Raw genomic sequence first — 60,948 nt, 5'->3', positions numbered from 1 at the left:
CACCTCCCCAGCAGTTTAAAGCCCTGAATCTACAATTCTTCATAAAGCAGTCTGAAATGTTGCAGTATTATCTTCAGACAACCAAAGCAATTTTGCAGGTTAGTGGCTTGATAATTGTATTCTTGATTAGTTATGCATGCAAGCATTGTGTGTGTGCGTGCGTGCATATGATGTGGGGTGCAAGCGCTAGCAGCTGTTTGTGTGTGCAGACATTTGTAAGTGCATGAATTTATACCTGTATGTAACGACCTTCTTTAGGTACAAGTTTATTTAAGTCTCTTTTGGGTATCTACAGCTACATTTTTATAGGTTCTTCTTTCCAGAACCATACTAATGCAGTTCATAAACAAAAATGGCAGGCTTTTCATGTTTCCTTTTTTATTTATTTGTTGTGTCAATAAAAATCCACCCATCCCTATAGTTTTATAGGGAGTAGTTACTGCTGTTTTTAATTGTATGGTCCTCTCAACAAAAACATGCTGATGGAAATTCTGTTGACAGTAAGGAAATTAGAAATTGTGTGGCTGTCAGTGCAAGCGTGTAATATTTGGGGTACTGTGGGGGAGAGAAAAGTAACATAATATGCCTGTGTGTGTGTGTGTGTGTGTGTGTGTGTGTGTGTGTGTGTGTGTGTGGTGTGTATATATATGCCTGTTGATTTTGTATAGGTTTCCCTTTGCCGGACACTCATTGCATGTTTATCTGCAGTGGTTCTCCATTTTCCTCTTGCCGTCTATCTGGCGTGTGTGGTCGACCGCCGCTGCCTTCCGCAAGATTGAGGGGGGTCTGTGCCTGTGGACCCCCAGAGGCTTCAGCAAGCCCTACATCGTCCTCCTCCTCCTCCTCCCCCTCCCCCTCGGGCTCCTGCCCCTCTGGTTCGAAGGGTGGGTCGGGGCTTCCCTCCAGCTCTAGGCCGGGGCTGGGATGAGTTCTTGACGGTTCTTTGCGCTCGGTGTAGATACGCTGCTCAAAGCTAAAACCGGCAGCGGTCAGCGGTTGGAAATCAGGCTCGAAAAGCAGGCCAGCAGCTCCCTGCCCCGGCACGCCAGCACCGGGCACTCCACCGCGGTACACCTCCATCCCGTCCGGCAACATTGACTTGATCTTGGGAAGCCAGCGCTTACGGACACGCCGTGCATTGGTGCACATGTCAGCCGCAATGACGTTCATCTCACTCTCCTTGAAATTTGGTGCAAAATTCTGACAGTACACTGGAAAAAGAGAACAAATAGCTGCGATAGTAACATACATACCTCCTGCCAAGGATATAAACACATAATTTGTCCCAGCACTAAGACGTATGCATGCGTGTGTGCATACTCACGTTTGACAGCGTTGAGGATTCGGCTGTCCAGCGGTTTCCGGCTGGGGTCGCTGGTTGATGAGCGGATTCCTGTCCCACAGCTGTTAGCTAGAGTGTTCCTGCAAAAAAATATTTTAGATACTAAAATTTGAGTACTAAAGGTACTCAAATCAAATACATTCACTGGAGGTATGACTGAATGGAGCTTTAGCTGACATATATAAAAGGGCTGTCGGAACTTTTCAAGAGATTCAAAAGACGTTTACACTACCCTCCAGAAAGTACTTGGAGAGATGGTGGCATTTGTTACGTGTTTTACATAACAGAAGGTCCCTGGTAGCTGACTGATCCCAAGTTGGTCTTAAAGGATCCCAGTGATTCAGCAACAACAGCATGACTGCATAACCCATTCCATACCCTCAATGCCCTCTGTGTGAAGAAGCGTCTCCTACCCTCCGTCTTAAGTCTGTCGCTATGAAATAGATTCAGTTCTTTCAAGCTTAATAGCCAATTCCTTGCCCTGGGATTAGTCTGTTTGCTGGACTCCTTGTGGTACTGTAGCAATCAAAACGACACAGTACTCCAAGTCAACACTCAGTAGTGCATTTTATCTCACAGTCTTGCTTACTAAAACTCTGGTGATACCAAAGCAAAAATACACTTCTTTATACAGAAACATTGGTTTCTGTTATGTTAGGACTGTCGAAACAGTAACATCTATCAAGATCACAGTGTGATGAAAATGTAGCAGTTTTAATAAAAAAAATAACCTATTTAATAGGGTCCAAGCTACTCTCGCCTGTTTTTCACTGTTAGATTTGTGGCTATAACTCTTAACTATAAAAGGTTACCGGCACATGTCATACATGAAATGAATGTGCACACAATAGGCTTTCATAAAAAAAGTCTGACACTCACCCTGTTCAATATAGATAGCAAAAAAACATGGAAAAAAGGAGATGCTTTTTAGAAAAAAAAAATTGTTTGTAAAAAATTTTAGCATGGCCAGCTCAAATCTGACAGTGCACAATGAAACTTCCACATATTAGAGAATTTTGTTTTAACACATTGGATACAAAATAAAAGGATTTATGGCCATATATGCAAAAAGGGACCAAAAGCAAAAAAAGGTTAATTGAAAATGTACAAAAAAAACACCACACACACACACACACCACACCCTTCAAATGATTTGTCCCAGGCAGCCTGATCATGTGGCACAACATGGGGCTGTTCACTGCTTGAATAGCCAGCAGGGTGGTGACCAGGGCAACATAACCCTAAACAGCTCTGGTCTCGTGCTTCTGATCCACAAGAGAGCAAGAAAATATATGTATTTATTGGAAGAGGTCCTTGTGCCTTCGATGTTGCCATTTCTCTTATTTTTGTAAAGATTTTGTGTAGAAATGTTTGATTACTGCACCATGATAGGTCTGTCTTCAGTGCAGCAGAACACTCGCATTCAAGGCTATCTCCTAGTATGGTTATCGACTGGAAATACACAAGTAGGACCTCATTTTAAAGGTCTGAATCTCATCTTTCCAATGACAGAATACAAGCAGGGATGTCTCTCACAGTGCCTGAGTATAAAGAGTTAAAGGGTCAGGTCGCCAGTGGGATATTTAATATTAGGCAGACCCTAAAAGGTTAATGTTGCAGGCCGAGGAAACACATGGCCGATAGCCAGCACTAACTGATGCATTCAGCTACTTCCACAAGCCCTGAACAGTATCCCCCTTGCATTGGTGATTTGAGAAGATTAGGATACAAGGTGCTGTATCTGCAGGTGGGGATGGATGCAGTAGGGGTGTGCCAAGGCTCACATTTTCAGAGTAATTCAATAAGCAAGTTGTTGGGTATTAATTAAATCAGTTATTGAGTACCAATCAATAACAATTTGACAGTGCGATTTTAATATAACTGTAGAACCTGTCATGATCAAACCATTCATATTTATTTTTGTGAACAAATGTTTTTATTAATGACAAAACATTTCCGTACAAACTGTAACAGTTATAGATTCTGCCCTATAGATTCATTTTTGCATCCCTATGTCGTCCATTTCATATCTGGGAATGAGTGTCTATGTGTGTAACAGGAGATTCCACTGCTGGATCTGATTACTGCATTATTTACCGTACCCTGCTTATTCTCCTACAGTACATTACTGAAAAAAATATGACTATTACTCAAGTTACAAAGACGTCTTTCATATACTAGGCTAACACTATTGTGCAGCCCCTGTTGACTAATTTTAATATAGCACCTTTCACAATACAAATTGCAGCAAAGTGCTTCATATGAATAAAAACACACACACACGCACACACTGGACAAATTAATGAGAAAGCAAGATCATCAAATCAACAAAAGAAACACAGAAAACAGTAAAAAGGCAAAGAATAAAAATTTTAGCATAAAAACACTACATTATAAAAGTGTGTTTTTAATCTTGTTTTAAAAGCAGTGACACTTGGTGCTTCCCTTACAGAGCTAGGCAGATCATTCTAGAGTTTTGGAGCCCTAGAACTAAATGCTCTCCCACCTGTGTTTTTTTTTTTAAATTTGTGGGACAGTAAGCAACCTGGCATTCTGTGATCTAAGTGAGTGTCTAGGAATATATGGTATTATTTTAAATACAATGGTGCAAGGCCATTTAATGCCTTAAGTTAAAAGCAACACCCTAAAATCTATCCAGAATTGGACCAGAAGTCAGTGCAGAGATGCTAGCACAGGAGTAATGTGATCTTGTCTCCTAGTCCCGGTTAAAATTCTAGCTGCTGCATTTTGTACAAGTTGCAATCGAGATATAACATGGCTATGAATACCACAGAATAGGGCATTACATTAATCAGTTCTGGAAGATACAAAAGCATGCATCAATCTCTCAGTATCTGAGTGGGAAAGAATACTTCTCAATTTGGCAATATTTCTTAGATGACAAAAATACATTTTAGTGACATTCCTGATGTGTGTCTCAAAAGACTTGGGTTGAAGATCACACGACCCTATAATCATCACTTCTGTTTTTATCGGAGTTAAGCATTAAAACATTTTCAAAACCTCAATTTGTTTTGTGTTAGCAAGACAGGTATTCAATATTTACAGCCGAGGTGTCACCCGGTTTCAGGGATTAATATAGCTGTGTAGCACCATCGTAAATGAAAATGAACCGCATAGCTATGAATATAACCCACCCTCCCTCAGTGTAGGGTATGACTGCGCACCCCACGCTCCCTCAGTGTAGGGCATGACTGCGCACCCCACGCTCCCTCTGGTGTAGGGCATGACTGCGCACCCCACGCTCCCTCAGTGTAGGGCATGACTGCGCACCCCACGCTCCCTCTGGTGTAGGGCATGACTGTGCACCCCACGCTCCCTCAGTGTAGGGCATGACTGCGCACCCCACGCTCCCTCAGTGTAGGGCATGACTGCGCACCCCACGCTCCCTCTGGTGTAGGGCATGACTGCGCACCCCACGCTCCCTCAGTGTAGGGCATGACTGCGCACCCCACGCTCCCTCAGTGTAGGGCATGACTATCCACCCCACGCTCCCTCAGTGTAGGGCATGACTGCGCACCCCACGCTCCCTCAGTGTCGGACATGACTGCGCACCCCACGCTCCCTCAGTGTAGGACATGACTGCGCACCCCACGCTCCCTCAGTGTAGGGCATGACTGCGCACCCCACGCTCCCTCAGTGTAGGACATGACTGCGCACCCCACGCTCCCTCAGTGTAGGGCATGACTGCGCACCCCACGCTCCCTCTGGTGTAGGGCATGACTGCGCACCCCACGCTCCCTCAGTGTAGGGCATGACTATCCACCCCACACTCCCTCAGTGTAGGGCATGACTGCGCACCCCACGCTCCCTCTGGTGTAGGGCATGACTGCGCACCCCACGCTCCCTCTGGTGTAGGGCATGACTGCGCACCCCACGCTCCCTCAGTGTAGGGCATGACTATCCACCCCACGCTCCCTCAGTGTAGGGCATGACTGCGCACCCCACGCTCTCTCAGTGTAGGCATGACTGCGCACCCCACGCTCCCTCAGTGTAGGGCATGACTGCGCACCCCACGCTCCCTCAGTGTAGGGCATGACTGCGCACCCCACGCTCCCTCAGTGTAGGACATGACTGCGCACCCCACGCTCCCTCAGTGTAGGGCATGACTGCGCACCCCACGCTCCCTCAGTGTAGGGCATGACTGCGCACCCCACGCTCCCTCAGTGTAGGACATGACTGCGCACCCCACGCTCCCTCAGTGTAGGGCATGACTGCGCACCCCACGCTCCCTCTGGTGTAGGGCATGACTGCGCACCCCACGCTCCCTCAGTGTAGGGCATGACTATCCACCCCACACTCCCTCAGTGTAGGGCATGACTGCGCACCCCACGCTCCCTCTGGTGTAGGGCATGACTGCGCACCCCACGCTCCCTCTGGTGTAGGGCATGACTGCGCACCCCACGCTCCCTCAGTGTAGGGCATGACTATCCACCCCACGCTCCCTCAGTGTAGGGCATGACTGCGCACCCCACGCTCTCTCAGTGTAGGCATGACTGCGCACCCCACGCTCCCTCAGTGTAGGGCATGACTGCGCACCCCACGCTCCCTCAGTGTAGGGCATGACTGCGCACCCCACGCTCCCTCAGTGTAGGACATGACTGCGCACCCCACGCTCCCTCAGTGTAGGGCATGACTGCGCACCCCACGCTCCCTCTGGTGTAGGGCATGACTGCGCACCCCACGCTCCCTCTGGTGTAGGCATGACTGCGCACCCCACGATCCCTCAGTGTAGGCATGACTGCGCACCCCACGCTCCCTCTGGTGTAGGGCATGACTGCGCACCCCACGCTCCCACAGTGTAGGGCGTGACTATCCACCCCACACTCCCTCAGTGTAGGGCATGACTGCGCACCCTGCGCGCCCTCATGGCCTCATTGTGCAGGTAGATGGAACAACCACCTCACCTGTCAAAGAAGGTAGCTAGCAGGCGCCGCAGAAGCACCTTGTGTTTGATGCCGGCACACAGGTGACAGTTCATCAGCTGGCCTCGGGTAATGTACACCCCTGTACCTGAGAAAGGGAAACAGTCAGGCACAGATGCAATGGCTTTCTCAGGTTTGAAACAATAACAGGTTAAGTAAATGATAACATTTTTGGATTTTATCATGTAGAAAATGCAAGGTATCTCGATTTGCTTCATATATTTAGGGTACATTACATGTATAATGAATAAGGAGACTGGTCGGCATTACTGAAAGGCGGGAGCAGGCTGCATGCCCCATCAAGCACAGCTTGGATATATTTTCTCAACAGAGAATTCCAGTACAAGCTGAACACAGCCATTGCTGTGGCTGAGGCAGAGGTATCAAAAAGAAGATAGATGTCAATCATAGCCAATACCTGAGGTAGGTGAATCAGAAAGCCAAATACATTGCGTCTAAAACAGAAGAAAATTATATCCAGGTGATTATGTATACTCAAATAATTACACAAAGAATACGCAATGCTTAAATTTGATAGCTATTCCGTCCAACTTCCCTTTCTCTCATTAAGAGGGGTGTCTGATGCCTAAAAAACTGAAAAGCAGTGAAAAACTGAAATGCTGATGTGGTGAGCTTGTTACCTGCTACGAGTTCCAGCTTCTCTCCTGGGTCCCCTTCAGAGTACAGTTTGGGGTGGCACCGATACCCAATCTGGCTGATGAGACTAGCAGGGAGTGCCACCAGGTCCCTTCGAAGGAGCACACAGGAGCGGTTCTCCAGCGAGACGGGCATGGTGGCGACATCGGACTTCTCTTGGACTGAGAGAGAGAGAGAGAGAGCAAGACACAACTGTAATATCCAAGACAGAAAGGTAGGTAGGTGTGTGTGTCTGTATGTATGTATGTATGACTACAAATAATGTGGTCTTAAAACTAACGTGAACTTATTTTTATTTGACAAAACCATCCATCCATTATAAAACTCCACACAGACAGTCCCCTGAGACCGGAATCAAACCCAGGACCCTGGAGCTGCGAGGCAGCAGCGCTACCCACCACACCACTGTGCTGTCCCTATTTGACAAAACCTTTCATGGAATTTAAGAGATAAATCACACAACAAAGCTTTGTACCAAAGACAACTGGGTCTATTTTCTTGCAGGCAGATTTTAACCTGGCTTTTCACAGATCTCCTGTCACTATATTAAATGGCACAATAAAAGAATCACCACTTGGGGAAAACCCTAGCTGGGATATAGAGTTAAACAGTAGCAATAGGCAGTGATTGGTTCATTTTTACTGGACAATGGGAGGCTGTGTAGTCCAGTGGTTAAAGAAAAAGGGCTTATAAAAATCAGGAGGTCCCCGGGTCAAATCCCGGCTCACTCCCTGACTCATTGTGTGACCCTGAGCAAGTCACTCAACCTCCTTGTGCTCCGTCTTTCGGGTGAGACGTTATTATAAAAGTGACTCTGCAGCTGATGCATGGTTCACACACCCTCATTTCTGTAAGTCGCTGTAGTAGGGCGGGAGAAAGCCCTGCTGTTTAAATGTATTATTTGTTTATTTTTAGAACGGGGTTCCCCCTCCGCCCCTGTGTTTAGTATTTTTGTTTTATGATTTATGTTTGTAAATATGACGGCATAGCCGTGTGTTTTGTTATTGTTTATTTAAAAACGTGTTCTGGCAGAGGCGAGATTAGTGCTCGTCCTCTGCCAGGAGTAATTAATAAACTCGTGCATATATAAACCTGCAGCTCTCTGCACTCCAGGTGGGTGTTCAAGAGGAGGAACGAGAGCGAGCGAGAGAGAAAAGTACAATTATATACAGGAACATGTAACAGCAATTGCCCAGCCTGACCTGTATTGTTTTGTTTTGTGTTCGTGATTATTTTGTTTAAATCTTTTATTTTTGCTCTGTAAGCAAAGTGTTCTTGTTTAAACCTTTTTATTTTATTTTTATATTGTTTCAAATAAACGGCGCTCGCTGTGCTTTTCACTGCAGTACTTGTTTGTGTTTTTGTTTCCTGCACTGCTGGCCTGACGTTACCACTCAGCCACCTTGTCACAGTCGCCTTGGATAAAGGCGTCCGATAAATAAACAAATAACAACACCACCACCACCACTGGCAACTACAGAATACAGTGGAGTATAAAATGAAGACAATTTGTCAAAGTGGTGAGTCAAACTCTAACAATTGTCGCCCTGGATAAGGGTGTCTGCTCGCACATACATACATACATACATACATACACACATACACACATACATACATACAAAAAAATAACACAGAAACCTAGAAAGCAATTTCTAAAAAGATTTACATGACTGGACTTGACCAACAATATCTCCAATAGTGTTTAGTCATCTAGAAACATAAAAAACAATAACAGCCATATTAGGTCACAAGTCAAAGTGATGGAGTTTTACCAACACACACAATATGAAGCCTCCAAGCATGTAGAATGATTGATCAGATATGTGCACTCTGCAGTGATGGTGGTAGCAGATTTACAAAGAACAAAATATTATAATTGAAATAATTAAAATTCTTAATATAACCATTCTATATGAAAGACAATTTTTAAAGATGGTTTGGTACAAGAATGTCCAATATATAATATTGTAGGATCTAGATGTTTGAGGTTCAGTCCACTAGAAAAAAAAAAAAAAAGAAAGAAAGAGGTAAGATACAATGGGTCCCATGGAAAATCTCCCCAGTACCCTGGAAATGCTTACAGGAAACAATGTATGCAAAGTAGTATTATTAACAATGATCAAACTAAATAGTTTTGGCTTACTGGCATATGTGGCTGGTGTTCTCCCATAGACCTGCCCATAAGGGTCCTCTATGATCCCATCATACACCTCATCTTCAAACTCTTCCTCCTCATTCTGGTAGGATGTGGGGCTGTCGGTTGTGTGCAGGCTAGAGGCACCTGGGCTCGAGCGCTCCCCAGTGGGCACAGGGTAGAGCTGGGCACTGGAGAAAACAGCCCCAAGACTAGCGCTACTGCCAGAGTAGTAGAGAGGAGCCCCTCGGGCGAGCCTGGCGCCCAGCACAACCTGGTCCTGCTGTCCGCGCTTGTGAGCCAACGCTTGGAGAGCCAGAGGAGACTCCATGCCTTCTTGCTTGATGCGGCTGCGCAGGGACAGAGGCAGCGTTGGGGACCAGCCTGTAGAGGTCAAAGCGGAGACTGCAGCCTGTCCAAGGTTGTTATTGCAGGGGCTTTGAGGCTCTGATCCTGGGTCTTCCACAGCAGCAGTCTGGGAGTCACAGTGAGGAGAGCTGGCTTTAAACATGAGGTCCATGCCCCGCTCCACAATGTGATGGATCTGCAGATACCCGGCTGTGTACATGATGACAAGCTGTTCACTGGCTGCCATGGTCAGCTTGCCTGTATAGCAGAAGGACAGGATCTGCTGGAAGCAGGCTGGAGGCACCGTGGAGGGCAGCTCAAAGTGGCTCTTGGAGCTGCCGCTGAAGAGGTCGCGGAAGTACAGGCTGCTCGCAGCCAGGACCGCCCGGTGAGCTTTGAAGGCCTGGCCCTTGACCACAATGGACACGTCGCAGTACTGTCCAAGCAGTCTCTGCTCATTCAAGCAGCCCAGCACCGTGCTCCCAAAGTTGGGGATCTCCATGTGCAGCAGCTGGGACATGGTGCTGGGGAATGGGGGCAGTCTTCAGGGGTCACTGGGGCAGCAGCTGTCTGGGAACGCATCTGTTAAGGGGAAAAAAAATTGTAATGGATCTGCAGGTATTTGAAAACATAAGGGTGACAAACAGACAAGCAGTCTCTATTCATCCCTAGTCTGAGAATATAAATAAAAATGCAACAGATTGTCCTTAGCAGAACTTCTCTAGATATTGGTAAAACTGTAAGAGTGACATTTGGATAGTTAGATGGAATCTGAGATTATGATACAGTACACTTAACATGCTAAATACAGTAAGTACAGATGGAAAGGTGAGGCGCCACCATACTATATACTGTATCTCAGATTCCGATTACACTCAATACGATGTCCTTACCAAGTTTCATCACATTGGATAATCAATTTGGCAGATACAGGTGAATGTGTGTACAGATGTAAGAACTGTACAGGTATGAGGCGGCCATTCAAGCTGGCCCAGTTCCTAGTAGCTGACTGATCTCAGAACTTTATAGGGTGGGTCTTAAAGGATCTAAGTGATTCTGCTTGAACATCATGGGTAGGTCACCCATTCCATACCCTCGCCACTCTGTGTGAAGAAGTGTCTCCTTGCCTCTGTCTTAAGTCGGTTCTCCACTTAATTTGCAACTCTACCCTCTGGTTCTGGTTTCTATACTGCACTTACTGGTTCGGGTTAACTTTGTCAACTCCTTTTCAAAGAGCCCTGGTTGCTCTTCTCTAGACTCTCTCCAGGACCACAATGTCCCTTTGGTACTGTGGTGACCTGGACTGGACACAGTATTGCAAGTGTAGTCTCAGCAGTGTACTACACAACCTCATCATATCCCTCAGTGGATTTGAACTTTACACTGGCTATACACTCAAGCATTCGGTTCGCCTTTTTGATTGCTGCCCCACAGGACACCCCCTTGGTATCCCTATGTAAAAAGAAAAATAACTTTGTGGATGAGGACTGCTGCAGAGCTGAAACCTCACAGTTCATGGAGCAACACCACCAGTCAGCCAACACACTTCGAATCTTTCAGAAATGTAGTACTGTACCTAAAATCAGTCTTGTAGACATTTCTACAATTTGCACACCACAACTCCTGTTGCTTCACTAAGCAATGCCATTCCAGTTTGAAAAAATGTGCATGTCTACTGCTGAAACCATCTTACGAGAATGTAAACAAGCTGAATAACCAACAAGGTCTGGTTAATTACGAAATAGAGTGCAGGCTAATCTCTTGAAGGATGGAACAGGTACCAAGGACACATTACTGAAAAAAATCCGTGTCTGGGACAGGTGTAGTCTTGTTAAGACTGCCATTGACTTTACACGCCACCAGGGAGCAGTCATGGCAATGTTAACTCCTACTTCTCCACCACACGATGACCTACTGTACGCTACACTACAATACAATACAATAAGCTAATTGAACTGCAGACCATAGACTTTAAAACCTACAACCATTTTAACCTAGTTACCAGCCCAGAACTAAATGAAACTAGGACAACAAGATGGGTCTACAAGACGGGAATTTTACCCAAGAAGTTATTTTACCTGTGGAACTTCCAGAACACAACTGGTCTATTTCCGCGTTCTTATATTTTCCCCATATGTATCAAATCCTATATAGGCCCACTTGTGCAAGTTTCCTAATTTTAAGTTTACGTTTTTCTACTTTGAAAACATTTTTAATGATTAAAAACAACCCCCTAATATTTGCAAGTTCCATAGCAAATATTTCATTTTTGGCCATCGCTTGTAGGACAAAATCCCATCTATAGAACCTTGTCCTTTACTGCTGTAATGTTAAAGTCAAGTATAGTAAAATCATGACATATGGCAATTGGCATTGGTTTTCACAGTAAATGCATTTAGCATTAGGCAAGCACTGTAAAAGTGCAGTCGGAGGGTTCCACAGGTAAAGAGAGTTTTCATGAAGTAGACTGATTAGGGTTTGTCAAGAGCAGAACAAAGGGTACCGAATGAGTAGAAAAAAAAGAAAGCTAGAGCACAGCTAATATGAGAGAGAGAGAGAGCGAGAGCGAGAGAGAGAGAGCAGCCAAGTCTAGGAGAAAGAGAGAATACAAGGAGAATAAGTCATTTAAGGACTGAGTACAGGTAGGAGAGACAGCGCTTGCAGAGGTGCGTAGAGGTGTATGCTGCAAAATAGCTCGGTTCTGCCAGAGCAGGGGTTTATTTTACGGTTCTCTGAGTGTCTGTTTCTTCCACTGCTTTGCATATGAATGACTGCCAACATCCCTCCTTCCTTCCCTGCATCATCTCCCCCTGGGTGTCATGGCAGCTCAACAGCTCAGGAAAGAATTCTGCTCTACGGTTAACCCTTTGAGCTCACAGAGGTTACTACATGTAAACTTTGACGATTACTACATCTTTGCCTAAAATTAGTAACAAGTTCATAAATATATGTACATTTAAGGTAATTTCCAGAAATGATGTAAATTATAGCAAGTCATTTTCAAAAAAACATATTTTAAGTTGCACGTTAACAGAAATAAGTTAAAATTTGGGTGGAGTCGTTGCACTCAACCAACTTAAAATAAGAAATTACAAAACGAGAAGAGGTTGTTCAGCTCATCTATGCTCGTCCAGTTCCTAGTAACTGATAGATCTCAATTTTGTCAAGTTAGAACTTAAAGGATCCCAGTGATTCAGAATCAACATGATTCGGTAACCCATTCAATACTCTTCCCCCTGCACTGCGTGAAGCAATGGCTCCTTCCCTCTGTCCTAAAAGTATCTCCACTTTGTCCTACCTACAGCACACACACACGGTAATCAAAAGTTTACATACCCCAATGGAAATTGAGAAATTTCTCAAACAAATTACATGAAAAATCTTTTGTAGCAAAAGTTTTGCTTTTGTGGATGAGGGAAAAAAGTTATAAGAAATAGATGTCTACAATTATGTATTTCAGCAATTTTTTTGCAAAAGTCCAAAAATGCTAATTCAAAAGTATTCATACCCTTTGATGCTATGATAGTATTAGAACATAAGACGAACATAAGAAAGTTTATAAACGAGAGGAGGCCAGTTGGCCCATCTTGCTCGTTTGGTTGTTAGTAGCTTATTGATCCCAGAACCTCATCAAGCAGCTTCTTGAAGGATCCCAGGGTGTCGGCTTCAACAACATTACTGGGGAGTTGGTTCTACTATTGTCTACAAGGTGCTATAAAATTTCAATATGATAATGCAGAACCTAATTCTAGAAAAGTCTAGAAACTGCTGGTGAACATTCTTAGAGTATAAAAGGGTTAGGCATAAGATGATTGCTGTCCTTACCAATAAGTCAGTATGGGAAAATGTAAAGAGCTATCTTAGTTTATTGTCATAAACCTGGAGAAGGATACAAGAAGATTTCCAAGTATTTGAGTATCCCAATTTCAACTATTGTTTCTATTAAATCAAGAAGTACACGACTCATGGTACTGTCACAACGCTCCCTCGGTCTGGAAGAAAGAAGGTTCTTTCACCAAGAACAAGTAGAAGAATTGTGAGGAAGGTTAATAAAAATCCAAGATTGACTGCCAAAGATATTCAAAGTGAACTGGCTTTTTCATAGCATACCAAAAGATATTGGCCAATCACCTGAAACCCTCCGCTACAAAACTTGGTTTAAAGCGCAACTGGACATTCCAACACAACAACGATTCAAAGCACACATCAAAGTCTACTTCAGAATGGTTAAAGAAGAATAAAATCAAGGTTCTGGAATGGCCTAGTCAAAGTCCCGATCTAAATCTGATTGAGAATCTTTGGTATGAGTTGAAGAAGGCTGTGCACAAGAGAAGTCCTCAGAATGAATTGGAACAATTTTGCATTGAAGAATTGTCAAAAATCACTAAAGAATCATGCCAAAAGCTCATTGATAAATATCCTAATCATTTAACTCTTTTTCCTCATCCACAAAAGCAAAACTTTTGCTACAAAAGACTTTTTCTATAATTGTGTTTGAGAAATTTCTAGAAAATTATATATTTCCATTGGGGTATGTAAACGTTTGACTACAACTGTATACACATACTGGGCCGCAGCCTGCCATGAAAGATCACCAGGGCACTTGCCCATTCACCGCGCCACCCCCCCTCTACACTGCAGTTTACAAGACGCTTCCACTAGTAGGTTAGCATTGCAATATTAATAAGCTGGGTTCAATAAATTCTACTAAGTGAATTATTACTTTGTCTCACCTTGTAAGTCGCTTATGAGCCTCGGTCATTTTAAAGCTATTCAAACTATGGTGATGTGAACTGAGCGGTGTCACTGCATTCTGCAATGACAGTAAAATATTTTGAAGAGCACACAGGCTGTAGATATCAGTGGGACTTGGGAATGAATGCATGCACACAACAAGGGAGGAAATGCAATTTATTATGCAGCAAAGCAACGTAAGAGAGCCTAAATAAAGTATGATAAGTATGATTTTAACTGAGGTCCGTGCCTCGGGTGCCTCATAGCTGGTTACAGCCTTGCATATATAAAATATATAACACGACACTTTAACAGATATTTAAATATGAAAATTAGTAACTTACTTTAACCACTTCAGCTCCAAACCATATGCATGTACGTCAAATGAAAGAGGACTTGCAGTATTCTATGTATCCCCCCACCCCCAATCTATCTGACTGTATACATGCCCTAAGGCAGTGTTTGTAATGTGATAGATGTTTTGAAGTCAGGAAGGAGAGATTGATATCATCAGGTGACTATTATCCAATCGCGTACCTGGAGTGCACATAATCATTTTTGCATCTGGAGCTGAAGAGGTTAACTTAGTGGTGCTTTGCTTAATTTCCAGAGAAAAAAAAAGGTCTTATCTCTTACGATTCCATTATCAGCCACCTCATAACCAAAATATTTCCATACGTCACTGGGTGGTGTTAATTTTCTAGCCATTCTCGAATGAATTGAATCTTAAGCCGCTCTGCGTAGAAATGCTGGACACCTCTATAAGTATAAAGTACACCGTCATGTTGAATTGGGCATTATTTTGAGATGTGTAATAACAGACAAGTCAAAGAAATGCTGACGCATGTGCATATCTGCAAAATATTGGCAGGTGCAAAATTCGGCACGACACCTGAAACACTTGATGGACGGACAACAGTTCCAAACTTAATGCAGCATGCAAATAGCGAATGGTACCTAAACGACAATCAATGGCATAAACTGGTTAAATAATACTTTAGTGTGTGGTGTTTCTTTGCCTATGAGACTGACAATGATTGGTATGTATAGGGTTTATTGTATCTGAATATAAAATAAACTTGATTATGAGTTTGTATTTAACAGTATTAACAATAAAAGCTTTCCATAAGAGATTTTTTTTTTTAAAAAAAAGGAAATTATCAATATCAATATTGGTGGCCATCACTAAAATTAACATTGAGCATCTGACAAGACCGCATCAGTCATCTTTGTTTCCTTTATGTTGTACATACATACTGTACCGACTACATAAAAAAAGTTCCTGGTAGCGGATTGACCTTAAAACTTTGTCAAGTTGGTCTAAAAAGGATCTGCCTCAACATTACAAGGGAACCCATTCCATACCCTCACCATTCTCTGTGTGAAGTAGCATCTACTGCCCTTTTCTAAGTTTATCTCCCATTCATTTCTAACGGTGTCCTGTGGTCCTGGTTTCGGTCCTCTGGTCCTGGAGCACTCGTACTCTGCCACTGATTTAAATAAACAGTACAAGCGTAATCTCAATTAGAAAGTCATGCACATTTCCTATAATTGTTTTAGCACGACTCTGCTAAATCTCTCTTGGCTCGTCAAATAGGAGCTCCTTGGATATGCAAATGCGTGTTTGAATTCCGACTTTACTAAGCATGCATACAGTCCAAATGGAAAACAATACAAATTAGCATTTGGCACACCATACTTGCATTCTAATAAATCCATCTGTTTTAAAATACTGAAAACTTAACTAACAGGACATTACTTGAATTGGGTTTGCGAGGAGAGACATGAAGGCAGCCATGTTGTTGCATCATAACCTCCCATCTCAGCCTATTATAAATCTACTAAGACTTGGAGGAAAAGAATAATGGAAATGTAAGATTATTTGAGCGCTTCAGCTAAAGAAAGATTTGAGCACTTCAGATAAATCAAAATCTAAAACAGTTCAATAGATCAATTAAAAAAAATATATATATACAGTATATATATATATATATATATATATATATATATATATATATTATAAAATTTTATTTTTTTCAGGAGAAAAAAGGCACCAAAAACAAAAGTACACAGAAAGGGTACCTGGGACTGCAAACACAAGTCAAAAAGGAAGTTAGAAAGGCCAAGAGAGAAAGAAATGAGCATTGCTAAGGGGGCTAAAACCAATTCCAAAATGTTTTTCCAATATTATAACAGCAAGAGAACATTCAAAGAGGAGGTTAAATGTCTAAGAGATACAAATGGCAAAATCATAGGATGAAGAGAAAAAAATAGCAAATATTAAATGATTACTTTTCACAAGTTTTTACAAAGGAGAATATGGACAACATGTCCCACATGTCGACCTGTTCCTATCCAGTTTTAAATAACTAGCATAACAGAGGCAGAAGGGTTAAAGGGACGAGGAGCTCTTAAAATAAACAAATCCCCTGGGCCGGGTGAGATCCTCCCAATAGTACTCAAAGAAATGAAAGAAGTTATTTACAAACCACTAACAAAGATCATGCAACAGGTCTCTTGACACAGGGGTTGTACCGACAGACTGGAGAACTGCAAACTTAATACCGAACCAGGTAACTACAGACCAATAAGCCTGACTTCTATTATATGTAAACTTATGGAAACTATAATAAGATCCAAAATGGAAAATTACCTATATGGTAACAGTATCCTGGGAGACACGGTTTTACGAAAGGGAGATCGTGTATAACTAACCTGCTTGACTTTTTTGAGGATTATTATTTATTTCTTAGCAGACGCCCTTATCCAGGGCGACTTACAATTGTTACAAGATATCACATTATACATTATTTCACATTATTCAGATATCACATTATTTTACATACAATTACCCATTTATACAGTTGGGTTTTTACTGGAGCAATCTAGGTAAAGTACCTTGCTCAAGGGTACAACAGCAGTGTCCCCCACTGGGGTTTGAACCCACAACCCTCTGGTCAAGAGTCCAGAGCCCTAACCACTACTCCACACTGCTGAGGATGCAACATAGACAATGGATAATTGCAAAGCATATGACATGGTTTATTTAGATTTCCAGAAAGCTTCTGAAAAAGTCCCGCATAAAAGACTAATTCTCAAACTCAAGGCAGTAGGGATTCAACGAAATGCAAGCACATGGATTAAGGAGTGGTTAATATGTAGAAAACAGAAAGTACTGATTAGAGGAAAAATCTCAAAATGGATCGAGGTAACCAGTGGAATACCACAGGGATCAGTATTGGGTCCTCTGCTCTTCCTAATCTACATTAATGGCAAATTACATTTAATAGAGAGGTGTAAGGTACTGCACGCAGGGAATACAAATGTGCATTATAAATACCATATGGGAGATACTGAAATTGAAGAAGGAATCTATGAAAAAGACCTAGGAGTTTATGTTGACTCAGAAATGTCTTCATCTAGACAATGTGGGGAACCTGTAAAAAAAGGCCAACAAAATGCTCAGATATATAGTGAAAAGTGTTGAATTTAAAACAAGTGAAGTAATGTTAAAACTTTACAATGCATTAGTAAGACCTCACCTAGAATATTGTGTTCAGTTCTGGTCACATTGTTACAAAAAGGATATTGCTGCTCTAGAAAGAGTGCAAAGAAGAGAGACCAGAATTATTCCAGGTTTAAAAGGCATGTCATTTACAGTAGCCTAAAATAATTGAAGATTCAGTCTTGAACAAAGAAGACTACGCGATCTGATTCAAGCATCCACAATTCTAAAAGGTACTGAGAATGTCGACCCAGGGGACTTTTTTGACCTGAAAAAAGAAACAAGGACTAGGCGGTCACAAAGGGGGGGAAAGAGAGAGAATCACTGTTTTGGTTCTCATTTATTACATTCCACAAGAGAAAGTCGCAACAAAATATATATATAATATATACAATCAATAAAAAAATCACTACACAACACAGTTTCAGGAAGTTATTTAAGCGAGGCATTTTAAAATTACGTGCTTGCCTTTGTCCCATGAGATTCTGGCTCGCTCTGAAAGCAGCAGTGCATTTGTCCCAGATGGCTTTGCATAAAGATCACTGTGAATGTGCGCATAATTATTATTTATTTCTTAGTAGACGCCCTTATCCAGGGCGACTTACAATTGTTACAAGATATTATAAGTATGTATTCAACCCCTACACATTAATATTTGTTAGAGCCACCTTTCGCTGCAATAACAGCTTTAAGTCTTTTGAGGTAAGTATGTACCAGCTTTGCACACAGTGTCGGAGTGATTTTTGGCCCATTCTTCTTGGCAGATTTGCTCCAGGTTGTTCAGGTTGGTTGGACGACGCTTGTGGACCGCAAATTTTCAAATAGTGCCACAGATTCTCAATGGGATTCAGATCAGGACTTTGACTGGGCCACTGTAGGACATTCACCTTTTTGTTCTTGAGCCACTCCAATGTTGCTTTGGCCTCGTGCTTGGGATCATTGTCCTGCTGAAAGGTGAATTTCCTCCCAAGCTTCAGTTTTTTAGCGGACTGAAGCAGGTTCTCTTGCAGTATTTCCCTGTATTTTGCTCCATCCATTTTTCCTTCAATTTTAACAAGATGCCCAGTCCCCGCTGATGAGAAGCATCCCCACAGCATGATGCTGCCACCACCATACTTCACTGTAGGGAAGGTGTGTCTTGAGGCATGGGCAGTGTTAGGTTTGCGCCACACATAGTGCTTTGAGTTTTGGCCAAAAAGCTCTATCTTGGTCTCATCTGAGCACAAAACCTTTACCCACATCGCAGCTGGGTCACTCTCATGCTTTCTGGCAAACTCCAGACGTGTTTTCAGATGGTACTTTTTGAGTAACGGCTTCTTTCTTGCCACCCTCCCATACAGGCCAGTGTTATGCAGAGCTCTTGATATGGTTGACTGGTGCACCATTACTCCACTCCCAGCCACTGAACTCTGTAGCTCCTTCAAAGTGATTGTTGGCCTCTATGTGGCTTCTCTCACAAGTCTCCTCCTTGTCTGAGCGCTGAGTTTTGAGGGACGGCCTTTTCTTGGCAGTGCCTTGGTGGTGTGATGCAGCTTCCACTTCCTGATTATTGATCCAACTGTGCTCACTGGGATATCCAAACACTTGGATATTATTTTGTACCCTTTCCCTAATCTATGCATTTGTATTACTTTATCTCTAACTTCTGTAGAATGCTCTTTGGTCTTCATTTTCCTTCAGATTCACCTTACAATAATTGATTTTGAGTTTCAGTGTTTTAAAATAAAATATCAAACAGAACAAAATTTCAATGTACTATTTGTAATTCAGTAATATGAGAGAATTGGTCAGGGGTCTGAATACTTTTGCAAGGCACTGTATATATAGATTCAGTTAAATAGATTCAGTTCTTTCAGCCTCTCTACATAGCTCATTCCTTTAAGCCCTGGGTTTAGTCTGCGTTCTCTTTGTTGGACTCTCTCCAGGACCACAATGTCTCTTTGGTACTGTGGTGACCCGGACTGGTCACAGTATTGCAAGTGCAATCTCAGCAGTGCAGTACACAACCTCATCATAACCTCCCTGGACTTGTGCTCTACACTTTTAGTCCCCAACTGTGTAGTAATGTTTTTTTTTTTTATTATTATTTAAATGTACCAGTTATTTTTTTTAAAAAGACTTACTACCTGATGACACAGGTCAACAGACTAAGAAAGCCAAATCAATCATTCTCAAATCATTAGTAATTTATGCAACAGAGGCCTTGAATTTTAATAGTAGACCACCTTTCGGAAGTGCACAGGGACCCTCAGTTCAGACTCCCCCAAATCCAGACTAGCATCAAGGGGAGTAAGGGTTTAAGATCTTTCTAATCAGCAAAGTATGTCCGTCCAAAAACCATTTCACATGTAGCCTACAAAAAATGGAATGAGCTATGAAAAGAAGCTGAAATCTGAACCTATTTAGCCTAGAACAAAAAAGAATTAGGGAGGACAAGATTGAAGTTTTTAAAATATAAAAGGAGTGGACATAGCAAACATAAATCTCTCCTTTTTGTCACACTATTTTGGTACTAACTTTAGGGTAATTTGGGTTTACATGCAGTTTTCTTAGTCTCCTTCCAAACGCAAATGACCTAATTAATATTAAAATATGGGAGGGTTAATTTAAATGCTTCTGTCCGCGTTCCAATCTGACTACCGATATCGTGCAGCTTTCTTAAACTGGGTTTCCACAATGTTTTTAGGTTGTGTTGAAGAAAGTGCAGCCTGCCTCATTTGGCCACCAAAAGAATAAAATAAAAAAAAGCGAAGGAAACAAAACAAAAACCCAGACATTTCATTACAGAAACAAACACAAAAAACATTCCATAAGAGAGCGATTTGCACTATCCATTCATTATTTGCTGAAATCTTTTCTGACTACATATATATTCATGTACATAGTATACACATACATATATAATATATACAAGGTTTCCTACAGAACCGTAGCTTCACCAATTCTGATCCTTATAGTAGTCAAAATGTTTAGTACAAATCTACCCTGTTATGTGGAAAATAATAAACAAGAACCAAAACAGTGAGTTTTTCCCCTTCATTTTACAACGCCATTTCCATGTTTGTTTCATCTGAAGTGTTTTAAAAAGTTCAATTTCAGTTTTCGTTTGCTTGTTGAGCTACAAAAAGGCACAAGTAAACCTCATGTTATTACTTTATGAAAACGTGTCAATGGCCACAGTTTACTGTGGAGAAACGGCAATGGAAAGGAATGAAAAGAAATGTAAAAAATAAATAAAATGCAGTGTCAGCTTTATGTACTATTTATTTTGTGAATAAACAAAACAATGTTCAACTTGAGCTACTATTTGGCATCCTTTGTTTTGTAGTTAATTCACTGGGTAAAGTAAGAACTACACAACGTATTATTCTTTACTCCTGGGATATTTTTCTACTTTAATGTGTTAAATATTGAAGTCTTGCTGAAAAAAAGGCACACACAGGGGCCACGCCCCCCTGCCTCTGCTGTGCTGTCTCTGCCTGCATTCTGAGCAACATAATGGCTATTAGTTTTTGAAAACGAATGAATATCTGAACAAACATTTAAATTATGAGTGTTCATCCCAGCACTAGTTTTTAAGTCGTACCATGTTTTAGCCGCGCACTTCCTATAGTTTAAGGAGCGTGCGTGACATATTCTCAGGATGATGGCTAGACCATTTTGAGTTTCAAACTGCATGGAAAAGTACACCATTGTTAACCCTAAGCGGCACGTAAGTTCAGCACAGAAACCAGGACCAGGGGATACATTGGAAATGCAGCGTTGATACACTTAGAACAGAGGGAAGGAGACACTTCTTTACACAGAGAGTGGTAACGGTATGGAATGAGCTACCTAGTCATGCTGTTGAAGCTGAATCACATGATGGACCAAAGGGTCAAATGGCCTTCTCGTTAAAAACAGAGGGTCATCCCTGTAAAGATGGAATGTATAAGTTAATAAATACATATTTCGGGCAAACAACAAAGCAGATGCCCTGTTTGTTTCTTGTTTAATTTAGCCACTAATCTATCCACAGATATTGATTTTAGAGTGTTTGGAGCTGTCCAGAACAAACAGATTGACACTGAAACAACTGGGATAACTGTGGCAATACCCTGGAGTTTGGTCCTGTATTGGTGGTCGCTGCAGTTGTCTTCCATTCTTTATTCTAACCAGAGTAACTACTATGACATGCCATTTATTGTGTCTAGCAAAATAAACACTTTAAGCTCAAATATTCTTGAAGAGCTTCACTAAAATATTTTTAGAACAATATGTATGTGTTATGACATCCACACACACTTCCTTGCATGAGGTAAGGCTGACGGCTGTTCACAGAATATTCTTTCAACCACATTGCAGTGGACTTGGCTTGTAGACTGTGAAATAAATACAACAGCCCCCTCTCTCTCTCTCTCACACACACACACACACACACACACACAACTTGCAGTGCTGCAAAGAACATGAGACGGTGCCCGTATCCTTTACCATTACCCTTGTACTCAATGCCATAAAAAGTCAATTTATAAAGCTGCAATGTTCTTTGCTGTTGCCATGGACTCACAGCCTTTTATGGACGAGCCGCCAGGCCTGTTCCTGTGTGTGAGTCAGCACAATTTCAGGGAGAGAAAGAGATGAATGAAGAACCAACAAGGGAGAGAAACTGACCGGGGAAGCAGAGGGAGCAAGAAAGGAAGCGCACACGTACAGTTCATAATGAGGGCCCTGGCACAGAACTACCTTCCTATATAAAACTTAACCTTTGTATGGTAACCTCATTTGACAAATTCACTGGAAGACTGCACAAAACTAGGAGCATATTTTGTTATCTTCGTCTGAGGGTTTCAGGGGCCTGGCTGTGGGGCTGAGGTCTATCATGACCTCATACCGGTAAGCAAGCCCAGCAATTGGTAAACCTGACCTTAAAATGAGCAAAATTGGGCCAACACAGAATTTGTTACTCATGGAAAAAATGTGGCAATAGACACGTTCATTTCAATAAACATACCATATTGGTAGTTTCATTAACTGCAAAACAACTTCCACAGTAAATACTACATTTTTGGGCCGTCACATGTGGGCAGAATTGCTATCTTAAAGACCTTTGTCCTTTTCTTCTGTTCGAATGTTCTTATTTTCCATGTAACATAGGATACTGAAATGCAAAAAATACCACAACACCTTGGGATCGGTGTATACACAAATCAAGCTGTACAAAGTTTGAAATTATAAATAATTATGCATGTATCTATCACAAAGATTCCCATCTACAAGGTACAAAGTTACAGCAAGGACGGATACAATGGAGCTCATGACATAACGACACGAAAGACTAGCAGAAGAAGGACATGCACATGGATACATACCTGGTTGAAACACAGGAAGCAGAAAGTACTTGTAAGGGGAATAACTTCTATTTGGAGCCATGTTCCCAGTGAGGGGCTGCACTGCTCTTTATTTACTGTTCCCTTACCTTTCTATGATGTTTGCAACATACATGTCAACCCCCAAGTGTTCACACCAGCAAGACCCCTGATGAAAAACCTTAACCTAGACCACTAGATTGTGTATACCACTGACCTAGACTTAAGAGCTATGCACACCGAGAGTGAAGCAAACGACACGAATACAGCACGAGTACATACAAAATTATATATATATAGCTAGTCATGAAAAGAAAATACTGTCTGCTTTTGCTCCTTTTGTGGAGACAAAATAAAATAAAACAAATATAGTCTGGGCACACCACACACTAAAAAAAATGCCATTTAACAGTGAATGTTTAGATGTGATCTGGTTTAACATGTAAATCAATCAAAAAGAATACATCTACACATTTCTTTGTAAATACTGAGAATTAATTTAAATATACTTTTTTTTTTTTTTTACTGATTTTCAGTTAATAAAATCTTCAGTTAGTGTGTGAATGTGATTATTATTACTATTGGTCAACATTATTAAAACAAAGAAGCGTCACTTTACAGAAAAATATGAAAACAGTGTGTGGCGCTCCCCGTCACTTTGACCAAAATTAATGTGAAATAAAGAGATAGACATACCATCAATTTCCAATTGTTCTGTTATTTCTTCCCATATGGCGTCTTTCTTTGTATTGTATTTACTGTATAACCACTGACATTTTTCGACTAATAATTACATTCCCATTGATGTCCATTTCTCTTACTTCTATGGTAATTTCTGCGTGAACGAGACAGTGACAGTCTGACAGCCTCTCCTTTGACTCTGTCCGAGTAATGACGTGCTGTGTACAGAAACATAGAAGGCTCGCACAGACAAACCGTCAGTTTAGACAACAAGGCAATTCTATCTTTGCAGTAAGGGAGGGAGTTTGCATAGGAGCTACAGGAATATAGAATGGTAATAGTAATGGTGCCCCCCCGCAAATGCTTGGGTTTAAAGCCAAAAGTGTAGAGTACAAATCAAAGGAGATTATGACGAGGTTGTACAATGCACAGATGAGACCGCACTTGGAGTACTGTGTCACCACAGCATCACAAGGACTTTGTGGCCCTGGTGAGAGTCCAAAAAAGAACAACCCAACTAATCACAAGGGTTAACCCTTTCAGGACCAAGCATTTCAGTGTCCCCCAGGACCAAGCGTTTTTTGGCTGTAGTTGACTCTCGTCATATAAAAATTCACTAAAATCTATTTTTTACAGTAGCATCTTATTTTGCAATGCATACCACTTATGTAGATAGGTTTTTAAAGCTACCTGGTTCTACACCAGTCAGTCAATAGGGGAGGCTGGAAATATTGAATTAAGACATCCTGCTAAATCCAGAATACTAACCATAAAACGTTACAGAACACCCTGCAAAGTTCACAGAAACACATTATCGTTATTTTTGCTGTGTCCCATGATGTCTGTATATCAGTGTTATTTTTAAAATAACTGGGCAATACATTTCTCAACATTTATAGGAGCGTTTGCCAGGAGAAAAATAAAAAATAAAATAAAAAAACTTCCAGGGATTGCAGATCCAGATCATGCTCACTCCTCAATGCTGGCTTCCTGTTCCCACAATACACCACTCATTAAAATCAGAACACCAGCACTGTTGCAGGGGGAAGCATGATCTGGATACACAGAGAGGTTTAGAAGAAAAAAAAGTTCTCTTGGCAAATGTTTCCAAGTAAAAGTAAAGTAATTCCCTAGTTGAGGTACCTATAGTGTGTGAAAAATATCAATAAAAAGATCAGGAATATGCTGAATAAATATTCCTGCATATGGGCAACACAGGATACAGCAAAGGTAAAGTAATATGGTTCTTAAAAACACTGCCGTGGTTCTGTAACAGTTTAACATCACTGAGTGGAGAGGGTTAAATCCAGGGCTTTGTCATTTCCAGTTAAGTTGGAAAAGCTGCCCTGAAACTAGCTGTATCTAGTACCATGTGATCCTGCCAGGCACGCTGCCAAGGACTGACCAAGTCATTTACCAGAAATTTCACCAAGGAAAGTGGAAAAAAAAAAAAATAGCAAGTGGTGTTGCAAGAACACCCTGCCATGAAAGAGGAAGCAAGAGGCTGGCCTGGCCTGATCCAGAGAATTCCTCTTGTGAAACCTGGGGTCTCAAAGAAAATACACGAAAATATAGCCCTTTCGATTGAGGCCCATTGGGGTTATTATAGTACTGTACACAGCCACCACCTTGAAAGTCAGTGATTGAAAGTCAGTGTGACAATAAATCTGCACACACTAAACATACACAACAAACCTACTCAGACATATGCACACACCAAACTAGATTTTTAACACTAGTATTCAATTACCTGAGAGAGGATAAGCTCTGGCAACAGGGATTAAATGGAGACTGCAAATCTACACGTCAACAGAAGAAAAAAAAAGTTTGGTAGCCATTTGGTCCATCAAGGCTCGTCCCTTCTTCGGACACCCTTTGCCCAGACTAGTGCATCTCATTTAACAGGACCGAATCTTTTTAGATTCTGTCTTGTTTTCAGTGTTTTTGATCCACTACTCTTCCTGGTAGGCAATTCAATGCCTTGATAACGATGTAAAAACAACATGCTTCCAACCTTCTGTTCTAAACAGAATTCGCTACACTATTTTACTAGCATTGATTGTTACATTCATTTTCACATACAGTATGTAAATCAGGGTTCAAAATGAATGGTGACCCCATGGCCTGAGGACACCAAATATTTATTTTGGCTACCAAACCAGTCACCTGTATTTGATACCTGTACAAAGTTATAAGCTAACATATTATAACTTACCAAAAATGGTAGTTCGGATTTATGGGACCGTATCGAAGAGGGAGGAAGTAAAAACAATATCATGGCGCATGCAAATTTTGTGTGGGCCTGCGTACTTTGTGTAAGTAGCTCATCCTGAGCGGTAGCTCAGATTGTCAGAACAAGTGTCCGGCTTTTTTTTGTTTTTGTTTGTTTACATCAAACACACAGAGGGGTGTACTTACAAAGCATTTTCAAAACTGATTCGCTGGTAGGATGGGACCAGCAAATCAGATGCTAGATAACACAAGTTCACGGAGATCATTCTGTGCAGAATCTGACCTATTTAGCCAATGTTCACATTCAAATGTATGTAAAATAGAAGCTCAAACATTGGTGGAGCGGAGCCCACGTTCCTGAACATTGGTGGAGCACGGGCACATATAACTCGCCGTCTATGGAGACAGATCACATTTCAAAATATTTATAGTAATAAATTACATTTTCCGTGACTCATAAGGGGGGGGGGGGGGGGAGCAATGTTTTGTGATGTGTGTACACGGCTTCCTCAACTGGCAGACCCCCACAGCAGTTTTATTGAGGGCTGCAGTAATTTTAAGACTATTAAGAAGCATGACAGCTCAGCAAGGCATCAGAGAGCTTTTGAAGCTGACCTCGCAAGCGAGGCCACACCGGGGCATATCTAAAATATCTACATCAGGGTTCGAAATGAACGGTGGCCCTGTGGCCACCAAATATTTATTTTGGTTACCACACTTGCACCACCAGTCACCCGGTAGGCCACCTTAAGAAAACATGAGATATTGTGCCATCTATTTAACAACTGTCATACCTTGTTTAAAAAAAATCCAGACCCTTCACTGACCTTCATTGGGGTTCTGTTATGAACAATTAAATGAAATGACAAATTTGAAAATGGATGTAATAATCTGTGATAAACATTTAATATTTGAGTAAAGTGGCATATCATTCAAGTAATACCTCATAAAAGTATTTCTTGTGACTCTCTACTGCTGAAGCAAACAGTGTAATTCAGTTTAAAAAGGTGTGATATTTTGTCCAAATAAAACAAAATTCGTTTGCTTCAATTACTTTGAACACACGCTGTGTTATTTACCAGATTTATTGCTTTATTGGGCTAAAAATAAATAAATTAGGGCCACCAAAATCTCTAATGGACAAGCACATTTTCTTGACTGGTTGGTCAGAGTGGCCATCTCAAAAAGTAAATTTGTAACCCTGAAAATACTGTGATGAATCCCACTGCAAAGATGGGTTCCTGGAAAGTTAGGTTGTAAGAGTTTAAATGAGTAAACTATGAATAACTGTAAAACATGTATGTGTTACATTTCTTTAACCGCTACAACAAATGCAGCAATGAATTTCGTTCAGATTATTAAAATCTCCAAGGCATAAATTCTATTTACAGAACAATGCAATGTCTCATTGCATGACCAAGCCAACTGCCTCTTAACACCCAGGAACTCAAGAGAGTGGAATTCAACGAGCTACCTGCCTCTGGAGGACAAAGGCCCAGTCCTGCAGGCATCTGCTTGAGCACACCGGTACTCCTCATCAGTAGGATGCGCTGTAGAGCATTGAGGAGAAACTGTGCATGTCGGTTTTGCATCCCTATTACCACTGGAGTGGCAATGCCAACGTGACACTCCCTCTGAAATTTCCAGTGAGAACTAGCGACAGCACAGCCACGACACAAACCTGCTCTCCACTGACCATCACTCACCCTGCACACCATGCAGCTGTGCTTTTTACCAGACGACCCCCAGCACACACGGACCCCTTCACTCATGGGCACTGTTAATAAACTCACCAGCCAATTTTAAAATAGGGCAGTCTGAGCAATCCTCTATTAAAGAACTAGTGTAGATCACTAGGATGTGTGCACAAGGAATTTCTTCCCTCTGAACTAGATTGTTTGTGGAGCCTTCCTGTAGCATTATAAATGTGCATCGATGTTAAATCTGCTAATCCAGAAAGCAAAAGCTCACCACTGTTCTCTCTGACCGTCTCCAAACATAAATGATTATTCACGCTGCAATGCTTTTCGTTCAGTTGCGTTTACTTGGGAACCAATTGTTTTAAAGCAATGTAAGGTACATGAACGCAAGTCATACTGCTGTAAAATAAACTTGTCACAAATACGTAATGTTTTGACACCTATGTACCAACTTTTGAAAATACATGCTGGCAATAATTTAAATGGGTTTCACGGGGTGCCCGCTGGGCTGTAAGGATAGAGCAGAGGAAGCAGAAATGAGTCATTAGTAAGACGAGCAGAGTGAGTGATGCTGGGCCAAGGACAGAGGCTCGATCCCGTAGCTCGGCTTAGATGGGCCAGAGGGGGCCCTGCTTAATTAGGATAGAAAGAGATCCCGACCAATGAGCTCTCCTTTTGCCAAGGATGGAGCTTGGTCGAAGGTAGCATTCCTGAGGATCTGAAAACATATAAACGCCCCCTCTCCAGGCATGCTAGCCAGTCTTTGGTGAGCTGCTGTTATGTCTGTAGGGGATGAACGGATGTAAGAATTGACTGCTGAGGAGGACCAGCTTCCCATGTTTTTGATTACGTGGATATTAATATTTGCTTTGGCTGCGGAGGTTGCTGCTCTGATCCGGAATAAATGGGGGGTATAGCACTGGGGGGAAAGGTTGGTTCTGAGGACAAGAGTGGTGAGGTGGGAAGCGAACCAGTGGTGGGTTATGATTGAGCGAGATGCATTGATAAATAGCGGGTCCGATGGAAGGAAGTGTTAGGTGGACTGAGGGTATTGAAAGGAGAGTTGGGGAGGGGACTGAATTTAAACTATATGAATATTGAATGCTGGCGATTATCGGAATAGAATAGAATCGACTTTCTTGACCACTGGTGCCCCCAGAGATGGACGGCTGCAACGATAGGATATATTTCGAGAAGAGCTGTAGATTTGAGATGAGGGGATAGATTCTGAATTTCAGGGAGCCATTTGCTGGCCAACCATTGGGAGGCTAGAAAGCTGCCGAATCCTATTAGACAAGCATCTGGAGAGAGAGAGAGAGAATCGTGGGATGCTGAGATGAAGTAGTCAGAAAACAGGGAGAGACCGTTCCAGTGAGAGAGTAACGTAGTCCACATTTTTATGTCTGAGCGTCAGATCATATGTTGATGTGGGAATTTAAAGTCTTGGCTGTGGTAGAGAGCGAGAGGAGACGAGAGATGAAAGTCCTGCCCTGGAGGATGATGCGTAAGGCTTAGTTGAAATGGCAGAGCAGACAGGAGGTATCGTTTCTTAATGGAAGAAGACAGCTGCGTAGTTTGGCGGGTGGAAGGCTGGCTTCGAACTTTGTTGTGCTTCGAGCGCTATGCCCAGGAATTCCAGAGAATGGATGGGACCGATGTTTTTGTCTTCGGAGAGCGGGACACCGAGGGAAGTGAACAGGTTTTTTAAATGGCTGATTGCTTGTGCTGGAGAATGAGATGCTGGGGAAATAAGAAGGAAATCATCCATTAAATGGAGCAGAAAGGGGACGTGGCAAGAATTGAGGGAGGATCCAACAGAGAGCTTCTTATAGAGTGTCGAATATTTTTGCTGCTATGGTAGCCGAAATTGAGCTGGGTGGCAAAATAGTATTTACTGTTCCAGCTAATTCCGAACAAGTGGAATAATTTGGGGTGAATGGGCATGACCTTGAATTATTATTATTATTATTTATTTCTTAGCAGACGCCCTTATCCAGGGAGACTTAGAACTGTTAAAAGATATCACATTATTTTTTACATACAATTACCCATTTGTACAGTTGGCTTTTTACTGGAGCAATCTAGGTAAAGTACCTTGCTCAAGGGTACAGCAGCAGTGTCCCCCACCTGGGACTGAACCCACGACCCTCCGGCCAAGAGTCCAGACCCCTAACCACTACTCCGCACTGCTGCCCACAATGCGTCTGATATGTCTGCTTTGAATAGCCATGAACCTTGACTTGTGGGTGGTGATGCCTATAGGGTTGATGCGAAAAGTGAGAAATGGAGGGGCTGGAAATTGACCGCCCAGAAAACCTTCGATTTCTGTTTCTATGAGAGAACTGACTGTTAGGTTCTATCCGAGTACAGATTTTTACAGGTAAATGATGATGAGAGGATTTCAGAAAGTCATGTGGCGAATCCATGCGAGAGTCCATTGATGAGATATGTGGTGAATGCTTTGTCTGGGTGAAGTTGAAGCACTTGTGAGAAGAGCTGGAATTTTGATTGGAGTGGCAACTATGAGCATCTTTGAATGCAATATGGAACATACTGGACAGAAAGACTTGGAGTGGGCGTCGCCACAAAAGCTGCAGATATGTAATAATTTGCATGATGGATGATAGCAAACTGAGAAGTTATTGCAAACCTGCTTGGAACCAGCGAACTTGATATTGCGACCATGTTTATCACAAATTGAGGATCGATTTGGTGGAAATGATGCGTGGATGGGATTTGGAACTGAAGTGTGGTGGGGAGGATCGTGAGCCTGGTCTGAATGATGTTGATGCTGCTTTTGGACAGAGGGAGGTAGAGTGAGCTGTAGATGCGCAGACTCTCCAGGCGTTGGCTCTCGGGCCGCTGAAGGGATCCGGATCTGGAGAAGACCAGTCCACGATGTGATTGTCAGCCGATAGGACTGCGGCGGCTTTAGCTGAGAAAGTCTTGTGATATTCGTAAAACATGGTCCCCCCATAGCGAACGGAGAGCTCTGCTATGTAAAACAGATACTGATCCAATTCTGTGCTGCGATGAGAATAGACTGAAGAGAGAACATCACGTAAAATTGAAAACGCTAGGACAAACTCTCCAAGTGTTAGATTTTTTAGTAGGTGAGAGTCACATGATTTTAGGGTCCACTACATGGTGATCCAGGAACTCTGAAGTGGCAATAAGGACAGATACAAGGTTAATGTCCTTACCTTCAATATTTTGCTTTCGTATATTAGCAGAGAGAGCGTGGCGCCTGATGGTGGAGGCTGAATGAGAGCAGATGCCGTTCCTGAAGCTTTGTACTCGGGAATTCCGATACTGGGAACTAAGACTGAGGTACCGGAAGAGGAAGCTGTTGCTGGATAGGAGATTGGTGGCATGGTAGATATGGCTGCTGTTGCTGAAGGGGTGCGTGAGTTTTGAGATTGTCCAATCTGGTGTTGATAATGGAGATGGAATTGGCAATAGGCTGGATGAGATCTTTCAAATCCTTGTAAATGGTTTGGTGCAATTGCGAAAGCGGGTCTTGTATTGCTGCTGAGAACTGTGCTGGCTCCGTAGTAGGGGATCAGAGCGTGGGGGGGGGGGGGGGGGGGGGGCGGGGGCGGCACGTTGAAAGTGCTTGCAGTCGAGAAGGAAATACGGGCTCAGAAGACATTAAAGAGAGTGTCTCCGTCAACTGGAATATTAATCTGAAAAGAGCTTTTAAAGAGTTTGGTGATGGGCCAATCTTTGTAGTGAAGCTGCAAAGGATGCTGGGCTAGAGACTGGATAATCTGGGCGCCAGCTGGTAAAGGAGCTGCCGGAGTCATAGATGAAGTTGCATTGGGATGAAACAATGAATCCTGGTCAGAGTCGTCCGAATTAGATGAAAGAATAAAGCGCCGTTGATTAGGCATGATGATTCTGTCTATTAAATTCCTTTAACAAAAGATCTGATTTCAGAATCTGTTTGGAAGCTTTGGCAGAAAGCAAAACACTAGACCGAGGAGTGTGAGACTGTGGTTTACATAGGAGGTTAATGATGATAGATGTTAATTAAGCTGCCCAGCAACCACTCCCCGAATTTCGCCCCAAGGCTAACATTTGTGTGGCAAGCCAACATAAAAGCGGTAAAGAAAATGAAAGGCAAACTTATTCTGATATCCAAACATGGGCCAGAAATGCTCTGCTGACAAACACTGGTCTTCACGGTCAAGCCAAGAATTGCTTGTGAGCACCTAGTGAACCCTGGAGTTGAACTGACCCTGACCAGTAGAAATCTCTGGATGAGGTGTACTATTGAACCCTCATTAACCCACACAAGCACAAACACCAATTCAGTGCATTTTATGGGCTCCCAGCCAAGATCGCAACTCTTTCACATTTTCAGAAGTAAATTCACATTAACTAGCGTGAAAAAAAGCGGTAGGCTGATGGCACATGACAGCATGTGCTCGTCTTCGCGGCTCCCGAGTCAGCGTGGGGGTGGTAACGGTGAGCCTAAAAATAATTGGATATGCCAAAATAGGAACAAATAATAAAATTGTTGATTACTAAATTTAAAAAAATAAAATAAATAAAATAATTTAATATAAATGATATAGACGTCACAATAAGTGCATTCCCTAGTATATTTCCATGTTGACAAAACAAGTTAATTGTCATTAAACTCGGATGTCCTGTAATATACATATGCGTGGATTAAAACTCCCTGTACGTTGGGAGAAAAAGGAGAAGGACATTTGTACCTTACTTTGGTGACTTATTTGTCTCCTGTATGACAGGAATTGACTTTTTTTTCCTACATTTCACCTAAGTGATGGGAACTACAAATTAAAAGTGAAATGGTGCTTTTGGCTGACTTACTTTTGCTAAACCAATACCCTGAAAACACGTAAACTCTCCTCGCTGTACAGAGTCTGGCAGCTCTCGCACTTCACTGATAACTTGGCACGAGGAACTACCGTTCCTCTCAATACATGAACCTGACATTTAAATGCAGTAAAGTTACAAAAAATACATGAACCTGCCATTTAAATGCAGTAAAGTTACAAAACAAAGAAAAAACAGCAGTCCAAGGTATTAGCAGATTAGAAAACATTGTGTTGTGTGATTAATAAAATTATTTCTGAGTACTTTGTGGCCAAGTGTGTTCTTGTTGGGATGTTTAAAAACAAAAAACAAACAAACAAAAAAAAAAAATACATGGTTTACTGTTTAGAAGCATCAAGACAAACTTTCTTTCAAGTTTAGTGTTGCTAACCTAGTTTGCCATTTACCACATTTACATATTTAAGATTTAAATGCTATAAAAATGTTTTTATATATATATAGAAAAAGATGAAGCCATGAGGGTATGAAACCGGGATTATCATGCTGCAGCAGTGTTCCAGTTAGACATCATGGGACAAAAAGCTGTAAAATGTACATGGTTAAAAAAAAAAAAAAAAAAAAGTATATAATAGAAATAAAATAAAATAAATAAAATATGTTTTGTTTGCAGAATTTGATGGAGCCTACTGCAAATATTGTGGCATTTTGGTTAAACAAAACTGCAGAGAAACGTGACAGGTTATACACATGTCCTTTAAAAACCTTCGGTTTAGCATTTACAAAACAAAGAAATACAAATTCCACAAAAGCAGCAGTAATAGTTGCCAATGATTTTGCATCTGTGATGCAACTAACTAAAACACCTGCACATCTGGAGTTGAATTCAGCTTATACAGAAAGAGTGGAAAAAAACAGGCAGAAGCTATTTTTAGATTTGAATAACCCAAGTATTGCTTATTATAGTTGTACTCTTAGTATGTTACTTACATTTACCAGCAAATGTGTTCCAAACCGCACTGAAAGGAACATTTCCTTGAAGTATGTTATACATTTGTTGAGGTGAGGTGGAGTCACTGGGAACCTTTTGCATATCTTGAAGAATTTAGTGAACCAGTCAAGCTACAAGGCTAATCCGCCCCTGTCAATCACAAATTGATGGATTGTGGTCACTGTAAAAAATAAATAAACAAAACCTACAAGTTATATTCTACTTTTTTGTGTGTGTTTTGTGCAAGGGGGGCAAGAAGATTTTTCTAGCATTTTCTCCCTTGGACAAGAAGTTTTTTTCAAAAATTACACACCTCTGAACTAGTAACAGGTAGTACCTCCAGTCAAGGGTGTAAAAAACCCATTACAGCATCCTGGGGAAGCCAGGTACCATGATTTACATCCATAAGACCTGAAAATACTCATGTACACTATAGTATAGTTTCATCAAATTGAACAAGGATCATAATCTGTAACTGAATTGTCTCACGGATTTCATAACCCATAAAACTATTGTTATTTTTCTGTGTTTCTAAAAAACAAAAACAGAAAAAAAACAAAAAAAAAAATTCCTATATTGATCACTGTCCGCGAGCGGAAAGCAGGTACTACTCGTATTATTTTTCATAGAATTTAATCTACCGAGAGAGGCAGCTCAAATCATTTTAAGGTAAATTATATTTCATGGGGGCCAAGTTTCTCAAACCCTAAGTGTGTATAATATTTACAGTGGCTCTCAAAAGTATTCACACCCCTTGGACTTTTCCACATTTTATTGTTTTACAACATGGAATCAAAATGGATTTAATTAGGAGTTTTTGCCACTGATCAACACAAAAAAGTCCATAATGTCAAACTGAAAAATAAAATCTACAAATTGTTCTAAATTAAAATTACAAATATAAAAAGAGAAAATAATTGATTGAATAAGTATTCACCCCCTTTGCTATGACACACCTAAATAAGCTCTGGTGCAACCAATTGTCTTTAGAAGTCCACATAATTAGTTGAATGGTGTCCACCTGTGTGCAATTAAGGTGTTTCGCATGATTTCAGGTTAAATACACCTGTCTCTGGGAGGTCCCACAGTTGGTTAGTACATTTCCTAACAAAAACTACATCATGAAGACGAAGGAACATTCAAAGCAAATCCAGAATAAGGTTCTTCAAAAGCACCAATCAGAGGTAGGATATAAGAACATTTCCAAGGCACTGAATATCCCCCGGAGCACAGTAAAGTCCATTATTAAGAAATGGAGAGAATATGGCACAACTGTGAATCTGTCTAGAACAGGCAGTCCTCAAAAACTGAGTATCTGGGCGAGAAGTGCACTAGTCAGGGAGGCCACCAAGAGGCCTATGGCAACTCTAAACGAGTTACAGTCTTCCACGGCTGAGCTGGGAGACACTGTGCATACGGCAACAATAGCCCGGGTGCTTCACAAAACTGGCCTTTTATGGGAGAGTGGCTAGAGTTTGCCAGAAGGCATGTGGGAGACTCTGAGACCAAGTGGAAGAAGATTCTATGGTCTGATGAGACCAAAATAGAGCTTTTTGGCCTCAACGCTAAGCGCTATGTTTGGCGCAAGCCTAACACCGCACATCATCCTGAGAACACCATCCCTACCGTGAAGCATGGTGGTGGCAGCATCATGCTATGGGGATGCTTCTCTGCGTCAGGGCCTGGAAAGCTCGTGAAGATAGAGGGCAAGATGGATGCAGCAAAGTAAAGAGAAATCCTGGAGGAAAACCTGCTGAAGTCTGCAAGAGAACTGGGATTTGGGAGAAGATTCATCTTCCAGCAGGACAATGACCCCAAACATACAGCCAAAGCCACACTGGAGTGGCTTAAAAACAAAAAGGTCAATGTCCTGGAGTGGCCCAGTCAAAGCCCGGACCTCAATCCAACTGAGAATATGTGGAAAAAGTTGAAAATTGCTGTTCACCAAAGGTCCCCATCCAACTTGACGGAGCTTGAGCAATTTTGCAAAGAAGAATGGGCAAAAATTGCAGTGTCCAGATGTGCAAAGTTGGTAGAGACTTATCCAAATAGACTCATGGCTGTAATTGCTGCCAAAGGTGCCTCTACCAAATATTGACTCAAGGGGGTGAATACTTATGCAATCAATTATTTTCTGTTTTGTATTTGTAATTTAGAACAATTTATAGATTTTATTTTTCACTTTGACATTATGGACTTTGTGTTGATCAGTGGCAAAACCCCCTAATTAAATCAATTTTGATTCTATGTTGTAACACAATAAAATGTGGAAAAGTCCAAGGGGGGGTGAATACTTTTGAGAGCCACTGTATATTGAAAAATACATATTTGTGTCAAACACGATTTTATTCTTGTAGGCCTAGTTAGTTCTATATATTTTACCAACTACAAATAAAATTGCCAGAATTATGATAAGCTTGCGTGACAGGATTTTCCAATCTCTAGCTGTATTTGTTTACAGATGTAAACTGGGGGAATAGAGTAACAAGTAAAAATAAAATGTCCACCATTGAACAAGGAGTTGTAATTAATTTTCAGTGGCGCTGTTTTTCTGTACTATTTGTCATTCAAAGTACTGCCCATGATATACATTGTTATTGATAAAAACATAGCAGAAAGGAACTTGAGACCTAAGAAATTAGGCCCTATGGCATCAACTGTGCCAAGTTTCAAACATATACACTGGAGCTTGTTGCCACTTCATTGCCTTCTACGCTCATGCGTGCTAACAGAAGAGGATACTTTCTTAACCAAAAGTAAAATATCATGAACTGGCTGCAGTACTTTTGCACGAAGGCATGTGAATATTTCAAGAAAGTGTCGAGAATTTTGGACGGCCCCTAACAGCACTTAACCAGCAAGTAGCCTACTACTAGTGTTAGAAAATATATCCTTTTACAGCCAGTTATTTAATAAAAATAGTAGTTAACTACAGAAATAATAAAAAAAAAAAGGAAGGAAGGAAGCTTATCAGGGGCGATGTATAAAATATTGACTTGCCTGTCCTTGTATGAAATATGGGAGGGATCAAACACTTCAGGATGCTTGGACACCTCCGTAGACAACAGTTTAATTTATGATTTTTCCTGGCAAGCATGTGTTGTCAGCAGAAAAAAATTGCTCTGGATTCAGGTTGAGCGGTACCGCTCAGCTTCACCGCGGGACTAGCGGTATTGTCCTGCGCTGATCTGTCCAACACCATATGAAAGCAATGGAAGCAATACAGACAGCAAAATGCCTTGTTATTATTATTATTATTATTATTTATTTCTTAGCAGATGCCCTTATCCAGGGCAACTTACAATTATTACAAGATATCACTTTATTTTTTACACATTATTTTTACATACAATTGCCCATTTATGCAGTTGGGTTTTTACTGGAGCAATCTAGGTAAAGTACCTTGCTCAAGGGTACAGCAGCAGTGTCCCCCACTGGGGAATGAACTTGTGTGCCTTGTGTGCTGTGCCTTTATGCACACAATCAAGTTCTTCATGCAATTAAAAAACATCCCTCTTCCTGCAAGTACAAATTAAACAGCTGTCTATTTCTCCGTTATGAATTTCACGGAACTGGAAACAATTGGCAATCAATTAGGTATTATGACATAGGCAACTGGGCAGTTAGGCTCCAAAGGGCATAGCTACTGACAATCCAGCATTCAGTTTTTATAATAAATCACAACTGCAAACACAGAAACGCCGTTTTTGTGTTACTGCATTGTGTTTTCACAGTGTTTCGGAACATTAGCATGAGAAGCACACAGTCAGCCTTTCCTAACACTACTGTAACCCCCCACCCCCTCCCTCCTCTTGGCTCAGCTCTGCACGCTGACATGAAAGCAGTGCCATTCATCAACTCCTTTCTTAAAAGGAAGCCCTTGTTTGAGCAGAAAAGGCTTCCTGGCAACGAGTCCAAAACTTCAAGTACCTCGCACTTGCACAGGAAATGAAGAAATCACCGCAAGGCATAGCTCAGGAATGAAGGCACTGTATTTAGTCACATGTCAGACTTCATGAAGAACAGACAGGAACATATTAGTCAACCCACAGGTCATGTGGAATACAGCAGAGTACAGACCAATCACAGGTCGCTCTATCAGTGCAGACCTCCGCTATTCTTCTAAATATAGTTCCCATGGTACTGTACCAAACAGCTAGCCATCCACACACATACTGTACTCAGAGTGAAGCGAGGGTCGTACTGTACCAAACAGCTAGCCATCCACACACATACTGCACTGAGGGTGAAGCGAGGGACACACACAATCAAAAACTGGAAACCAACTGGACAACAGGTCAAACTTTGAAATCTTCAAAGAAACACTGGCTGGTATTGTTTAGCCCTAGACATAAAAGCTAAGACTTCATCATCCAATGTGCGAGTTCCCTTTAAAGTGTTCAGTATGACCCTCAAATTAGTCAGATGAAAATTGTCTGTCTTGCAGATCAATTTGTTATGCAAAGCATGCCCGCCTAGCGCTAAGCAAATTGACAACCAGCTCTCCTGTTTGTGTGAGGGATCTGGCTTGGGGAGAGAGTTTAAACAACACTGGGAAACAGCAGTTTACAGAAAGCGGTAGTGTGGCTTAGTGGTTAGATATGAGGATTGAGATAGCAAGAGCAGAGGGCTGGAAATGAAGTACGGCTTTGGAATCTTCTAGCACTGTGGAGATTGTTATTTCACAATTATGAAATAGTAATTAGTAATCAGTTAGCGATTATGAGAAAGGCAACTTTGCAGTTAGAAACCATGACAGACACACACACAACAGGGTGTTCAAATATGGTCCAATATCTGCACGCCTAGGGATGCTTTCATTTATTTTATTTTAAAATTACTTGTTTGGCATAAATGTGACAAAGAGCTGAAGATTCAGACTTAGTGTTACCGAACACCCTGCCAAGAAACGCATTACGTTACCTTTGCCATGTCCCATGTTGGTCGTATCGCAGAGATATATTTTTAAACACACTGCAGACTCTTTTTTCATTTTATCACACACACTCACGGGTCATAAATCAGCTCAGCAATGCATTTCTCAATATTTACTCAGGAGCGTTGGCCAGGACAGAAAGAACATGTCTAGAGATCAGTGTATCCAGATCAGCTCCCCTGCAGCAGTGCTGGCTTTCTGTTCCCTCAATGCACCGCTCACTTCAATGAGAGCGTCTGTTATGGACGACATGGAATACAGCAAAAGTAATGGAACATGTTTCTTGTTAGCATTGCAGGGGGGTTCTGTAACACTTAAACAAGCCCTGCCTTTGTTGAAGAAATCGGATTGTATTTTAGAACAGATTTATGGTTAATTTGTTATCCATGTACCCCACTGGGATAAGCCATACCATTTTTCTGAGCATTTAACTGCACTGGTGAAGCTCCCTGAATTGTATCAAACCCCTGTTTGGAGGCAATCTCTGGATAACCAAGGATAGGTGATGCAATCCTGGGTGATTCCGCAGAGCTGTAAAATTCTCTAATAATCTCCAGTTCTGCTTTATAATGGGTGAACAAGAGATTAACAGCATGCTTACTACTTGTTGGGCTTTGATACTACACTTCAGTTATTATACTACTTTTGAAAAAATGATGTGCTAATACATTCATGAGATGGTCTTTCAATGTACTACATGCTATTTTAAAAACAATACAAAACACCATTGGAAACACACACACAAATGAACACTGCATGGCAAAACACACCAATGTGTGCCTGCAATTGATTATGCTAGTTGAACAAAATAACAGCTATTGTACAAAATGTGTTGATTAGTTAACAGATATTTTTGTAATACAGACGCAGCATAAGCACATACACAGCCAAGAAATTGGGAAATCGTCAGTGATATTGTGGTGGTCATTGAAACTTATAATTCTAAACAAAATGTTTACTTAAATGCACTCGTATTGTATGTGTAAACTGGCCCCTTCCTTAGCAGAAATAACCCATTCTAGGTATTCACTCCTCCCAAGTCTGTCTCCACTGAATTTCCAGTACTGGTTTCTGTGCTAATCCAGGATTTAACACTGTATCTAGTTTTCCAATATAAAAGACTATAAAGATGTTACTAGCCCAATGCATTTTGAGTATTTCGAAATTATTTTGATGCTGTCACCACAAGTCGTCACGGCAGAAACTGGCTTCAAAGAAAATGTCAAACTGAATACAATTGAGCGAGCAATCTGAATTGCATCAATATCCAGTTTACCAAAGGCAGACCCTATTTTTTTATTGAATCAACACTTTTGGGTAACCCATTCCATATCCTCACCACTCTGTGTTTTAATAATCAAAATATGTTGGTTTGCAGGAAGATTCAATAGTTTTACAAATGTTTAAAGTCTTCAATTGTAAAACTATTGTAAGATGACTATTTGAATATTATTAATCTGATTGCACAGTCTAGTTTATATAAAGTAAATGTTATGGGTCTCTAAACTGGACTAGATTTTGAATTTCATGACAGCCATACCTACTACCAGATGTTCTTTTCTAGGGGTGTAACAATACAGTTATGTCACGATACAATAAGTACACTATCACGATAGGGAAGATGCAATGCAATGCATCTTGCATCTTACACCCCCCACCCCCAAGTCATCCAATGTGCAGCCTTCCACAGTGACAGCTCTCCAACACTGTGGTTCATAGACCTCTAGTGGACCAATCTGTGCGAACTTTCTCTAACAAACTACTGACTTCCATTACTTATCAGAAACACCTGAACCTGTGAATTCCATGGCTTGTGTAAAGCTCAGATCTGAAGAGACTCAAGCTCAAAATGCTATGCAGAATAGTACCATGCCCTTGTGCCATGCTTGTCCCCACCCCCCACGGAATTGTGCTGTATTATTATTATTATTCACCATCATCATCATCATCATCATCATCATCATCATCATCATAACAGAAAGCATTGGTCAGGAATGCAATATACAGACCACCTGGACTCCCGGATGAATGGAAGTTTTCTTATTTTAAATGTCATTTTACAAGCAGGGGCTGGACATTTAATTAAATCCCAGCCCACACCATTCACAAGACAGTACAATCAGGAATTTAAATTGCCGTTGGGCCATAGGACAGAGATTGCAGAGGCAGGGAGCTATGCTGAATGGTTTATTATATTATCCACACAAATCAATTAAAACGCAGCCCTTAGCTTACATTCATGCTGTAGAAAAAGGTCATTGCATTACTTCAAAAAGATACCAAAAATGTACATGTTTTAGTTATATTTATTTGTTTTAATGATGTTGATCTTAGCTGAAAACATATACTGCAACCATATTTATTCCAGAGTGTTTTTACTAGGATGTGCAGGCCATCATCAGTAATTTCTCAATATCTGGTGATACCCAATCAGAGACCAGCACCTACTGGTAATATTAATAATCTGACTCTTCTCTCCTCCACTCAACGGCGCAGGACGGTAAATGGGAGAAAAACTTGATCTGGTCATAGCACATTCTTATACTCTGTTAAGAAGGTCTGACATTCAAAAAATCTGTTTCACCCTTTCATATTTTTAATCTGCCCAACAACAACTTGAAAAGGAGGCGGGGAGTCATAAAGGGATAGTACTAATTTGTATAGCATTTGTGCACAACTGGAACAAGCAGATACCGATTATCCCCACCAAGATTCGTCATTAGCGCTTTTTTTTTTTTTTTTTTTTTTTAATTGTCGCAAATAAAGTTATTTAAATCAAACCAATGTCACTGTCTAGAAGATGAGGAAGATAAATGTTTACAACCAACAAAAAATAACACTTGGATTAATTTTCAATTTCAATAATCCTCAGTGACACAAATAGTTTAGCATAATTTCAATATACTTAATTCATTATTATTATAATTATTATTGTAATATTATTAATTTGTTATAGAGATGTATGTAAAAGAAACAAAAAGCCTAGTTCTGCACGTCATCGACATTAGAAACTAAATAAAACTGAACATGCGTCTTACCCGCAGGGTTCCTTCTGTATAAAGCAAACGATTTGGGATATGTCAGCGGTGCAGTATTTTCTTAAAAAGCAAAGTTTGCAGGGTCTCTACACTCCAGTACCCAGGCCCCTCTGTCTTGCGTCGCTCTCTCTCCGCCTGTCTCTCCCTGTGCAGGAAGTGAGAGCAACTCACATGGACTGCATTTGAACTGCACTCCCCCTGACATCATACGGTCCTGGCATTTAAAGGAACAGACTCTACTTTTCAATGTAGCGCCAGTGCAGACTGACAGTGAGACAGATCATTTCATATATGGATCGTTGTTGACATATAATATGGGTTGAGCTTGAAGTTTTGGGGTTTTATTTTTGATCACACGACGTCCCTTTAAACTTTTTTGAGCCGATTCTGTTTCCTAATTCAACTCAGAAAAAAGCTGTTAATTACAAAACAAAGCCAATTGTTTTTACCTTCATATCTTGAATGAGCTTGATTCTGTTTCTGTTTTTATTTAAAACAGACGTGACAAATTACATTAATTGCTCTTCGCTATCCTAATTGCATTTCATTCTTGCAGTCGCCTAGTTTATCTTTGTGCTTTTGTTATTTAACTCATTTAACAGAGTTAATTGTCCTGATATATTTTCTTTTCAGCAAAAATACCCAGTACGGAGTGTACACTGATAGCAAGTCCATCCTTGATTTGTAGCAAAGAAAAACTAAATCTTAAACCCAGTTTTTAATGAATAGTTTTCTCTTTATTAGAATGCAGAGACAGCTTATCAAATGCTAATTAAAATTTAAAGGGAGATAATGATTTGGAAAATAAAACCCAAAAAGTTCAAGCCCTAAATATGAGGTATCAGGGTTCAAACTAACTGAAAACCTTGAAATGGTAGAAAGATGTGCTGCAATCTGACATTGATAAGTATTGTAATGCAATGGGGAACAGTTCATCAAGCACTTATAATCCCCTGCGCTGGGGATGATTTCCTGTGAAGGCAGGCGGGTGTTCATCACACTTCACATACTTCTCCATATATCTGGAAAACTTCTTATCCAATGGTCATGAAACTTGGTTTTAACATAATATCATCTAAGAGAGTATCAGATTCTTGGGATTGTGACACTTCCATTTTTGCATCTATCTGGATAATCACTGCTCAAATTGTCATGAAGCTTGGTAATTCTTTTTCTATGCTATGCTCTACATACTATTGGTATATGCCATGGTCTTCACCTTGGGTTTGAATTTACAGCTGTGGCGAGGATGCAGGTTACTGACATAATTGTTTTTAAATGTAATTGATATGTGGTTGATGCAATCCAGGGTGGTTTCACCAGTGCTGTAATATGCTGTAAACAATCCAGCTGTGGTTTACCCTGGAAGGGTATAGGTTATTAAGTAAACCCCTCAGTATATGTGATAAACGTTTAGAGAAAAGGGGGCAATCTAAGGGCAATGTAATGTCAGACTGAATAGTGTGTAAACATGAAGTAAAATGCACATGTGAAAAACATCTTTATCATTGATATGTTCAAAGGTTAATACAATGTTGAATTTCTTCTGGGGACACCTTGTAATGGAGGATCTTTTTAATAATAGAATACATCAGTGTACCAACTGTAAAGACACTGTTAAAGTGATTCTCTGTTATTAAAAAGGTTAGAGGGTGTGGCAGTGAAAGGGTTATTTGTTACTGGACAACATTGGTACAGCTATGTAGCAAACATTAAGCAGTCAAGTGTAACATGGCCAATAAGTTGCCATCAGTTCCATCAAAACATTACACACAAAAGACAACATTCCTCCGCCCAGGAGAGCAACCACCAAGAAAAGGTGTTAAAACCAATCCTCGCCCAGGACAACTGGAAGCTGCTAGAGACTGGAAAATACTGGCAGATGTTGGTCAACGGCTTATTTTTCCACCTGAGATTGCCACCACTAACTTTCGACCAGATATTGTCTTGTGATCTGGATCAGCACGCCTTGTTCACCTGGTAGAGTTAACAGTGCCATGGGAGGATGCTGTAGATGAGGCGTATGAGAGGAAGAAACTGCGGTATGCTGAACTAGCCACTGAAGCGGAACAGCGAGGATGGAGAGTCCAGGTTTACCCAGTGGAGGTGGGTTGTTGAGGATTTGTGGAACATTCTACAACCTGGTTTCTCAGAGATGTCGGATTCAGTTGCCAAGAGATGGTTAAAATGAACAGTTGCATTAAAAAATGTAGAATAGCGAAAATCCAAAATAGACTTGCATTAAAAAAAAATGACCTGAAAACTTAGAAAGAAAACAATTTAAATGAAGCAATAATCTCAATAATTAAGATACAAAGAATGTGAAAAGGTTACCGTTTTTTTTTGTGAACTCCAATAACCCTACCATATCTATCCCCAGTGAAATCATAGAGTGCCTAAATAAGCACGGTAATTTACCATAATAAAAAACAGCAATGAAAAAGAAAATGTAGAACATAAAAAAGCGCAACCAGATATAGTCAATGAAAGACAACACATTATTCAAATTCTTTGTCGTATTATATATTTAAGGTAAGGCAAGTTAATTTTTCCGTTAAATGTCCTCCCGGCTACAATGTTCTGCCACCCGGCTGTACAGAATTCCTGGGGAGAACCCTGGTATAAACTAGCTAAATCAGGTTTTTTTCCCCCCCATTTCATATTTTAATTCGGGATATCTAAAAAAAAAAAAAACACTTGGAAGTATTTATGTGGCAAACCATCAAAATGTATGCTGCAAAAATAAACTATGACACAACAAAGTGACCTAACTAAGTCCTTGTTTCAGAGCCTGTAGAATCCTAGTGCTGGGGGTTTTCAGAGTCTGTAGAATCCTAGTGCTGGGGGTTTTCAGAGCCTGTAGAATCTTAGTGCTGGGGGTTTTCAGAGTCTGTAGAATCCTAGTGCTGGGGGTTTTCAGAGCCTGTAGAATCCTAGTGCTGGGGGTTTTCAGAATCTGTAGAATCCTAGTGCTGTGGGTTTTCAGAATCTGTAGAATCCTAGTGCTGGGGGTTTTCAGAATCTGTAGAATCCTAGTGCTGGGGGTTTTCAGAATCTGTAGAATCCTAGTGCTGGGGTTTTTCAGAATCTGTAGAATCCTAGTGCTGGGGGTTTTCAGAATCTGTAGAATCTTAGTGCTGGGGTTTTTCAGTCGTGGCACAACCATTCAGAATGATTGCAAAAATCATTACTGTCACAGAAGGAATACATTTTATTAAACTACAACAGTAAGTGAACTTGACCCAAGAATCATTTGAAGGCAACAGGCCTTACTCACAATACGTTAAAGACTGTTTTGGGACTGCTTCTATTATTATTATTTGTTTATTTATTAGACGCCTTTATCCAAGGCGACTTACAGAAACTAGGGTGTGTGAAATAAGCATCAGCTGCAGAGTCACTTACAACTACGTCTCACCCGAAAGACAGAGCACAAGGAGGTTAAGTGACTTGCTCAGGGTCACACAATGAGTCAGTGGCTGAGGTGGGATTTGAACCGGGGACCTTCTGGTTACAAGCCCTTTTCTTTAACCACTGGACCACACAGTCTGAGAATAAACACAAAAAAACTCTCAAAACACTTAAAGGCTTAAAGGCTTTTACAAACTGGAAACCATATGCAATACTGTCTATAATGTACCTAACACTGAATGGGAGGGTTATTTCAGTCCCTGTTTCAGTTCACCTAGAGGCTAATTTCAGTGTCGAACTGATTCGAACTTCATCCAGCAAATCAGAATTGGGCACGGACTCCGTCTGGATCTCAAGGCAGCACTCAAAGAAGGACAGTGCATACCCATTATAAATTTAAAAAAATACATGGCTACATATTTTCAGCATGAACAAAAGTAGACAACAGACAAAAGATAAATGTTTGTTTAATCTGAACTTCACACATGCAATGTTTGTAAGAACTTCTATCACAAATAAATAAATCCAAGTAAGGAATGCTCCCCTACACACATATATAATGTGTTAGAGAGAAACAGAGAGAGAGAGAGAGAGAGAGAGACATCTGTGATATGCAGTATAAAGGAAGTCTGTCAATGTGATGCTCAGCTACATGTCCACAAAGACCATGAAGCACCAGCCGAGCCCTCCAACCAGCAGCATGGTGACGTGGATCCCATAGATGAAGAGTTCATTGAGCAGGCTGAAGTCCAGGCGGCGGTGGCCCAGGAGCAGCAGGACAATGGAGAGCTTGTACTGGCAGCGCAGGAAGACCCTGATGCCTACATATTGCAGGCAGAACAGGGCAGAAAGCGCTACCCACAGGATGGAGGTGAAGAGACTGCAACTGAAGTAGAGGAGGAAACGAATGAAGCCATACATCCAGCGTGACTTCAGGTACAGGTCAAAGTTGTTGTACTTGGTGCGCACAAGCTGAGTGGTGCGCACTGGCCCGCAGGCAGAGTGCAGGCAAGTGGTGTGGGGCCCATGGAACGAGCGCACCCGCCGAGGGATGGGGATCACAGGCATGGGCAAGGACAGCGAGCCCTGGGCTTCATGGAGTCCCTGTAACAATGCCCTTCCTAAGGAGTGCTGTCCCACATCATCCACCGACACACACCAGGGATCTGCGATCAGTAACGATACCAATATCTCCAGCTAGGCAAGCCAGCATTCCGCTAGATCCTGATATGGAGCCTGCAACAGGGAAGACCAAAAATTCCAGTTGATTATTAATAGTGTTTGTGCATCCACCACACATGACTTCAAAAATAATGACCTACTGCAACAACACCCTTTTATCAAAACTTCATTTATTATTATTTTTTTTTATCAAGGGTGCATTTATTGAGGGAAAGCCAAAAACAGAAATATACAGAGCAACCAAGAAACAGCTCTGGTGGCCTCAAAGAGTTTCTTACTGCACTTTAACATTGACAGTTTGAAGTTGGCTTTTCCTGCTGGGTTCAGTTGCTTTGTAACAGCCATTGCTTAGGTACCACAATGATAAAAATGCAATTGTCAGTGGATTTACATTCAGTACTTCTGATCAGTAAGTGGGTTGCAATGATGAGGCGACATACTATGCGTTTCAAATTAGATCGGAAAATGTATTTTAAAAATGACAGTTCTATATTAAAACTAATTTGTATTGTATATAACACACAAATGATATGTATTGTTATGCAAAATCTGAACTGAACTTAATTTTGTTTTGTAAACCTTTAACGTGAATGCTATATTAAAAATTGATTTATGTTTTGAAACAGTAAGGCTACACAAGGTACAGGTATCAGTTATAGAGCATCCAAATGCTAAACTGAACCAACTCAAATGAAGAGAGCATAGCAAAACTTCTGCCTTTGCATTACCAGACCCGTATCAAACACTATTAAACAAGTACAGCTGTGCAGCAGCGACGGTATTTAAATATTAACGCTTATTAAAATCAGAATTTGAATACCTTTTCAGATACCTGATCAAATTGTACCATTTAGTGATACTGGAATTTGGAGAACGTTTGAGTTTTTCAAAATCATGAGTTACTACCGTTTTATTTATACTGCTGTGTATTTGGGATGTTTTCATACACATGTATCCCCCCCAAATGCACAATGTACCAGCTTTGACTAATTAAATACATACCGTTCTGTTTCAGTTAAATACTGATGAAATCTGGCCTTGCTGTGGTGGCTTGCGATGAAGCGACTCATTTCAGGCAGTATCCTAGAAATAGTAACATACAACACTGATGTCAAGGTCAGAATACCACTCTTGTAGCATAAACTAGTACTACAGTATAAATATGGTATATCGGGTGCTCCAACACAGGGTTGGGCGGATAGGGCGACACACACAGGTACAGTCTACACAGTAAGAAAACAATGATTTAACAAATCAAAAATACCGTACATCATACATACATACATACTTACTTACAATTAAACTTTCAATGGGATGCACGTCAAAAACATTTACGTGAGGACATTTTTCCTAAGTAAAATATTACTAACCTGTTCAGTCTTTCACAGTATTTTCCTTTCCCTTTTTTAAGGGTGTTATAATTTTGAAACCATCACAGATACGGCTTAATCCAATCCATTTACTGAAGTCAAGTGGGGCATGATTTTACATCAGCGTGTGTGTAAATCCTACCCGGTGTTTTTATTAGTTAGAGTTTCACATTCCTCGCACAGTTCTCCCCCTGACGAAGCACTTTACGGCTTGTCGCACATAAACAGCCTAATTCCGGCCTACACGGCGTTACTATGACAACTACTTTAAAAAAATGGGATGGGGATGAACCAGTGAAGACCCACCCACAAATGTAAAAGCAGTCGTCTGTAAACCTATGGCCAACTGGGACCTAGGCTTTTTTTGAATGTTTATGCATCAAAGCCTTCTTTCGTTTTTTTTTTCTACTGCCCGTATGTTTTATTGATGTCCTCAATGTTAGAAACCTGTATACAGTATTCATGTCATAGTCTATAGTCTATCTATACCTGCTAGTGTTTTTATCAGTCTTTAAACCCTTCACTTTTTTTCTCTAGAATCTTATCCCAGGCTGTTTTGCAGGCTCATGGATATTTGGGATGTTTTGTTTTTTAAAATTCACCAGCAAATATTACATTTTGTGCAGTCTGACTACTTTCAAGAGGATGATGAACTCATCTCCACTGTGCCACAGTTGAGCATGATTGGTTTGAGGAGCATGACAGAGTCTCCAGGCATCTTCCATAGCCACCACAATCCCCAGGAGTCAATCCTGTTGAGCAAGCTGTGGGAAGAACATGAACAATGCATTTGTCATCACCATCCTGTGCCTAATTCTCTCCACCAGTTGTGTGAAACATTAATGACTGAAAACATCTTCCCTTACCTTGTAGAGTCTATACCATGTTGTCTCAAGGCTTTGATCAGTGTAAATATTGTGAATTTGACAAAAAAAGAAATCACCTGAATGGAATGGCTGTACCAAGAGTTAAGAGCAGAGTCTTCTCTTATTATATAGCACCCTACTCATTAGCAGCAGTGTGGTGTAGTGGTTAGGGCTCTGGACTCTTGACCGGAGGGTCGTGGGTTCAATCCCTGGTGGGGGGACACTACTGCTGTACCCTTGAGCAAGGTACTTTACCTAGATTGCTCCAGTAAAAAAACAAAACCCAACTATATAAATGAGTAATTGTATGTAAAAAATAAAATGTAATTGTATGTAAAAATAATGTGATATCTTGTGACAATTGTAAGTCCCCCTGGATAAGGGCGTCTGCTAAGAAATAAATAATAATTAGAATCGGCCTGCATTTACATGTACTGTCACTGTTGGCTGTATACTGTGGGTACTGTACACATGTTTTGTTTAACTGGATGAATAGATGTCATAACTTTATGTATCACAAGGTCACGTAAAACATTTTGCATGGTAATTAATATGCTTCACCATACTCTGGGATTTACAATGCTTACCTTTGTTTTAACATGATTTAACTAAACTCTATTACACTTTGCTATGCTTTACAATGGGAAACTTGTATAAGGGATCATTTCGTGGTATTTGTCTCATACAGTGTGTCTTTTTGTATTTAGAGTACACTTTATTTAATGTATACAAATGTTTCCTATATTGTATAAGTCTTTTTATTATGCAAACACAAAATACTATATCAAAATAAGAAAGCCACCTTGTGGTGAGAAATGAATGGTCTCTGGCATTGCTTTCAATGGTGTCAGTCCTTTAGAAACATATATACATTCTGCTGTGTGTTGTTTTGCTATGTAGTAAAATGCTTTAGCTGCTTGCCAAAGGAACTTCCTATTGGGCTAAACAAAGTGCTTACACATTTGTAATAATATTCTGTTTCCTTTAAAGCACTTGTGTGTTTCTCTCTGTGACCAGGAAAGCCATGCAGACATTCCCTTAATAAAGTTTCCCCACAGTAAAAGCATAGCAAAGTGTAATAAGCAGAGTGAAAGCATGGTAAAGCATAGGTAAGCATTGTAAATCCCAGAGAGGTAAGGTATATTAAAAAACATGGTACATGCATCGTACAGTATAACCATGGGAAAAGCGCCAAAACTACAGTGCAAATTTACCTTGGCAAACTTTTATAAGTGGTACTACCACAAGCAAGTCTTTATATTGAATAACATATATCGGTTTAAATACATATACTGTACTATATATAAAAGATACTCTCCCAATAATGATTTTAAAGAGCACATGGTTTCCATTCTTATAAAACAGGATCACAATATGAATAACTACAGGGTCAGTAACCTAACTGAACAGGCGCCTGTCGAACCCAGGAAGAAAACTCCTTGAATGAGCTCTTGCGTCCAGGATTCAGCAGCTTTACCATAGTAAAGAGTAATAAAGCATGGTCAAATCTTATTATAACATTGGTAAGCACTGTAAAGCATTTAAAAAAGACAACAAAACATGGCAAACCATGGTAAACTATGGTAAATGCATATTATAACCATGGGTACAGTTTGGGAATACTGCAAAATTACCATGGTAAACTTTTATAAGGGATCTGTTATCTTTTTTAAAAAGTTAAAAGAGGCATATGCGTGGACAGCAGGAAAAGATGTCCCTCTGAAGTCCCTGGAGGAAGGCAGACAATAATAACATGCAGACTGTGAGTCTCATGTTTCAAATCAGTAAACTTTAATAGGAAGTTTACAGTAACTTTTAAAAAGTCTTAATCAAAGGAATAGCAATCAATGAATCAATGTTTATTTATTATATAGCACTGTGGCGTAGTGTCCCGGTCAAGGCTGGTCTGCGCCCTTGAAATATTAAACCCAGACACAGAAATGAAAGGTCAAGCACTTTCACACACTTTAATTTAACAAAACAATTAAACAAAACACAGGAACAAAAATACAGGTTTGAACAAAACACTATTACACAAAATAAAACTCACCAAATAAACAAAACAGTACCAAAGCTTCGTCTAACACTGTGCCCAAACAGAGTAGCACTGGCTGCTCTTGCTTTGTCTGTTTTTTCTTTCTACACTCCTCTGCACACTCTCACAAACAGACACTCTTTCTTCTCTTTTATACCATTTGACAAGGGGTTCATGACAATTAATCATTCAATCATGGCCACATTCCACACTCTTCTCAACTCACAATCAAACACTTCTCATCTCACAATCAAACACTCTTCTCGTCTCACAATCAAACACTCTTCTCGTCTCACAATCAAACACTCAAACAATCAATCCAATCAAAACCATGTGGCTGTGCAAACTGTGGCCATCTTGGTTCCAGGCTGCCCTTTAACCAAGATGGCCGCCAGCCACCAAACTCTCACTCACTCACTCACACACACACACTCACACCCGGCACCGCCCACATTCCATTGCCTCCACCCAGAGGCCGAGACCCAGCTACAGGGGACCAGGGCGCAGTGGATAGGGCGTCAGGAGCGCAGGTTGGTGATTGGGGGCTGTGGCAGGGCAGGGCATAATAATATTATTGTTGTGTGGTGATTTGGTGGTGGTTGGCAGGGATGGGGTTAATTTCCTATCCCTGCCAAAATACATGTGAGAATGTGGCTGGAGCTAATTGAATAACTGATTGTGGCAGAGCAGGGCTCTGCCCTTAGAAATACTGGCAGGGAAGGAGTTAAATTCTCCTCCCTGCCCAGATTGATTGCTTCAGGTGGGAGCAATCAATTCCCAGCACATCTCCACTGTGGCACACACCTGCCAATTCTTCCTGAGCAACATCCGAAGAATCCGACCCTTCCTCACCAACTATGCTACCCAGCTCCTGGTCCAGGTCCTGGTACTCTCCCGCCTAGACTACTGCAACTCCCTCCTGGCTGGCCTCCCTGCGTCCGCCACCCGTCCGCTCCAGCTCATCCAGAACTCTGCTGCCCGCCTGGTGTTCTCTCTGCCTCGCTTCGCCCACGCTACTCCACTACTCTGCTCGCTCCACTGGCTCCCGATCACCGCTCGCATCCAGTTCAAGACTCTTGTACTAGCCTACAGATGCCTTGACCAGACTGCACCCAGCTACCTCCAGACCCTCATCTCTCCCTACACCCCCACTCAACCTCTCAGCTCCGCCTGCACTAGAAGACTAGCTCTACCTCCGCTACGCTCCCCTGCCTCCAGAGCCCGCTCCTTCTCCACCCTTGCTCCGCAGTGGTGGAATGACCTTCCTACAGATGTCAGGACTGCCCAGTCCCTGACCACATTCCGGCGCCTCCTCAAGACTCACCTCTTCAAAGAGCACCTGTAGAACTCCTCTGTTTGTATCCTGGGACACTATCACCCTTCATGTAAATGTGCTTTATTTTGCTCTTATCTGCCCCCTATTTTACAGCATTTAATCCTGTACTTCAGAATACTGTAATCTGCCAAGTGTTTAACCTGTAGTACTTTGTATTTAATCACATCCTGATGTAACTATCACTATTTAATCATATCCTGATGTAACTATCACTATTATCTGCTGTATTATTGAATTGTGGTTTGTCACACTTGTACTTTGCTTGAACAAAAGTTATTGTATTTCTTGCTCTTATTGTATTACTTGTATTGTAACACTTGAAATGTATTTGCTTACGATTGTAAGTCGCCCTGGATAAGGGCGTCTGCTAATAAATAAATAAATAAATAATAATAATAACTAATTAATTATTCAATTAAGGACTGAGCCACCTGGCATAAAAGGAGGCTTCAGCCTCCCATTAGAGAGAGTTCTGGAAGGAGAAGGAGCCAGTGTTTTGTGTGTGCTGGTTTTCTGTTGGTTTGTGTTTGAATCCAGTGAAGGCAATGCCCAGCCTGGAAATCTTTATTTTTGTTTTGCTTTTTGTTTTGTGTTTATTTTATGTTTAAAACCTTTTTGTTTGGCCCTTGTTCCTATTTATTTGATTATTTTTGTTTATTAAAAAGCTTTATTTTGAACTTCTAAACTGTCTCTGAGTCTCAACTTCTGCCAATCCTGTCACACTGATAATTAGGCACCAGCCACATGGTATAAAAAAGGGGAAAATCCTTTGTTTGGTGGGAGTTTTGGGGTGAGCGAATAGTGTGTTAATACATTTGTTTGGTGTGACAAAGTTCAGTGAAGGCTCTGCCCAGCCTGAACAGTTTTGTTTAAACTTTTGTTTTGGCCCTTGTGCCAGTTATTTTGTAAGTGTTTATTGTGTGCGAGTTTTGTTTGACCTTTTATTTTTGCTCTGTAAGTAGTGTTTTGTTCAAGTTTTTTTATTTACTTTTGTTTATTAAACTGCGCAGAAGCGCTTTAACTGCAGTTTCATGGTCTCTGAGTCTCTTTGCCTGCCGATTAACATCTGGGCCCGCAAGGCTACCCTTTCACAGGGGGGTTGCAACAGCCGGCAGAGGTGAGAGCCCCGCCAACGCACTGATGTCTGGTTTACCAGGGTGAGTGGAACAGGAGACCAGGTGAACGCCTGCCTGGTGGTGCAGCGACCTGAGCTATTGGGCCCATTGACCAGAGGTCCAGACATGAAGGCCAGGTGTCTGGGAGCCGGTTCGAGGGATCTGTTGTATGGGGGTAATGGTCGGGGCTGTGATGGAGGTGGTCTCCTCAACTCCTCCTCTTTCATTCCCATATACGGGGGGGGGGGCAACTCTTCCCCCTCTGACTCTGGAGACAGAAGCGGCTCCTCCCCTTCTGATTCTGGAGACGACAGCAGATCCTCCCCCTCTGATCCTGGAGATGGTAGTAACTCCTCCCAAACTCTGCACCACAGAGCCCCTTCAGCTTCCCACTGCTGTTGCTTTACATGCCAGTCTTTATTTAGGTTATAATTATTATTATTAATTATTATTATTTTTAACTGCAGTCCTGCTCTGTCTCCAGGGGGCATCAGAAATAAGACTCAAAGTCAGGAAAGTTGTAGTGAAAGCGCTGTTTGTGCAGTTTATTCACAAAAAAGAACACAATCAAACAAATAGAAGAACAAAGAAACAGCACAAGGGCCAAAATACGAGGTTTAAACAAAACAAATTTGTACTGCAAAATTACTGGTCAGGCTGAGCATTCGTCATCACTAACTAGTTCTCCCAAACCCACACGAAGAATTGTTCTTCCTTTATATACATGTAGCCATTCCACAATTAGCACTTAATTATCTAATTAGGAAATGACCACACCTGTGATAGTTGGCAGGAATAGATTTAACCCCATCCCTGTCAAACTTACATTTACCCAACTATTTACACTGGCAGAGCTTCCCCCCTGCCATACAATATTATATAATATACAACAATGCTTTTACTTAGTGGTTTGATACCTAGAGTATAATAAAAAGCTATGTACACATATACATACAGAACTGTGCAGACAATGCACAACACAATAACTTGACACGTACTGTGGATACCCTTTGCTACAGTCATTTCTCTTGTGCTTTACTCTTAGCTCTGAATTATTTTTTAGAGCAGGAAGACATGTCAGCAAAGAATTGGCTCCAAGTCTGCTCCCCTTTGTGACTCAATCTCTTGCACAGGTTTCAACACTTTCAATGTGAACTTGCAAGGTGAACAATATCATGCACATGGAATACCTAAAATGGGTTAGCTCAGCCTATAAACATTTTCCTTCTAGAGGCACCTCTATGTCATTAGCAGAGGAAGAGAAATACAAACCTGCCTTCACCTCACAATCTTTGCATGTATTGCATTGCTTACAGATTTATAGGTGGATGAGAAATGACATCCAGCCTATTTGTCAGGCTCCCGGGTGGCAGTGGAAGATATTGCTCTGGCAGATAAATCAGAAACAGAGGCGTTTTTAAAAAGAGTTTATTACAGTTGTTAATGGGTGCCGGCTCCCTCCGCTGAGGATTTAAAGGTAAATTATGCAAAATCAGAAAACAAACCTTATAATAGTTAATCAAACAGCCGTAAAGGTGTCGCAGGAGTAAATAAATTCTCCCAATTAACTGGTCTGGAATTGTGATTGCTTTTACTAATTTAATCAACAGCATAGTCATTTGGAGGCTGCTCTGTGATGAATTGGGTACGGACCATGTGAAGATGCACGGCTGTTCTTTTTAATGTGTATTTGTACCAGAAAGTTCTGTAAAAGGTGTTGCTATCTAGTTCAAATGCACATCGGTAGTACTACACAAAAAATATATTCAACAAAGTTAAAAAAAAACCAGATATACAACATGGTCAGCAATCAGGCCCCTTGACTACAGGTAGGTCTAAACCAGAATAGACTTATAAAATATACACAGCAAAAGAATAGAAACACACACAAGAATTGCTGGTGCCAAATACAAAGATGGTAAGGTAGTGTTCTGTCATCCATTAATAAAGGCTGATGCTTGTTGTGGCAGGATTATAGTGACTAAGCATTTAGACAGTCTCAAGTTCAGCAGCCTGTCTGGTCATTGCATTCACACAGTCCCTATCTGTCTGGTCATTGCATTCACACAGTCCCTATCTGTCTGGTCATTGCATTCACGCAGTCCCTATCTGTCTGGTCATTGCATTCACGCAGTCCCTATCTGTCTGGTCATTGCATTCACGCAGTCCCTATCTGTCTGGTCATTGCATTCACGCAGTCCTTATCTGTCTGGTCATTGCATTCACACAGTCCCTATCTGTCTGGTCATTGCATTCACACAGTCCCTATCTGTCTGGTCATTGCATTCACACAGTCCCTATCTGTCTGGTCATTGCATTCACACAGTCCCTATCTGTCTGGTCATTGCATTCACACAGTCCCTATCTTCTTGCCTATGCGGGTGTATTATGGGTAGCCCCAGCACAATTAAAGTAAATTATGCTAACAAAATAATTCCAGTAAATCTTACCTAGTAAATCCTAGAGTTCCTTTAAAAAAACACACCTGGGTTATTTTTTTCTGGAGAAATACACAGTTTAAAAACTTATGTTCAGAGAGTTCTTGTTAAAAAAACTAAACGTGTCAGCTGTGTTCCTTCTACAGGAAAGAATGCAAAATACATTGTTAGGATGCTAGGGAAAATACCATTAAAAATCTAATACATTTTTAACATCTTGTATAGAGGAAAATACATTAAAGATATTTACGTGTATTGAATATATTTATGAATAAATTAATATAGGTATATTTAATATATATACAGGATGTTGTGGTTGACAAAGTTCTGAGATCAATTAGCTGCTCGGCACAGGACACACTTAGATCCTCTGCTCATACATGTTCCTATAATACTGATTTCACTGGGCAGGGAAAAGGTTTATCTCCTGCCATTTCAGAATCTCCCTATTTCTAATTTTGTTGTTGTTGCAACCAGAACCAGCCATGTGAAAATGTAGCAGGAGTATTTGGTCAACAGCTCTGAATTGTTCAGAAAGATTCACTTAAGTTATGCGAGAATGTGGCTGGGACAGATAATTCAGCGATTGCTTAATTGTCTTGTGTTGTCAGTTATTAGTCTGCCTCTATTGGTAACTGTATTAAAGGAATGTTGACTTGGTTGCACTGTCACTAGTACTACACAACAGAATAAACAGTGGAATGGATTCAGGGGACTGTGCTGCCCAGAGACAGGAATTATGAGGAAGCCTGTGTTTTGGCATGTGCCACTGCATTCTTCCAGAGTTGTCCCGACCACCATAACCCGTGACAGAGTTACTTAGCAAGCCCTTAGAGGCTGACAGAAGTAATTCAGTATTGTGATGCTGTGATGGATCCTTTTCAGACACGTTTTGGTCTGCTGTGCTCTAAAATGGCTACTTGAAGATCCGTGCAAAAAAGGTCTCTGCATACTGAGCAGTTTATTATAGAATTTGGAATGTTTACCTCTGATTTCACAGCACTTAAAAACAAACCAATTACATATGTTCTTATACTGTATATATTAACATATATATGAATGCATTTTTGTAACTAGTTGTTACATATTGGGTGTAATGTTATTTATTGAAAATCAATTGAAAAGTATATGCATGATGTTAGAAGATGTCTGAAGTGTCAGGAAGAGGATTGACAGCTTGAGTTTATGGATTATTAATTCTGAAAGTTGCAGAAAATAATGATGTATTTGAATGAATTGAAATAGCACATTTACAGAGCTACTGTAAATACACTAAGGTGTTCCAGAACCCCCTGCAGTGTTTGCAGGAAACCCATTACTTTACCTGTGCTGTCCACATCGCAGGAATATCTTGATTGTTTTGATATTTTTATTCATGAAAAATTGGCCACCCCTGAGAAGTAACTATTTGTAATTGTAACTGTAACTAGTTATATTCTAAAGTAATAAGTTACTAGAATGAGAATAATCAGTGGTGTCTGAGACATTCTTTAATGTAACAGGTTTAAACATACTGTCAATGGCATTACATCACATTCTCATTTTTCAAAGGATACAAATCTAAACACAGATCACCCTTCTGCAGCTTTCTCCCCTTCCTTTGTATCACTCTGTTTACTGCTTTGTCTAAAGTCCAATTACAATTTAGATAGAATTTTCAATATTGTAATGCATTTCAATTCCCAAATAGGGAATATCTTGAATTGAATTAATTCTATCCATTTGAATATTTTAAAACAGGGTCTCCAATCTATAGCCCACCTCAGCTCAAGAGGGTATTATTGATAAATCTATGTAATCTGATAATTATATTAATTTCCTATTATCAATCTCTAAAAATATAGTTATGCATGGTTCCATTATGTAGTTTGACCAGCAGATGGGGATGTGTCTCCATCCATACCACTGCTATGTGCTGACAAGGATTATGTTATGTACCTGGATGCCATACACATAGACAAAGGAGTATTCAAAAACAGATCTCTGTCATATTCCACCTTTTCCTATCTGCAAAATACATACAGCATGTTTACATCATTCTCTTATTCCTGTCACATAATCATGATACATGTTTCACTTGTGTAATATTCCCTGAGATCTGTTCCTTCAGTTAATGCCATGTAAAAGAGTAAGTAGTGGGATTCTGAAAAATACAGCGTTATACGTCCCCACGTGTTGCTACAACTGTTTAAATAACCTACCTGTCATTTTTTTTCATTGATAACATCCTGACAACTGTTTACACTTACTGTTTAACTTTAAGCTCTTTTTAAAATGTCCGCTCTAGTGCACTGATAGTGTAAGGATTATTGCCCACATTGTCAAACAGGTAACACAGCAATAACGATCCATGATTATGTACGGAACAGAAAAGCTAGAGCACTCGTTGTTAAGTTTTTTTGTTTGTTTTTTAAATTGCTATTACTGCAGTGATTTAGAGGTCAGCTCTCAAACCTCAGTGCACTTGAGTGGCCATTTTGAAAAGAGCTTTGAAACAGAGTTTAAAGTTTTAAGAGTAAACAGCTTCAGGATGTTAACAATGAAAATAAAAATGAATGCTATATTTTTCATAACCCTGCTACTTACTGTTTAATAGTATGTGATTCAGAATGTGTAAATACGTGCTTCAAAATAATGTGAAATCAAATACTGAAAACATTGAAGGGCCCTTACAGTATATAGCAAGTTGTAGTACATGTACAATTCACCATCAACAAGGTCTAAATGATAATTATAGAACAACGTGATACGGGTGTAAAATAGCAGTTATTTTAACTAATGTATTCTTTTTTTTTGTATAGATTCCTTTTGTATATCATTTTCTTGGTTAACTTTTTGTAAACTCAGAAGTTTAATGCACCCCTGTGGCCTCAAAAGAGCTGGTACACCAGAGTGTAACCATTAACCTGACCCCCCTGCAACACTGCTCCTAGTGGATGTATGAGATACCACATAGAGCAGATATATTATTACTTGTGTGCACTAGCTGCAGAGTGTTGTTCGAAAGATCCATTCAGACCACAGGGATGCTTTAAACTTTAAACTGAATGTTTCATAATGTCACCAGGATGTGATGACTAAAACAGAGAATTAAATACAAAGTGATTGTAAACAAGAACAACACATTTGTAAAGAAATTGAGATATTTCAGAGCCATACCAAGTTGCTCTTTAAGCTTCAAACAAAGAATTACTGGGGACATGACTGAGGTCTTCAAAATGAATTACTGGGGACAGGACTGAGGTCTTCAAAATGAATTACTGGGGACAGGACTGAAGTCTGCAAAATGAATTACTGGAGACAGGACTGAAGTCTTCAAAATGAATTACTGGGGACAGGACTGAAGTCTTCAAAATGAATTACTGGGGACAGGACTGAAGTCTTCAAAGTCTTAGCTGACATAGTGAACCCTTACCAATACTTTAAGTGCTGTACGGAAACCAGCATCAGAGGACATAGTTGGAAATTAAGAGGAGCTAGACGTAGGACAGAGTGCAGGAGACACTTCTTCACACAGAGAGTGGTGAGGGGATGGGATGGGTCACCTGCCATGTTGTGGAGACAGAATCGCTTGGATCCTGTAAGACCCAACTTGACAGTTTTGAGATCCATCAGCCAGACGAGCATAGCTGGGCCCAATAGCCTCCTCTTGTTCTGAATTTTCTTATGTTCTTACATTCAAATTCACAAATTCACAAATTACCGAACTGGGAAATAACAAGGGAACATGGTACAATAGACGGCTTCAGTTCTTAACTTTACAGGTTCTTAACTGAAGCCCAAAATCTAAGAACTTTTCCACAGAAAGCCTGTTAAACTGGAAATGTAAATCAGGAAACTCACACAGAATCAAAGGACAACAGGAGCCAAGTCCTAGAAGGTAAATAAAATCAATTACTGAGACTAATAAGACCCTCAAGGACTTTAATTAAATGCAGTTTAATTAAAGCAGTGTTAGGATGTGGTATTCTGATGCTCCCCAGATGGCCCCTGGGACCCATGATACTCAGTGCAATTTACATGCGGTCCGTTAATCAGCATGCAGGCGCCAGTGCTGTTCTGATGAGACCGGCTGGTATAATAGCCAAGGCGAGTCCCATTGCAGGATCACCTGAATAACAAGCAGTTGTATTTCAGTAAAAGTGCAGTTGTGTGATTGGACTGCGTGAATTAAGTATAAGACACACTGACTGCCGAGTACTTTCATAATGGAACGTTTTTATACTAAAATGATGCTCCTTTTATTCTCTGCCTTGTTTTAATGTTCTATGTGTTTCTTTTGTTTTTATCGTTCTTCTTGCATTCTTTTATTAATATTTGTCAATGTTTTATTCATGTGAAGCGTTTTGCGGCAATTTTTATTGTGAAAAGCGCTATATTAAAAATAAAGATTATTATTATTATTTATTATTATTATTACTATTACTGTCACTCTGTACCTTAATAATGTGCATTGAAACACTCCTCATAGGACTGATTTTCTTCAATTAAAATTGTGCCTGATGGATAATGAGATGACAGGAAGGTTAATAAAAGATATATTGCCAATAAAGCACAGCTCCATACAGCTTCCTCTGAAACTTGGATTTTTCTTTTCAGGAAAATCTTGGAATATAAAAAAGTAATTTAGAAATCCTCCCTAACAGTCCTTGCTGATCATGTGTTCCAAGGATGCCGCCACATTGATCTGTACAGTTGTTGAAAATCCAGTTTATGATTAGGACTTTCGTGAAGGAACTGTCTCTTGAGATTATGCTGGCCCAATAACATAGTAAAACAACCATATGTAACCCTTTAGTCACACATTTAAAGGTACTGTAGTCCATATAAAGGCTGAAATGTTGGAATTATGTTGGCCCAACATCTGATGGACCTCCAACCATAGACCAGTGTCATTTTGCTCATTAGGATTATGTTGGCCCAATAAACTTGAAAACAACCATATGAGACCCTGAGTCACATACATACATGATTATTATACAGTTTCACAATAACATTGATCCAACCAGCCAAAGTGCTATTGTTGTCATTCATAAACCAAAATGTGTCAAAGACATCACTGTACAATTTACAACCAACTGGCCTCTCAGTCTATCTACGGTATTATCTAATTCAGTGGTTTTCAAAACCACAAGTACCCTTAATGGTCCAGGTTTTTGTTTCAACCAGGAATATATAGAAAATATGTGTTTAATCATGCATTGTTCTACAGAGCACATAAAACAGCATATAGAGAAAGACAATGCAAGACAGTGTAGTTACTAACCATCAATTCCCATCAATTTGAGTTTAAGGATTAGTCTTCAGTGCAGCACAAAATGTTGTCCTATATAAATAATCCTCCAATTAACCCATATGATTGATTCCATGATTTTTACACGGGTCTTTCATTTCACAGGCTGCCTTATCTCTCTTCAGTATGGTACCACATTTGCAATCTATCAATCAATTTTTTTAAACAAGGGAACAACCACTTCCCAATACTCTTTAAACTTGTCAACATGTGATTTCAGGCATCAGAAGGGGTCCACAGAGCCCCCAGGTTCAGTACAGCACTAGTTGCCTATGTGAGCACCACCTGTCTCTCCAAGCTAAAACAACCAGACACCTACTCAACTATGCTTTTAGCCTGAAGATTATTATTATTATTTATTTCTTAGCAGACACCCTTATCCAGGGCAACTTACAACTGTTACAAGATATCACATTATACATTATTTCACATTATACAGATATCACATTATATTTTTACATACAATTACCCATTTATACAATTGGGTTTTTACTGGAGCAATCT

At 40.7% G+C, this 60,948-nt stretch overlaps 2 protein-coding genes across 3 annotated transcripts; both read right to left on the bottom strand.

The window, feature by feature from the left end:
* Positions 1-361: 361 nt before the first annotated feature.
* Positions 362-41,753, bottom strand: LOC117421792 (nucleus accumbens-associated protein 2-like). 2 transcript variants are annotated; one of them, XM_034036157.3, is made up of 6 exons: positions 41,399-41,753; positions 9,089-10,009; positions 6,930-7,106; positions 6,271-6,376; positions 1,325-1,422; positions 362-1,211 (listed from the first exon to the last, which is right to left on the bottom strand). In XM_034036157.3, the coding sequence occupies exons 2-6, from the start codon at positions 9,945-9,947 to the stop codon at positions 688-690; spliced, it is 1,764 nt and encodes a 587-aa protein (XP_033892048.2). In that variant the 5' UTR covers positions 9,948-10,009; positions 41,399-41,753; the 3' UTR covers positions 362-687. The 2 variants fall into 2 exon arrangements, with proteins under 2 accessions (XP_033892048.2, XP_058843096.1); XM_058987113.1 differs by lacking the exon at positions 41,399-41,753 and adding an exon at positions 33,424-33,581.
* Positions 41,754-45,259: 3,506 nt separating this feature from the next.
* On the bottom strand, positions 45,260-47,611 carry LOC117422717 (transmembrane protein 250-like). The gene is made up of 3 exons (XM_034037990.3): positions 47,362-47,611; positions 46,994-47,074; positions 45,260-46,045 (listed from the first exon to the last, which is right to left on the bottom strand). The coding sequence occupies exon 3, from the start codon at positions 45,875-45,877 to the stop codon at positions 45,458-45,460; it is 420 nt and encodes a 139-aa protein (XP_033893881.1). The 5' UTR covers positions 45,878-46,045; positions 46,994-47,074; positions 47,362-47,611; the 3' UTR covers positions 45,260-45,457.
* Positions 47,612-60,948: the final 13,337 nt, after the last annotated feature.

This window comes from Acipenser ruthenus, chromosome 15, assembly GCF_902713425.1.
Source record: "Acipenser ruthenus chromosome 15, fAciRut3.2 maternal haplotype, whole genome shotgun sequence".
Lineage (NCBI taxonomy): Eukaryota > Metazoa > Chordata > Actinopteri > Acipenseriformes > Acipenseridae > Acipenser > Acipenser ruthenus.
Note: the sequence above shows the minus strand (reverse complement) of the source record. Positions and strands in the feature narration are given on the sequence as shown.

Coding starts and splice junctions, on each gene's coding strand:
- LOC117421792 (XM_034036157.3), bottom strand. CDS start 9,947: ATGTCCCAGCTGCTGCACATGGAGATCCCCAACTTTGGGAGCACGGTG. Junction 7,107..9,088: donor AACACCAGCCACATATGCCA/GTAAGCCAAAAC, acceptor TCTCTCTCTCAG/TCCAAGAGAAGTCCGATGTC. Junction 1,212..1,324: donor AATCCTCAACGCTGTCAAAC/GTGAGTATGCAC, acceptor CTCTTTTTCCAG/TGTACTGTCAGAATTTTGCA.
- LOC117422717 (XM_034037990.3), bottom strand. CDS start 45,877: ATGCCTGTGATCCCCATCCCTCGGCGGGTGCGCTCGTTCCATGGGCCC.